This window comes from Gobio gobio (genome assembly GCF_949357685.1).
Source record: "Gobio gobio genome assembly, chromosome: 15".
NCBI lineage: Eukaryota > Metazoa > Chordata > Actinopteri > Cypriniformes > Gobionidae > Gobio > Gobio gobio.
The window spans coordinates 43553368-43614315 of NC_137108.1; the positions used below are offsets into that span (position 1 = coordinate 43553368).

Genomic DNA, 60948 nt, shown 5'->3' on the forward strand with positions numbered 1-60948 from the left:
ATCAGTGCAGCGCTCCTGTGTGTGCAGAAATAATCCAGGGTTTAGAACAAAATTAAGTAATCCATTTGTTTTTTTGTCTGTTCGAGCACTGAAAATACTGTTAGGAATTTGATTAGAATAAATGTATACCCCAACTTGCTTGTGTGGTGATTTCAGTGACAGTGGGATGATGTGAATATGTGTTATATTTAGCTTTATGAACTACATATGTTCATATCAGCTTTGATTTAAATGTTCTTATTGTGAAACTGTCTCATTACTGTTTTTGAGTCCGAGATCTTGCATGCCTAAAATATTTTAATTTAGTAAAATTAGGATGAATGCAAACTTGAAAACCTTTGTATCCATGAAATGCTGTGCTGCTTTTGTTCTTTGTAATTTGGCATTGGAATATAAGAACAAAAGATAAGAGAAGCTCATTTAAAATGTCAAAACATTTTAATTATATTTGCTTTCTATTAAATTAGTTGATTGGAATGGGAAAGAATGTAATTGCCTTTTCTGTTTTTTATATTAGCTAAAATAAGTTTAAATGCAATTTGATTTTACAAAATGGTTTGACTGTGCTCTGAAACATGAACTGCAAAAACATCTTGATCATAATTTAGAGTCAGGAACACCCATTGTCGCAACGTTGTTCTGAAAGTTGTTGTGAAGTTTGTGTTGCTAACATAACCATTATGTTAAGATGTGTCTTAAGAACTAGTATGACCAATAGCAGTTAGTTGGGGGTAATCTGTCTTTTCCGTATTAAATATACATTTTATATAACTGACTTTAAAAAGTTACGAAAACAAACACAAAATTTGATGACTAACTTAAGACTAGTTTATGCAACCAACTCCTAGATGGTTGTTTACTGGACAAATCCAAAGAACCCACAAAAAGTCATTAGATATGGTCCACCAATGTCAATACACTCTTAAAAATAAAGATTCCAAACGGGTTTTCCCTCTTTTTTCTCTCTCGCAACGATGCCATAGAACAGACATTTTTGATTCCCCAAAAAATAATTCAGTGTTCATTTCTTTAAAACAACCATTCACTCACATTTCAATAATCCGAGGAACCTTTTTGCACTATAAAGAACCTTTTGTGCAACTGAAAGGTTCTATGGATGTCAATTAAAGGTTATTAATGGAACCATGCACCAATGCCAATAAAGAACCATTATTTCTAAGAGTGAATATGTTTTTATTAACTGCTTTATCTTCCACCAGTCCAAAAGTAGCATGCAATTCTCCTGAAGTAGGCTAATTCTACATTTCAGACGAGGTTGGACGTGGGAATATCCCAAATTAAATGTCCCACTTCGGACCTCAGTGAGTTCCAGGTGATCAAATGTCGCGTTCACATGTTGATCACTTGATGTCGCCACAACACAACGATCATCGTGTTTGTGTCCGTTATGGCAGAAATATAATTAAGAAAAACCCATCAAATTTGAAAACAACCGATGAAAAGCAAAAACGAAGGTAAAGTTAATGTTTAATGGTAAAGTTTGTTTTTACGTTTATGTTCATTGGAAGCAGAACTTGCCGGCATCTTGGACGTGACGTCAAGGCGTCTCGCTGAGGTCGGGGTTGATTAATGTAGGCTACCCCGAGTTCACTGGTCGAATGTCCGACTTTGAGTGGCGTCAGATGCGTTATTTCCAAGAATGAAGTGGGAAAAATAAAACCCCTGAGCTGTCTGGAAACGCCCTTCACGTACCAGAAATGTCCTACTTCCACCTCTGAATTCGAGCTCATCCCATTCATGTTTTGACTTGAGAGGGCGTTCATGTCCAATTTTTTAACTAGGAAACTAGTATTTATGATAATTCCGATAACACATGAAGGCAGCATAAGTCACATGATTTTGAGGTAGCCTAACATTTGTAAAAAAAATAATAATAATTTTAAGCCCATGATAAAATGGCATCTATCACAACTTAGTACCGCTTATTAGTTAGGGAATTAAGGAATTGGTTCCATGAATTAATTAATGAATAGGCAACGATTCACGTAGGCTACTCACGAACACGCCCGCTGTTATCTGCGCATGCGCTGGATTGTTGTCTGCTCGCTCGTGTCAAAATCTGGGGACACATCATTTTAAACCATACGAAATCGTAGGCTATGTAATCAGAAACAGGGCAGAGAAATAAGAGCAGCTCTTATCCAATACATGGTTATGACATGACTAATAAAACAATTATTTGTGTTCAGTGTTCCAGTTGGTATGATTCTAGTCAGCCCGATCAACTGTGACCACCTACCATTAAAATAACCTAGTAGCCTAATATATTGAAACTGAATGATCAATTGTCTTATTTCTAAGATAAAAGTTTATTAGGTGGTTGACAAAAATAAGTTTTAAACTTAGTTTTAGTTTTTCAATTTCACATGAGACATTTGATAATCAGCCAGCACATAGTGGTCACTTTTTAATCGTTTTTATTATTTCGAACATACCAGCATTCATGAAGAGAGAAAACCCTACATTTTTTTAAAAATGGCTACTTCATTTAATACATGTGAGATGTGCATGGAAAACAGACATTTTGTGAGAAAATGGAAGGAGGAGATATATTAGTGACTTTTAAATCACCTTTATTAGTTTAAATATAACCTACATAAAGAGACCATAATGTAAGAGAACTAAGCAATGGTGATTCTTTGAGTTTACTGAGGCGGCAGCATTTCTTTGGTCTTGTCAGCCACAAACTTGAGGACGTCTTCAACGTGGGTCTGGACCATGCCGGCCAAGGGGGCGACCTGAGCCTGGACGGATGCGGCCAGAGGCTTGATTTGTTCCTCAATGTTGCTGGAGAGGGGCTTCAGCTGCTCCTGGAGCTTCTCAACCATGGGCTGGAACTGGGCTCTGCTCTGCTCGAGGTAAGCGCTGCAACACAAACCAAAGAGAATTCATTAAAAACATACATTCAATTGGATCACAATTGTGTTGATCATTTAAGTTCACAGTTGAGATGATGATGGACTTACTTGGCCTTGTTGACCAGCTCAGGGCCCTCAACGTTCTTCAGATTGTCCACGAGGTCCTGGAAGTACTTGGCGATCTTGTCCAGCTCAGCAGGAGCGTCTCTCTTGACCAGAGATGCTGACTCAGAGCCTGGAACATGAACAGAGATGTTTGATCGATACACTCTTACATCTTCAATGGCATTACTCTCAAGTACTCGAGCTAAATCAGGTGAAAGACTCTATGGCCTTTACTGTACGTTTCTACAGGACTTTTTGATATGTTAAGTACTTTACAGAGTAAAGATTAAATATCCACCTCACACACTGATCTAGTTTATGTCTCTTTAACCCCTAGACTAACTGAGTTGCCATATTACATACACAAAATACAACAAATATTGAGAACATCACAAGTTAACATGGTTTAAAGTCTCACCAATGGCCAGAGCGACAACAAGGACGGCGATGAGGGAGAATTTCATGGTTGCAGGATGGGCGAGAGTTGCCTGAACAGACAGAGACAATAATTCATTTCAGTTTCTAGTCAGATTTCTCCTCTTAAATTTCCACGAAGATTCAACAGCAGAGCTCAACATGACCAGAGGTATAATGTAGATGTAATCTTACCTTACGTCCAGGGGTATTTAGACCTGATGGTGTGTTCTTCAATGAGCCGTGGGTTTTTATAGTCCCGGGACAAGTTCAAAGGGTGATCTGTGCTGATGAAATCATCTACATACACTGAACCTTTAGGCTTTACCTGACACTGAAGTGATCGAATCAAAGTTCAACAGTAATCTCTTTTACTCTTTGTGCTCAAATGATGCATTTTTACATGAATATCACTTTTTATTGGTATATAGCATATAGCTCAGTTTTAATTAATATTTCTTAATTGATTTTATTTTACTAGACATTTTACTTACTATTATATGGCTTAAAAGCTGTTTATATTTTAAATCCTAATAAATATGATGCATAGAATGCCTAGCATCGGCACTTTTCAAAGGGTCAGTGAGGAAAAAAAGTGTAAAAATGTAAAAATCATAATAATAAACTAAACTTAAACTAAATAATGAAATAAATGTGCTAAAACTAAATCAATAAAAAATACATCTAATAGTATAAAAAATATAATGATGAAACATAATAGAAACAAAATATTTTTTAAATATATTTTACATATATATATATATATTTGTTTGTTTTTGTTTTTTTTTTTCAGTAAAAATGAAGTATTTATACATACAAATATAGCTTCCTTTTTAATTTCACGACGGGGCTCCCTGGCACAAGGATGATCATATTTGGGGGTTTGTGGCATCTAAAAGATGAAAACCCCAGTCTGACATACATTACTTTAATGTAATGACAAACTATAAGCAAACACCTTCCTTTGTTTTGAAGCATTTTGCTCACTGTCGGTAGGATTGTCTAATGGCCAAAAAAACATGTGAATGTTGTCTTGAGGTTTTATCCTAAAACCTTCTGAGCTAGAAATTTCCCTAATGCTTTGACTTACACGTCAACACAGTCCAGCTCAGCCGTTATTCTATCACAAACTGATTGGGTTTATCTAAGACTGTAGAGTGTGGAGTATATACGGTCAGGTTGGTTATCTTGTTCCCCTTTGTCATATAAAGCAACTATTGGAGTCCAATGTTAGAAAACAGCGCTGAACTTTACACTCAAAAAACAGATAATTTTGAAGTTGTATTGTAGAGTAATATCATGACTTTATTAATACTGTACCAGTGTTGTCATCAGGGTTGTTTAAAATCAATGTGTTAAAGTATTAATGAGGTTCATAAACCATTTCAATGAATTAATCTTTTTATTATTTTGGCTAAATAAAGAAGTGACAGTAATAGTAGGGTGACCATATTTTGATTACCGAAAACCAGGACACTCGGCCTGGCAATGAGATACTCAAATGATACTCGAAGTTTACTCAAAGATTCCTTATTAATTTCAATACATTTAAAGTATGCCCCCTCTGTATGGATAGAACATTTTTATATTAGGGCCAGGACAGGACTTGAAAACAGGACATGTCCTGGGAAAACAGGACGTTTGGTCACCCTCAGTAATAGAGACTGTTTTTTTGTTTGTTTGTTTTTTTAGCTGTACAAAGTATGTACATTATTTATGTACTTTATTTTGCATGTTTTTGTAATAAAACATTTAATAAAATGTCCTGACCTTTTGTTTGTTATTTCTATTTGGGTTGTATAGGCCTGGTTTCACAGACAGGGTTTAGATTAAAGGGATAGTTCACCCAAATATGAAAATTCTGTCATGAATTACTCACCCTCATGTCGTTCCAAACCCGTAAGACCTTCGTTCCCTTCTTTGGGAGCTGCTCTGTTGCGGAGCGCAAGGCACTGCAGCGGGTGGTGAAAACTGCCCAGCGCATCACAGGGACTCCACTACCTGCCATCGAGCACATCCAGAGGAAACGCTGCCTGCATCGAGCTCTCAGCATCCTCAAGGACTTCTCTCACCCAGCCCACTGTTTTCGCTCCTGCCCTCCAGCAGGCGTTTCAGGATCCACCGGACCAGGACCAGCAGACTAAAGAACAGTTTTTTCCCCAGAGCTGTCTCTTTACTGAACTCAAACCCCCGTTGATCCACTTCCCTCATATACTGCTAACTCTCCTACCTCACATCTGCCTTCACTTTGTTATTTGCACTACCGACTGTTTATTACAGTAACAACTGTTTACTTATGCATTTTGCACTACCACACCTTAACTGGATTATGCTTATTTGCACTGCCGACTGTTATTTACAGTATCTACTGTGTACATTTGCATTTTGCACCGTACTTTTAACTGTAATATGCAACCACTTTCCACTGCACTTTTACACTTTTTTTCGGATAGCTTCTGTCCATAATTTATTGCACTACCTTAATCCTTAGGCTTAACCTTAGCCTAACATATCATTGTATACCTCTATCTGTAAAATTCTGTTTATAGTAATAGCCATCTGTATATTATATTCATAGTACATACTCACCTGTAAATTCTGTTTATAGTAATAGCCATCTGTATATTTATTCACTGTACATATTCACCTGTAAATTCAGTTCTGTTCATAGTAATAACCATCTCTCTATTTATACATATTTATATATATTCAGTACATATCCATGTCCTGCACTTATGCAACCGTTGTATATCCTGCACTTGCTGCTATTGCACTTCTGGTTAGACCTAAACTGCATTTCGTTGCATTGTACTTGTGCTTGTGTAATGACAATAAAGTTGAATCTAATCTAATCTAATCTTCATCTTCAGAACACAATTGAAGATATTTTTGATGAAATCAGAGAGCTCTGAACCACCCATAGGCAGCAACGTCATTGCAACTTTCAAGGCCCTGAAAGGAATAAGACATTGTTAAAATAGTCCATGTGACTACAGTGGTTATGAAGCAACGAGAATACTTTTTGTGTGCAAAAAAAACAAACAAAAATAATGGATTTATTCAACAATTTCTTCTCGTCTGTGTCATTCTATGCTGTTGACGTAGTAAATAGAGTACTATGTCAGAACGCCGGCTTACCATTGGCTGACGCTGTTCACATGATCACCACGCGCATGCGTGTGATGCTGATGCAGGAGCTGGCCAATGGTGAGCTGTCGTTCTGACATAGATCTCAGAAGCTCTGCACTGTATTTATGCTGCCTTCACATGCTATCGGAATTATCGTAAATACGAGTTTACGATGCGGCACTGTAAAAATTGCACATGAACGCCCTCTGATGTCATTTTTACATAAACTTTAAACATGGTGGCGGGTGTGGTTTATCCGTTTTTTCCCCCCAAAACAGCTAGGTCATCTTGTCTTGACATTAATGTAGTGCTATTTACATGTACGAGTAATCATTTGAAGCGTTTGATACACAGCGAAAATAGCCTGCATTTGACTGAAATTACAGAATCAGCAGAAAGCGGACTATCTGGAATGTTTATATGGTTGTCAGTGCATATGATGTTGGTTTTAATAAGATTTTCCCAATAAATAGTCAAGAATAAACCTGGTGTCCTCCATGATTCCTGTTCATTCCGACAACAAAGCACTTGAATGCAACAAGCTCATAATCACGACTTCTAAAACTATGGCTTAAAGGGATAGTTCACCCAAAAATGAAAATTATCCCATGATTTACTCATAGGTGTATATGACATCAGCTGGAACTTTACTTGATAAAGTTTTAAATATGGATATTTTTCTTACACAAACACATCGATTCGCTTCAGAAGGCCTTTATTAACACCCCAGAGCCGCGTGGAGCACGTTATTTGACGGACAGATGCATTTTTTTATGGACTTCAAAAACAGAGCAACAATTACTGCTAATATAAAGCTTGGATTAGCCAGGACTTTTGTAATATAACTCAGATTTTATTCATCTGAAAGAAGAATGTCATATACACCTAGGATGACTTGAAGGTGAGTAAATAATGGGCTAATTTTCATTTTTGGGTGAACTATCCCTTTAAGTCTTGTCTGTGAAACCGGGCAATATTATTCTGTAAATAAAATCCAGAGACTGTCAGACCTCCTCCAAAACAACAGATGGCGAAGTAGTCGAGCAGCAGGAGATGCAAAGAAGACGAACAAGACGTGTCGCAGTGAGTGTTCTGCGCATGCTCGCAGTCGCACTCTCGCTCACTCACACAAGCAGACATCATGGCGGACGTACTGGATCTTCATGAAGCGGGGGGTGAAGACTTTCCTATGGACGAAGATGGTGACGGTGCAGTTACTTATAATCCAACAGTGCAGACATAGTATTATTTTTTAAATGATATAAAAACCACCTATTTATTATTGTTGAATGTGTGTAATTCTCGTGTTTATGTCCGACGGGCCTAGTCAGATTAGCACGCGTGCTAATAGTTAGCTAATTCAAACGACTCGCGCGCTGTAGTGATTCTGCCTAACTTCGTTGTCTTGCTTAGGTTTTAGTTTTTACACCTTTACAAGTTATGTTTTTCATGTACAAAAAGTGCATTGTATGGTTAAATTTGTAAGGATACAGCCTCAGCTGTCTAAGTTCATAACATCAGCGTATGTGATGCCGAAAAGACCGTATTCACTATTCATGCCAATCTTTTGTTAGTTTATATTATTTCGTACCTACCCTTTACATAGTAATCTTAAAATTCAAATAGTTTTGAATACATCGTAAGTGTAATTTGTTTTTTGTTCACCTTACAGAGAGCATTCACAAGTTAAAAGAGAAAGCCAAGAAGAGGAAGGGTCGTGGGTTTGGATCAGGTAAGTCAACTCATCTCTAATCTTGTGTTTGTGCATCTTAATTAATCGTGCTAATGGTGTTTGCTGCTATATTTCACAGAGGAAGGAGCGAGATCCAGAGTCAGAGAGGACTATGACACAGTAGAACAGGATGGAGATGAGCCTGGGCCACAGAGATGTAAGTGTAACTCACAGAACTGTAAAATACAAGTGTATTTTGCAAATTACAGAATATATTTGATGTTGCATATCAGCATCTGAAATCCCTCCCTTGACCTTTGTGACCTCATGATAGATAGTAAGTGGCTGAAAATATGTGACCAGAATTATTGCATTTCAAGCTTAACAGGTAAAGCAAATAGAAAATGCCTAGTAGGAACAGATAAGGGAGAGGCAATTCTGGTGCAAACAGAAACATAATGCGTTCCAATATGTTAAAAGAGAAAATTACAGGAAAGAATAGTAGCTGGTTTAACCAGAGCTGACAAAATGTTTTGTCGCTTATCATGGTTGCGGCTGGAAGAAAGAACTTTTATCGCTTGTAGGCCCAGTTTCAAACACATGGGTTTAGATTAGCTTTTTTAAACGTGCCTTGGGGAAGAAAACAAAGTTTACTGGTGTGCATCTTGAGACAAAACAATGGCAAAGTTTCCAATTAGTTTTCCATTAAAACAACTCAAACATGCATTTTAATGTGGGACTAGATTTGAGCCTTTTCTGTAAATCTGGGTGGGTAGTTTTTGAACCATTTTAATGTGTGTTTTGGTGTAATTTCAGCTGTTGAAGGATGGATTCTGTTTGTGACTGGTGTACATGAGGAGGCGACAGAAGAGGATGTTCACGACAAGTTTGCAGAGTTTGGAGAAATCAAGAACTTGCATCTAAATTTGGACAGAAGAACTGGTTACCTTAAGGTTAGTTGTCAGTTTTTATTTATTTATTTCTGGTTTAGAAAAAAAAAAATGTATGTATGTGTGTGTGTATATATATATATATATATATATATATATATATATATATATATATATATATATATATATATATATATATATATATATATATATATATATATATATATATATATATATATTTCACTTTATTTGTGACTTTGAATGACAGCTTGTGTGTGTGTGTATGTATTTATTTATTTATTTGGGGTGTAACGGTTCAATTTACTCGTGGTTTTAAGGTGTATGTTCAACTATAATAAAAATAAAGAAAATAAAAACATGTAATCAAACTACAAGCAACAGCATAAATACATACAACAGAGCAAAAATGCATATAAAATAAACTGTTTTTCAGGTATCTAATGGTAATCAAATATAAAATAACACTGCATATAATCTTCACTATATAAATTAAATAAAGATTAATCATTATTGAAGTCACAAAAGCGATTCAATCAAGAGCACAGTGATTTTCTTTGTCATTTGATTAACATTAAAAACACAGACAGCAGGAATAGGCTTCTTTCCCTTTAAGACATAATTTCCCTTTAAGACATAATGCAGCATAATTGAATAAAATAATGCTGCATTATTTTCCTGTTTAACACTGTAAAGCTGCTTTGAAACAAAGCATATAATCATATAATTAAAAAGCCACCTGGCAAAAAACTGTTTTCCTTTATAAGGAAACAGCCAAACGACCAAACCAACATAAAAGTTATAATAGATAAATGATTAATGTTTTTTTTTGATTACCATTTATTTATATTCACGATTTTATACAGTATTTGTACACCCTTTACATTTTTATTTCAATGTTGTAATTTAATTTAATTCAATTTGAAGCAGATTTGTAACATGACAGTATTCAAGTTTCTTATGGGTCAAAATCAAATTCCTCTCTTGCGCTGCATCAAGCCACTCCCATAATATCCGTGATCACTTAATGCACGGCTCAGATTAACTGTACAACATGTGTGTAAACCAATAAAAATAAAATTATATAAAGTAATTATTCCATCACAAATAAATCGCTCAATCAAGTGGCTGTGTCTATAGTATTATACACAACATTATACATTCTCATATATATATATATATAATATAACATTTTTATATTATTATTATTGTCCGTGGTTCAGTAATGCACTCTTGTAATAAAGTAGCAGTGGCTGGGACAGATTAAGTATCACCTCAAGATGCAATCTAATCCTGTTTACATGAAATAAGCCTGCTCCCGAGCAGGTTTAAGCTTACGGACCTGTTACTATGACAGCAAGTCCAGGATGAGCTTCGAAGAACCAAACAATCCAAGATCATGCCAAATCGTCAACAATCAAATCCAGCTAACTGAGTAAGCGAGGTACGAAGAACGGGCCCTTGCTGTGTTTGCTAGGGTAATCGCCAAGACGGGCATGTTGACATAATTTTTGTGTGCTTTTGTCCGTTCAATAGTGGTGCAACGGATCACAAAACTCACGGTTCGGATCAGAATAAAAGGGGGAGGAGACTATTTTTATTTGCTTTCCATTTATTCCATGAAAACTTTTGGTGTTAACCTATATGGTTTATAGGTTAACAAGGAACTTTTGGTGTTAACAAAAATAAAATAAATAAATAAATAACCATCTGAATAAATCAAATTTGACTAAAAACAACCTGAGACTTTTTTTTTTAATAAAGATTAGGATGTCAACATTCTCAGGGGAGAGAGTAGACCTCTCACACTTGTCAGCATTGCAATTCTCTTTGTAGGCCTATACACTATTTTATAGATATCATGTTTAAACGCACTACACTTAAACAACGTTTTATTGAATTCATTACTTTGTATTTATATAGCCTAATACCTATTTAAGATGTATATATTACGTTGCTCATGCAAATTGCAAAACAGACGATAAACTATGTTAAAATAACAACCATTTTAAATTAAAACTACGCTTTTAAATCTTTTCACAAGAAATCCTGCAGTTCATAAAGAACTTTATTTTTCCACCTCCAAGAAAGGACAGGTGCTCTCCATTTTTTCTCCTTGTTTACTTAAAGGCTGTTTTCCTTGCTTTACTCGAGGCAAAAAGCCATGTGTTGACTTTAAAACAGAGTAGACTTTACATTATATGCATCTGTGGTGGAATTACCAGATTTTCGCATCGATACATGTTTGTTTTGATGCGGATGCGCTGTCACTTTAATTCAGCGCCAGCACATCAAACAATAGACTCTGTGCGGAAACGACCGCAGCACAGCTGTATGGCTACGCGCTCCTGCACACACTGACGGACCGAAGCCGCGTGCAGTGAAAGCTGTATCCGTTAACATGGGTACGGAAAAATACGCACCGCATACGCACTGCAAACGGAGTATGTGTGAAACGGGCGTCAGCAGGTGCCATGCTCGATGTATGCGCCACTTGCGTTCGGCTTTCTCGTGCCACAGTGCCTACAAAATGTTACTGTTTTGTCCACACCCTTCTTCCGTCATCATTATATTTTACGGGGAAGCCAAAATGCTCCCATACACGCGATTTGAATGATGCGGGTGGCTTTTCAAGTTCTTCTGCTTCTCCGCCACTGTTGACTGATTAACATGCCCTGTTCACGTGAACACATGTTTCTCTGAAACTCTGCATCGAGTTTAAATGAACGAGATCACTTAAAAAGCAATATCGGCAGAAAAAATTGTATTTAAGTCTGCGATCGCTAAACAATTCAGATTAATCCACAAGTTAAAAAAAAAAAAAGAACAATAAATCCGCGGGTCACGTGCGTGCCGAACCGTGGGTCGTGATCCGTACGGATCACGGATCAACTGCGATCCGTTACACCCCTACCGTTCAAGTGCAAGACTTGAAAGAGAACTTAATATTTGTGGCGCGCTTCAGATGAGTGCAGACACACACACAAATCTCTTATCAGCATGCGCAAGCTCTCTTTCATGTCTTGTTCTTGAAAGTTTACATGTCAAGGCTTAAATGAGTTTAGTTTAAGTACAGATAGCAACTTGTGGTCTCACCTGCGCTCGCATGCTATCAACAGCCGGTGTAATGACTGGGTCATGTTCGAGCATACGGCACTCTCATACAAGACTGACTGTTTTGTCCACGATTTTTGATCATCACTGTTGTATTGTATTGGGTCACAATGTGTATCCATCGATAGAAACATACATTAGCCTAACTCGCTTTAGCCTTTACGCGTTGTTTTCAACAAACCATATTATAGATACATTGTCAGATTTGAGATTGGTGGAGAATGCTGCGCTGCTGTTTATTATTTTTTAAATCCGAGAACAGGGTTCCCACGGGTCCTCGAAACCCTTGAAAGTTTGTGAATCTGAAAAAAAAAATTCAAGGCCCTGGAAAGTTTTTGAAAATAAACACAGATACAGGTCCTTGAAAGTGCTTGAATTTAGTTTTCTGGAAAAATTCCATATTCCCTCTGGTCCGCTAATGTTATTTTGCCAACACTTCGTGGCCTGTGCATTGCATACTAGCTTGCTTGATTTACGTTAGTTATGTGCATTTACGCGTTACGTTAAGTGTTTCCCGCGTGAGGTACTTTGTTTTGTATGTTGCCACGACGTTCACATGCGCAAATAACTACTGTGAGGAGACCTCAAAGTTTTCAGTGCTTACACTGAACCCATGTGTTCAGTCAATGACTGTATATTGTGTTCAATAAACATTAGACTTTTGTGATAAACTGTTGTCCAAATATTTTATTTAATGTAATGTTGAATTTCTTTGCTTGTTAAGATAATGTAAACCCATGAGGCAAGAAAGTTTAAAAGCATATTAATATATCTTAAAACTTCTGGTAAAAAAACTTCTGAAAAGCCTAAGCTTTTCAATCAAATATCAGGTCTTTTTAGAATACAGTATAGGATGTACCGATTATTCTTCAAATCTATGCAAAACAGAAATACGATATATCTGTCATATGGCCAAAAATAAATGGGAAAAATGCTTTTTTGCATAGTTGTGTTTGACACATGAAAACTGTAACGATGTAACCTTGCTCTCACTTGAAATGTGTCCCCACATTAAGTCCTTGAATTTGAGGGTTTTGGACCTGAAAAGTCCTTAAAAGGTCCTTGATTTTGAAGTTAACCAAGGTGTGGGAACCCTGCGAGAACCGTTACACCCCTAATATGTATATGTTTGTATGTGTGTAAACAGTATCTTGATAGACATATACACAACTTAATATAAAGTTAAATTTGATTGTATTTTTATTACATATTTTATAAGTGTTTGTTTTTATTGGCTCAGGAAGGCTTTTTTTCTCTCTCTGTATTTGCTCTGAAATGGTTAGCTAGTCTCTCCCCCCCCCCCCCCCCCCCCCCAACAATTAGAGTTGTCGAATCAGAGGGATACATCAGGGATGCACCAGAGTGTTTTTGTCCACCAGATGGCAGTGTTTTAAATAGAACACAGAATCTGATTATTTTTGTCTCATTGATGGCCATGTTTTTACAGTGTTTAAAATGATCATCTTACTGCTTTCTTGTGCTTTAAGCATTTCAAAAATGTTCTTGGACAATTTTCAGAACATTATATTCCATTATACAGGAGTTTTCCTATAGGTTAGTTAGTGTATGGTAAGGTTGAAGCAGCTTTACATGTAGTCTCAGTCGTCACATCTGATGGATAAGGCAAACAAAATGAGTCATCATCTGATTTCCAGGAGATGTCGCTTTTTTTTTTTTTTTAATGGTCCACCTTGAAACAAAGCCGACTTGCTTATAGATAAAAAACGGTCATGTTTGTTTACTTATCAGGATCAATTAACTGCTGGATTTTCAAAACTATGTGAAGTAAAATTGCACCTTCTTCTTGAATGAATAATTTATTAGATGCACACCGGTCTGTTAAAGTATGGACATTTTCATTCCCCTAAACATAAGGAACAAAACAAATTGTGATTGGTTGCTTTACACGTCGTTCAGACGTCCTCTTGGGTGGTCCTTGGCCAATGAAAGCTGTGATGGAGTCTAGACCTTCTGCTATCAGGCTAAAGGTCTGGCTACGCAAGACTACTGAACGTGACTAGTGATGTGCATCTTCAATAGTTTGTCTGCTCAAGGACTTTTGATAAAGAAAAGTGAATTCCATTTGCACATTTTTAACTTATGTACACATGTGCAACAGAGTTCTTTGGTCAATGCATCACGTATAAGTCATCTAATGTGGCGTATTATGTCAAATAATTACACTTTTAAAACAACATTCGATTTCAGTTATGCCCTGTGTGGCTGTTTTTGATCACATGATGCTCTATATGCAGTTGTACTTTGATTTTGCAAATTTTGGCCCTGTTGCATGCAATTTGTTTTCATAAATGTTATTTTATCAATATCGGCCATTGAGAAACACATTTGTGGACCAGGCTGACACAATGTTTAGTTTGGGCTGTTTCAAGACAAAGAATGTGAAAGACAGTTGTGGAATCCAATGGAAAAATGTCCCTTTTGAGGGCTTCATGTGTTTGAATATTATCTTGTCAAATAATGAGATTTGTTTTGTTTTTTATAGGGCTATGCACTGGTGGAGTATGAGACTTACAAAGAAGCTCAGGCTGCGATGGAAGGGCTGAATGGACAAGATCTTATGGGGCAACCAATCAGCGTTGACTGGGGCTTTGTAAGGGGACCCCCTAAGAGTAAGAGGAGGTGAGTCAGATTCTTAAGCTGTTTACACTAGATTTATATACTCGCTCGTGCAAACTTCATTTGAATTGGAGACTTGTCTTCTATTGCATTTGTTAACGATATACGTTGTAATTACAACTTGATTGATGGACCAATGTGCTTTCCTCTAGGGGTGGAAGAAGGCGCAGCAGGAGCCCTGACAGACGGAGACGCTGATTTTTCTCGTGTTTACCTCCAGTGTCTGTTTTCCAGCCAGTGTGGCATTATACTTTTCAAGACAGATTGGAGTGTGTGTCTTTTAATTGTTAGTTATTCGGCAACTTGTCTAAGTTTTTTTTGAAGAGAGACATTGCTGAAGCATCGTTGAAGCTGTTATTTACTTTTCTTTTTTTTTTTGTAAAAAGTGACAGTACATTTTAAAATGTATGTAGATTGACATGTCATTCTCTCATTGAAACCTGTTATGAGTAGTGATTTGTATATTTCCAATAAATTAATTTGGTTTAAAATCATTGTTTCCTGCTTTGCATTAGAGCCCATTTGGGTTGTTACAATTACGGTTTTTACTAAGAATTTCCAAGCTTGCCCAAATAAATGCAGTACTAAAATAGTATAAAGAGAAAAAATGAACTGGCATTACACCGGTTCACCATTACACAATTATGCCAAATTTTGTGTAAATTTATGTCTGAGTTGCTTTTGAGAATTGTTTAACCCTATGGTTGTGTTTAAATGTTGGCTTAATGTGGGTCAAATGACTCAATTCAAATTAATTTAATAAATGCTGTTTTCATGTCTCCATTTTTAAATTAAATTGGACAAAATATGACTGATTTTTATAATTTGTGTTAGTCACGTGAATTACACAAATATTAGAAACTTTTAACTTGTTTTAAACCATTCATATTTTTAAGTAAGGCAAAACTATTGATACTTGAGTTAACACAGTTGAGCAATGTCTTATCTCTAATAGGAAATGTTTTAAAAAGCTTGCAGTTTCCCACTGAAATGATTTCTGAGGTCATGCCGGATGAACATGTGGGAATTGGCCAGACAACATGCTGATGACATTTTTCCAGCATCAGCAAATTACGTCATGACTAAGCCGGTCCCCCCTTTAATAAAATAGTTGCTTATTGCTTTGTCACAGGTCCGATTTACTTTCATAGGCTCCTCGAGCCGATGCCCATCATGTACTATGTGTCTAACCAACCAGCGTGGAATACTGAGCTCCCACTCTCTTTTCACATTTGCCCTTTTTCTGCCCAGAGGCGGAGCTTAATAGGGAACTCCAACAGCCATTGGCTCACGTCTGTGCCCGTCAAACTCAACTCTCTCTCTGACTGGCCCAAACGGTCAGTTGACTTTCCATAGATGGGCGGATTTGTAGCGCCTTGGTTGACATTGTTGTTGTTGTGGGAGTAAGAATGTACTTAGTCGTCAAGTGTTTTTAAGACAACAAGCAAGACCTATTTTTGACATTTACACAACGCCGAACGCATATTTCCCCATGAGGAGCTGATTTTCCACCAGCGAGAAGACCAGAGTGGAAGGAAATGAGAGAGAAATTCCGCGAGGCCGCTCGAGGTAAGAGCGCAACTGCATTAGCTTTAGCTCCGCGAGCCTGAAAAACCATCACGAGCGTTTTGTAACGGAACCGGGTCGATTTCCCTCAGCGGCTGAATGTGGTTGATGAAAGGAAAGTGTCCGTTATATCAGCCATATCCGTAGTCTGACATACAAATAGATGTTTTCTGTGGCAAAACTGTGTGAAAGTAGAGCGGTAATAAGGGAAAGTTGGCCGTTAGGTCATGTTTTAGGCTGGACACTCTGAGGGGACGATGACCCTTCTTTAACTGCTGAAACTAGATTAACTAGGGGTTACAAACTATAAAAGTTAATTACAACTCTTATTAAATCGCTTTTAATTGTGTATAACAACACTTGATCCTCAGTTTCTGGGCTAACGCAATTTTGTGCCTCAGCAACTTTGAGAGACGCTCACTGTCCGCTAGCCGATCGGCTAACTACCTGACCAAGCAATGACAGTCTGAACGAAGGACAAATTGTGTTGTTATAAATGTTTATATTAGTAAGAAATGTGTTGTAGATTAGTGAAGACTATTGAAGCTATTATCTGGCAGCCTATGACTGTGGCCACTGACCAGTGACCCTTCATGCTTCACAGGCATTTGGTTGTCATGTATGTGTGTTATACACGGCATATGCTGACCTATGCATCATATTTGATTGTCATTTGTTTTATAAACTGTAGCTTATTATATTGTGTACAATGTGTGTCCCATTCTGGTTCATAGTGTATCATACAGTTTGTGTTATATGCGGTCCTGATCGGCATCCTCACTTGTTATCATCAGATAATATATAGCTGAAGATCATAAACATGCATCTATTTTTATTTAATATATATATATATATATATATATATATATATATATATATATATATATATATATATATATATATATATATATATAAAATGCAATTTTAGCTCAATTACTATGTATTGTTATATGAATATGAATGAACAGCACCTTTGAGAAAAAAACTCTAGTCATCTAGAAAGTCATGTTTATTCGTCATGGACCTTGTTGCCCACACATGCGCACTTGCCATGTTGACATTACATGTCATGCAATTGACTGATGAAATATTCAAATCATAAGCAGTCTTTACTGGAGTGTTAAACCAACAAGATGTCGGTCCTAGACACTGATTGAGAATAATGGCAGCACATCAGTTGCCACAATCAAAGGACATCAGAAACTTAATGCGTCCAGTCCGATAGGTGTCAATGTAAAGTACAAAACCTCTGGTACTGTTCTGGTACACTTCAGCATCTTTAAAGGGTACAATAACACACACAGTTTCGGCCAAACTTATGTTAATCTTGAGTACCTAGAGTAGTATTGACCCTGAAGAGTTTTTAGTTTTATCATATTTATAAAAGACAGATAACTGCACCGATTCTTTCCAAAAACAGCCGAACTTGTGGAGGCGTGCAGTGGGCGGAGCTAAAGAATCACGAGCGCACACACACTCCCTGGATAACTTTCGATTCACTCTACGTTCGTGTTGTTTACATTATATGCACTTATGCGCCGATTGCCAACAAAATGACCGGGAACAAACAAACACACTTGCAGAACACCGTTACTGCTCCGGAAAAACAAACGGCATCCACTGTTTCCTTAACGCTGGGTTATTTGGGAAGCTGAACAAGGATATCTTTCCCTCACAACCAAAAACACACTTCTTTAGTGAAATTGTTGATTTCGTGCTCTAATAGCAAAATGACAGCTCTGCCGACGGCTTCCGTAACCCGAGTGAAGCGCATTGATGGCCGTGCTCTTGCTCTGGTTGATGGGCCCATGCGCTCATCCGGGAGAAGTGCCCATACAAGGAATTCCACCCTTTATGACGTCATACAGGGAAATAGTGTTGTAGTACTCGAGACCGATCTTAAAGGGATAGTTCACCCAAAAATGAAAATTCTGTCATTAATTACTTACCCTCATGTCGTTCGACACCTGTAAGACCTGTTCATCTTCGGTACACAAATGAAGATATTTTAGTTGAAATCCGATGGCTCAGAAAGGCCTCCTTTGGCAGCGATGTATTTTGCACTCACAAGACCCATAAAAGGTACTAAAGACGCCGTTACAAAGTCCATCTCACTACAGTAGTTCTACAATAATTTTATGAAACGACAAGAATAGTTTTTGTGTGACAAAACAAATCAAAAAATCAAAATAGCGACTTTATTCAACTTTATTCTGGGCCTCAGACGTGAACTCATGAAGCACCACGACGCTTGTGTGAGAGTAGAGCCGGGGTTCTGACACATGACCCGGAAACGAGGAGCTTTGTTTACAAGCAGAGGAAGACGTGCCGTATCTAAGCTGTTGAAATATTACATTGATTGTGCTCTAGGTCTTGGCGTGGTGCTCAAAATGGTGCTAAAGTGTGAATTTCATGGATGTCCGAACTGTGCTGGACGTCATATTCTCGTGCATGAATAAAGTCTCTATTTAGATTTTTTGTTTGCGCACAAAAATTATTCTCGTTGCTTCATAAAATTATTTACATTTACATTTAGTCATTTAGCAGACGCTTTTATCCAAAGCGACTTCCAAATGAGGGCAATAGAAGCAGCTAGAGCAGTCCAAGGGCAACAATATCAACAATATGCAAGTGCTGTAACAAGTCTCAGTTAATCTAGCACAGAACAGAATTTTTTTTTTTTTTTTTTTTTTTTCTTATAAATAAATTAGACAGACAGACAATGAATAGAATGATAAGTGCTATTCTCGATCGGTCAGGTGTTGCTGGAAAAGATGTGTCTTTAGACGTTTTTTGAAAATGGCTACAGACTCGGCCGCACGAATTGAGATAGGCAGGTCATTCCACCAGGTGGGAACGGTCCAGGAAAAGCTCTGTGACGGCGATTTCATGCCTCTCTGGTATGGCACCACAAGGCGTCGTTCACTGGCAGAACGCAAGTTCCTGGAGGGTGTGTAAGTCTGAACGAGCGAGTTTAGGTATATTGGTGCAGAGCCAGTGGATGTTTTGAAGGCGAGCACCAGTGCCTTGAATTTAATGCGAGCGGCTATTGGTAGCCAGTGCAGACTGATGAGGAGAGGCGTGACGTGCGCTCTCTTCGGCTCACTAAAGACCAACCTCGCCTCGCCTCGCCTCGCAGTAGTCTTATTTTAGAACTACTGTAGTGAGATGGACTTTGTAACGGCGTCTTTAGTACCTTTTATGGGTCTTGTGAGTACAAAATACATCGCTGCCAATGGAGGCCTTTCTGAGCCATCGGAACAACAAAGGTCTTACAGGTGTCGAACGACATGAGGGTAAGTAATTAATGACAGAATTTTCATTTTTGAGTGAACTTACCCTTTAAGACCATTTTTTTTGAAGGTCTTGGTCTGGTCTCGCATTTCTCCTCGGTCTTGCCTTGGTCTCGGACTTAGAGGACTCAAGATTTTATCTCAAGACCACAACTGCAAGGATATCACTAAATATCCGGTGCATCGTCTCATTTAACATCATTAATGTGATTTGATGTAAAACTTACTGCTTAAAATGCAATCAATAGCTTCTTTGTAATGTGATTTCTTCTGTGACTGTGCTGCCGGGTTCAAAATCAATGCAGCATTGTCTCAAAAATTGCCAAAATTAATATAAAATTCTGAGATTTAGTTTTTTTTATATAACGTGAGATGCTGGTCCAGTGGGTTAAACCATGGAACTGATATTCAGAAGGTTGCTGGTTCGATCCCAGTGGTCACCACCAGTGTGTCCTTGAGCAAGTCACCTTACTCCATGTTGCTCCAGGGGGATTGTCCCTGTAATTAGGGTACTGAAAGTCGCTTTGGAAAAAAGCGTCTGCCAAAATGCATAAATATATAAACATAGAATATAATTAAGCAATATCGCAAGAGAGCTGTTTTCATGAATATAAGCATGATTGCAAATTATATTGATTTATACAAACGCTTGATAAACAAGAAGTTAATATTAAATTACATTTTAAACTTGGCTAATTCAGCAACGTTTCATTATTAAATGAATCGGCTGCTTTGAGCAAATCAGTTGAATAAAGGATTCCGTGACTCTTAAATAATGTCAATGCTTTAATGTTAAATTAATCTGAACATTATTTATGCAGGTGTAATTGTACCAATTCAGATTCATCTTCTGTGCCATGAATTTTATTGTTAGTGATTTGATTGGTAACAGCGCTATAGTGTTTTACTATTCTAATTGTATTTGTTAATTAAATAGAAGCAATTTCTCAGACAGTAGATATGGATTTTTAGATGAATTGAAGGAGTGCTGGTCTGGTCTTGATCTTGACTCGGTCTCGCCCTGTCTTGGTCTTGTCTTGGTCTCAACCCCACAAAGTCTTGGTCTTGTCTTGGTCTCGGCACACGCTGGTTTTGGTCTCAACTTGGGCCTACTTTTTCCACAGTTGTCCTACTTATTCCGTCTTTTCTTCTTCTGGTGGAATTTGACAGACATCAGAGTGTGACGCAGTCATTACCGAACCCCGCTTAAAATGAAAGCTGTGGGCACTTGCTGCCATGGTTTGAATCCCTACAATGTGTGTGTACGGTTACACTCAGCTCTGAATTATTCAGCTCTGTATTTACAAGCTCTTTTGTCAGCTTGTTGTTTAGTGAAGGCAGCCACCCCTAAACATGAAAGTAGGACATGCAAACAAAGTCTTGGGTTTTTAGACTGTTCAGGCTTTTTTTTCTCTTTTGTGGACCTTGAAAATAATCGTAGCTAAGCCTTCGTAGTTTTAACAGACCCACTCTTCAGCCTCATTATGATTAAGTACTTTTTTGTGCTTGCATAGTTGGCATGAATTAACATTTTTAATGTGATTTAAAGCATTTAATTGTGTAAGGGAGATGTAGTTTTTCACCAACTTGTTCTTTTTATTAGTACTTTTCTTGTATGTGCACATCACTAGTAGTTCATGTGCTGTTAGAAAGTAATTTTTAAGAGTATAAATATTCCATGCAGTGTCTAGATTAATATGAAGTCATGAAAGATGCATGCACAATAATTATAATACAATTTAAAAAATGTTGTTTGGCATCATTTTAGATTGAGTTTAAGCTTGTCACACCCCAAGCTTCACTGTCCTGGACTTTTTGGTTTACGTCAAAACCAGGATGTCATTTTTTAACTGTGCCATCCTATTAACCCGTAGTTGTCTGTTTGATAAGTTTTGAGTGTTCAGACATCATGACTGTGTGTCGCTCTCGGGTTTACATCCACTGTTCTGTCTTTGGCTTCCAGTTTACGCAGTACCTCAAAGGCCTCCTTTAATACTAGGAAAAGTGTTTTTCTTGAATGTTTTGCAGTAAACAGGTTGAAAGTTACATGATCTTAGAGCTTTTTCCTCTTGAGTGAGTCATACTCTATTTCCAGCACACCTGAAACTGAAGAACAAGAGTATGGACTGTGCTTTGGAGTTCTGTGCTCCATTATTTGTTAGTCTGCACCATGGTTGTGCCTCTATGACGTTATTATTGGTTTTTGGGAACGGTTTTAACAGTTTAGAGGGTGTTAATGATGAAAACAGGCTTAAAATGTATGCCGATAAGCATGTTTAAGTGGTCGGCATAGTTCATCAATAGAGTCAGGAATTGTTCAATAATCATTTTTTTGGGGTTGGGCCAGTTTGCATCAGTTTGCACATTTTACTGTCACTTTAAAAGTGATAGTGGTACCTGCCCACGATGATGTATGCTACTCCAGACACCTGATAACTGATGCTTATGTTCAGTGCTTTACATCACTCTGTATTAGGGATGTCACAGTACCAAAAGTACAGTAGTCTGTACTAGGGGTGGGAATCACAGGTCAACACACGATACGATAATATCACAATATTTTGCCCACGATAACGATATATCACGATACCAGCGATTCTGTGACAGACGATATATTGGAAGAAAATCACCCACGATATATCACGATATCATTTTGTAAATGGAAAAAAAAGCATCAAAAAAGTCATATGATCATGTATTTAATTTATTAAAACCTCGTCTTTTTTGAAATAGCATTAAAGTATCAAACAGCCATGAGAGAACAGTTTCTGTGACTAAATTATTAATAATAAAGAAAGGTCACATCACTAACTTATTCATAGCAGCAACATTTCATATTTAGAAATTGCAAAATGCACACATTACTAAAATTGTACAAAAACGGGTGCAGGTCGGGTAGGACAAGGGAGAAACACGGGTCTAAACACAGGTTTTAAACAGTCACGTGCAAACGAATATGCGCATGTATATTGTAGATGTGTTCCTAAAACATGTATGCATATTTTTAGGAACAGATCTACAAAAATATGCCTGTATTTCAAGTTGATAAAATAATTTCAAATCCATATCAGTTTATTTGTGGCCGCGCGGCGCGCGCTCTCCCAGGAGAATCACAACCGCGCGAGCGATCTGCCTGCACTGCAGTCGTCGAGAAGTATCCCGAGGAGTTGAAGAAAAGATAGCCGCGAATGTTAAACTTCATCGCTGAGGAAGCACACAGATAACTGTGGTAACAAACCAAGCACAAGCAGTTCTATCAAAAAAGGTAGCTTTGCCATACAAATGTCATCCAGCGTAGGCTGATTCACTGATGGCGCACGAGGTGGGAATGCATGTTGGTTGTTTTGCCATTGTATTTTATTTTTCCGAGACAGTTCTTGCCGATTACATAGTCTTTAGTGAGCTTTTTTTGTATCGTCACTACAAAATCCAAATTGGACCCAAACTTTTGATTTAAAAGACGCGGGTGCATTTGTGATTTATTTTTTTTTGACGGCCAGCCATTGCGCTCGTATTTCTTCTTCACTGTTCCGTTCATCTGATCATCTGCAATCTGGGAAGCGCCACGCCGCCACCACAGGAAGTCTGGGGGTACTGCCATTCCGGTAAGCCAAAGTATAGACATTAATTTAAATATTCAGTTTTTAAAAATATCGATACTTGGAGCCAGAGTATGGATAACGTCTCGCGGCCGGAAATATCGCGATAAATCGGCATATCGATTTTTTTGTCCCACCCCTAGTCTGTACTAGAGCTGTTCCGATACCCTCTTTCCCATCCCGATACCAAGTAGTTTTACAATATAACTGTATAAAAAAACAGTGCAACAAATAAATGTAGGAATATATATATTTTTTTTTTTAAGTTTTATTATTACATAGAGACGTAGCTAAATCTACTGGAGGCTACAACAGTAGCCTAATATATTCTGTCAATTTCTTCACGTTAAACCAAACTTTTATTTTGACCGGTTGGCGTGAAGACCTTTGAGTGTCTGTGTTCATTATATGACAGTTTTTTCAAATGAAAGAGTAAATTCTCATGAAGTGACGGTTTATGCGTTCGTGTCCTCATATAGTGACCATACACTGTAAAAAATAAAAATGGACGTAGAGAAACTGGGGGAGGTTGCCGCTTGATAGTGACACGGCAGAGACTACAAAGACAGTGAGCGAGTGTCATGCGCCCGCCATGCACACAGAGACGAAATACTGATAAACAGTGGACATACTGCTAACGTGTTTTCAGGCTAAAAGACAACGAGTGTCACAAGTGCCTGAGTTTAAATTAAACCTGCTGGCTTTATATATATATATATATATATATATATATATAAAAATATATAAATAGTCTTTTGCGGTTTAAGATTCACAGACACTAGTGTATATATATCGGCTACAGACTGGAGCCCTGCACTTAGATTAACATGGAAGCTGAAAGCAGCTGCCTACTGAATATACTCTGTTCTACTGGTACTAAAGAAATGCTGATATCATCACATTTTCAAATTTTCAGTACCAAAGTACCGGTACTTGTGACATCCTCTGTACTCTGTATTCATGTGTAATTCCCTTTTACACTTATTTCTTTTGGAGAGCTAATTGTGAACTGGGTGTCAGGTAAGAACCTGCAGGTGCTACTTGTTAATTATGAAAATTTAAGTGGTGTCCCTTCACCAGTGGGTTTGAGAACAGCAGGTGAATGAGAGCAGATGGAGCAGAGACTCCATATCACTTACAGTGTTATCCACTGAACCCGCAACAATCATCTGCCCCAACAAACACAGACACCATATTAAAGGGATAGTTCACCCAAAAATGAAAATTCGGTCATAATTTACTCACCCTCAAGTTGTTCCAAACCTGTATGAGTTTCTTTGTTCTGCTGAACACAAAAGAAGATATTTTGAAGAATGTTTGTAACCAAGCAGATAGAGCAACCATTGACTACCATAGTATTTTTTTCCCTACTATGGTAGTCAATGGTTGCTCTATCTGCTGGGTTACAAACAGTCTTCACTCTATCTTCTTTTGTGTTCAGCAGAGCAAAGAAACTCATACAGGTTTGGAACAACTTGAGGGTGAGTAAATGATGACAGAATTTTCATTTTTGGCTGAACTTATCCCTTTTAAATTGATATGAGACCCTCAGCTAAGCTTTAGACTTTTAACTGTTTAAATTGAGAAAAATGTTTTGTTTTGCTTCACTGTAAACCCAAATAAGTTGGCAAAACGTAAAACATTTGAGGCAATCATTGCCTCAATTTAAGTTGAGAAATTCAAAGTTTAAGTAAGCAGGACTGGCAGATTTGTATTGTGTATTTTAGGGGTGTTGGAATTGATCGTTGCATCGCAATGTGGACGATTCTGCATCAATGCAGTCATAGACAATAATCGATTATAGCCTAGCCTACTGACGTTTCTCTGACGTCATTCGTCGCATAACCGCTTCTCGCACTAGCATAAAATGGTGGAGGGATGAGGGAGGCGAAACACAAAAGTGAGTAAAAGTAAATAAAATGAACCCATTGATTTAACATTTACATCGTGGGAGTGCGAGTCTGTGTGCGTGCTTGCGAGTGCGTGCGTGTGTGTGCTTGCCAGCGCGTGCGTGCGAGTGTGTGAGCGTTATTGTAATTAAGTGCACTACTTGACAATTTCATGCGCTTTTAGTAGCCCATTTACTAGTTTTTATTTGTTCTAAATGCTCCTGTCGTCTGCTGTGTTCAGACTTAAGTTGTGTTTGATGTTTGCTATATTCAGGAAGTGTAGTACTTTCTTGGAGCAGATAAAATAAAACGGGAGTTCATACATCTGACTGCTTGTATTCAATGACAAAAACGTAGACGTGCAGTAGTAGTGAACAATGAGGATACAACTAACAAAAGCTGTTATGTAGGAGCAATAACCTTATGGGCAGCGCTGTGTCATATGCCATAGCTGTCCTGTGCACAAGAAAACCCGTGTTCGCGTCTCGGCTCAAGCTAGTCGACTCGACTTTCATCACATAAATGTCGACTTTAAAAAAAATCTGAAGTCGTTCAACCCCTAGAGTACACTAATAACTGCAATGTGAAAATTTGTATTAGTATAAACTTAGAAAATGCTAACATGTTAACAATAGCACGATATAGCACTTGCTGAATGAGTGCAGCAATATAACATACTTGTGTTTAGCATACTTGCTCTCGAACCAAGCCGCATGTACCACTTGTCACCATGATGGTAAAACCCTCATTAAAAGAAACTCCTTTACATTAACATAACAAAACCCCTCATCATTAATCTAGCACAAAAAACTTTATATAGCACTTAATTTTAGCATTTACTCTCCCTTTCGAGTGCCATGGGCAAAGCATGCTGGGAAATAGAAACCCCAGCCCAGTTTCAGTTAAACTTAAGTTCTTCTAATTCAAAATAAATAATTTCATAAAACTCAAAACAATGAAACCAGTTTACTTAAAGTATATCAGTTATGTGAACTTGAAAGAAAACGAAAGTGCTAAATACTCATAAAAGTTAATTTGACTGAACTAATTTGTTTAACTTAAGTTTGTCCTACACAAATTCATTATTTTGAGCGCTAGGGTTTACAGTGTTGCTATTGAGCCAATATGAGCCATCAGCATTGTGCCCTTGAGCGAAGCACTTGGGTCGAGCAGGTTGATCCAGGGGTTTTGAAAGCGTTTGCTTAGTGACTGACTGCTAGTCAGAGAGCCTCGTCTCTAACTTGTGTTTATTGATGTTTAGCTGTAGCTTTAAAATGCGGGTTATTTTTTTATGGCACTGAGCTTCTAGGTACTAGCTGTTCTCTTGGTTTCTCCGAAGGCCAATCTGATGACAGCCAGTGCCCACGGTTTGATTCATTCCTCTGGAGAGTCCCGCTAACCGCATACCTCGTTGCCCCAGACCTATGCGTCAACTTCACATGAAGACTATTCACATTCTTTAAGAAACCACTGTTCTTCAGACCGCCACAGATTATACTGTGAAACAAAAGCAGAACCGCTAGTCCAAACAGTGGCCAGAGAGTCAAATAAACAATGTGACCGCCAGTTAACTGTCAGTGGACTGTCACTGGGCGCAGTGTCTGGTGTGAAAGTGTGTTGATCACATGGCTCATTCCCTTATGCCCTGAACATCAGTCTTGATCCAGAGCAGCCGTAATCCTATCCCAGAGAAGCTGAAGAGGAGTCTTTCGCCTCTGACATCACAGGGATTGAAGCAAAGATGCCTGGCTGCCGAGCTTGCAGCACGTGGGGATTCACATGAGCAATAGCTGCTGCCTTAGGCTGTGGATAATTTGTGTCGAGCTGCTGTTGTGTACACTTTAGGTGCCTGTAGTTTGTCGTATGGTCCAAATGTCCTTCTTGAATATATATTTGTTTGCTATAGAAGAAATATTACGTTTGCTGTTTACCCTAGTGAAAAGTCGTTCCTTGAATTGGTTTGTTTGAAGTGTTTTATTTGAACAACAAAGCAGTTAAACTTGACTTTGCTTAAACGTTTTGTGCAGATAAGTTTCTTTGAGTTTACTCATGGTCACGCTAGACTTCTTTTGCTTGATGAAAGGAAGCAGCAGCACTAGATAAAATCTCATTAAATACGCCTTTTAAGAATAATATGTAAATCAAAACGCAAACCACACCCGGCCACCTTAATGTAGATTGCATAACTGTGTCAGAGTATATATAACAACTCGAAATTCATCATTCAAGCAACAATAGCATCCTTTGTAGGAGCCACAGCGAGATTCCCATGGCACGGTGAGCATTGCACATTTTTCAAGTGACAGAAGCTGCCTGACGTGATTGTGCACTTTAAGCTGCCTACTCAGATGGCTAGTTTTCCTAGGTGTGTTTGTGAAAAAATTCAAAAACATAATTGTGACAGTCAGATGTGGACTGAATGGGGAAAACCCAAATCATGTACACAGCACAGTTGGACTCCTTGTCCAAACATTGTTTAGTTTAGGTTGGCAAACTCCCCTGCACTGTTTAAACTTTGGCGGATTGTTTACCAAGGTCAATGAAAACATAACTGTCGCTATCTTTTATTATTATCTTTTTATCTTTTTTTGCAGACAGCAGTAGTCTTAGCCATGAAGCAGAATTGCCATTGTGCTACCAAGATGGCTGATCCAGATGGATTTAATTGTAATAAAAAGTGTTGAATGGGCTACTCTTATTGGTAGCTAAAAGAATCTGTTGAAGCAGATGTTGTGTGGGCTTGCTGATAGGCTTATCTCTTAGTATTTGTATTGAAGGATAACACTTTAGCAAACTCTGAATATTCCCATACAAACTCTTTAAAGGCCCACTGAAGTGCCTTGAAACGCGCAGCATTATTCAATGTGTTGACGTAATTTCCCCTGAAACAGCTCCAGTTGTAAGCAGCTCCTCCCCTTTTTAAAAACAGCCAATAGCATTTCTTTAATATCACAGTTTGACTAGATCGTTTCTGTTTGGTAAAGGCACAGTTTCCTCCTAATCTCTAACCGTTTCTCATCATAATCTTCTCCATATCGCTTTGAAATACTAGCCTGGCTCCGCCCTCCTACGTACTTCCACTCAATTTTAATTTTCCTTCAGTACTCCGTCTGGGACTGCGGTATATTCTTAGGTTTTCTCAGAACAAATTTTTACCGGTCCAATCAGGGAACAGAGGGAGTGGCTGAGAACGATGACGTTGATGTTGGGCGCTAGTTTGAGTTGTAGTTCAGTAATGGCGGCGGAGAAAGATGCGAGCGAAGCCATTCATTCCATTGTGGCACCGCTGCCGAATATCCAGAAGTTAAAGCCTTTCCAGCTTGCTCCATTAGTGGTGAAGGAGTTGTTTGAAGGCCTATTCGGACGGTAATTGTTTCTCGTGGGGTTGGAAGGTATTGTCATCATTTACAGGGGCTAGTCAGTGATTTTATTGTCGTCCGTCTCCCACCACCCGCGTAAAAATCCCCGGCCGAATTAACTACTGTTTTAGACAAACACCAAGGTTGTGTGGTCATTTAAGTTTTCAAGAATATATCACTTCAAAATTCACTGTATATCCTTTTTAACCACTGCAGAGCACCATACGGTTGCGCTTCGCTGTAATTTGGATGCATTTCTAGACTTGTATTTCTTTAAATGCTGGCAAGTATTTACAAGAACAATTTATTTCATCACCGCTCAAAAAATAAAAAGAAGAAAAGCACGTAAACATTTGAATTGGGCCGTTATTTACAGCAGCATTTATTCTTATCATACCAAGCATATGACATTTGTGTGTGTGTGTGTGTGTGTGTGTGTGTGTGTGTGTGTGTGTGTGTGTGTGTTTGATTGGACAGAAGATGTGATGAGAAGCTGAAGTCTGCGGTGATGTCATAAAAATATGTGAACCATTTTAACGGAAATGAGAGACTGTAAGTTTTGAAATCTCCTAAATGCTAATTTTGTCATTGTTTTGGAACACACCAGCTCATTCATAACCTTAAGGCTAACATAGTCATACTAAAAGCTAAAAAACTTGGTTACAAGGGGCCTTTAAGCTTTTTATGGTTACACAAAAGTAATTGATGTAAAAACGCATAAAATGACTCTAAATTTCATTTACATTTACTCTCCTGATCCAGCCATATGCAAAGCATGCTGGGTGGGAACTAACAATCCACTGCCCAGTTTCAGTTAATGCAAAAAAAAATATTCATGTAATCCCAACACAAATGGATTAAGGAAACTTCAATTATAAATATATTTAAGTAGATTGAACATGATGAAATTAAGTTAGGACAAAATGTAAAACAATTGTGTTGCTTTAGATCATTTTAATTGAGTAATTTGAACAAGCAGCAAACATATTTTTTTTCCAGTGTATAACATGCTATGTTTCCAGTGTCTGTCCTGAACTCAGTGACTCATTTCTCACTCCAGAGACAAAAAAAAGATTACTGTCATCTCTGTTCCTCTTCGCTTCAAATAATTTACTGTATTATTTGGTAGACTGTAGCTGAAATAGTGTATTACATCATGGGGCTGTGAGTTGGTCTCATTGTGAAAAACTTCTCAGTCATATCAGTGAAGTGCATTGTGTTCTGTGGTATTCATAGCATGGGGGTTTGCCAGGTTTCTTGCCCTCCTGCTTCCCCTTCGCTGTCTGTTTTGCAGACTTTACTTTGTACTTTGTGTTGCTTTTTTTGGACTATGATTACATGTGGCTATTTTTAGTAGTCAAGAACAGGCTTTTCTAAACTTGGCACTTTGCTGATAAGCGCTTGAACGTGCGTTGGAAGCTCTAGTCCCACAGAGCGTTCCAAGATATTTACATTACATTTACAGGACGTCTCTCTCGTCTCGTCAGACTTTTTGGACCCATTTCTCAATATTAGAACTGACATAAAATAGTTTTGTCATCATTTGTTATTACTAGTATTATTAGTAGTATTTACTTTGATTTACTAATATTTCACATTTATTTTTTGCTTCAGGAAATAATATGATCTTAGACTGAGGGTGGACAAGACAGTTTGACTTCAGCATTGCAGAACTTCTTGATAAGTAGAAAAACGAATCGCTATTAAGACCAGAGAAAGGGGGTGACAGAACATATATTCTCTTTAAAAATGATTTATTTTGTTCCTCTTTATTACCAGGAAATGGCAAATGCAAAGAAACACATTGATTAGGAGTCACCGGGGACTGCATTTGGACTGTTTAGCACATTTGCTTAACTGCAAATGGACAAATTAACAGTGACTCTATGCTCCTGCTAAACAATTGGTTTGCTTTGCACTAATGACTTTTTAATGGGGTCTGGAAAGGATGCTGATGAGCATATATCTGTGGTGCAGTCCCTGAATTTCCAGAGAGCTTACACATCCCCACCCAACCCCCTGAGATGACCCTTTGCGTTCAGTCCTCAGTGTTTCATCATCGCGTGGCCTGTCTTGGTGCAGTAGCCAGAGGGTGCAAACTGGGTTTTGAGAGCAAACCGGCTTCATCTCCTCTTTGCCGCATCTCCGAGCCCTAGCAGTGATGTTACATAATAATACTACGCATCCCATGCCTGAACAGATTACGTCAGAACCAAGCAGTTCAGTTTGCTAGGCTCATCAGATCTTTATAAGACTTCATTGGACATTGTTTGATTTCATGCATTTAACTCTTCATGATATGATGCTTATCATGCACTGTTGTAATTTACAGTTTATACACAAGTTTTCCTCTCCAGAATGTGCTTTTGATTTTTATCAGCAGGTTTGTTTGGAGCATGGCTATCTGAAAAATGACTGTGGGTCAAAGTGTTTGAAAGCTTTGCTTGTAGGGCAGAATCTTTAAACATCAAATATGTTTCCGTCGGCTGTGATTTTTGTTGCTTCTCTCAGCATTCGGTCAGAACAGAAAAATTACTCAGATGGTCGTGTCGCACCTGGTCAGGACATGGTGTGAGGGTGACAATGTTGTCAAGTTGTGATTGACAAGCAGTCTCTTTTTCACTCAAGCACAGCAGTGGTGGTTGCATGATACCATTTGGGCTCATTAATGCAGCTCTAAAAACCATGGGGACCATTCATTCAATTACTCTACAGCAGTGACTTCTGCTCTTTTTTTTCTTGCATTTTTATTTGGATCACGATTCAGTTTAGGTATTGTGTGTTTAGTCTAGAGTTAGACATTACTCATTTGTATTATGAGCAGCAGATGTCTGTTTAGTGTTTTATCTTGCTCATGTATGCTGGTGTTGTGCAATAGGGAGTCCATTAGATCTGCAGGGGCAGACAACACCTGAAGACAAACATCCCTATTCTTGCTGAGAGGATTTATGACATATATTCAAACAAACTTCTTCAGCTGCTGATTCTGCTGTCATCTACTCTGTCTGCTAGACTAAAATTGCAGGATAATGTTAGCAACCTTTTAAATTAGTTATCACATCATGCCAAAAAGGTACTATTAGTAGGGTTGGGTACCCAACGGTACCTTTTTTTCGGTACTTTAGGGATGTTTACATCAATAACTGTAAAGAACCTGTGTTATCACATTAGAAGTGTTATCACATCATGCCAAAAAGGTAATATTATAAACTAGTTTATTTGTGTATGGACACATTTTTCTTTTGTGTACTGTACTGTAAGGCTGTGTGTCCTGTCCACCAAAGCATTTTTTTTCACGCTGCTGGCTGGCGATCAATTGTTTTCAATGGGAGTGCCGCGTTTTTTAGAACGCCATGAGTGCAACGAGGCGCTGAGCGAGTATTTCAAGCTCAAGCGCTGAGCGCTCTGCGTTTTTTACCGGTCTGCGAGAGTTGAAGAATGTTCAACTTTGAGTAAAACGCATCGCTCATCACTGTCACTTTTCACCCAGCTGTCCAATCAGAGTGGAGGAGGGGCGGGACAAATACAACACAGACCAACCGCCACATTCTACAACGTCAACAGATGAAAACAACGAGCATAATAACGAAACAAAATAATTTAAAACAAGAGCCAGAGGAAATACTTTACATTGTATCAGGATTTTTATATAGAATCAATACAGAAACAAACTATCTGTGAAATTAGATAGTAGTACACTTCCGCGGATATTCCGCATCATAACAAGCAAAGAGTCTCAACTGGAAAAAAAACGCTGCGAAAACGCTCTCAAGCACCCACAGCGAGGCGTTTTCAGCTAGCTAAAAATGCTTTGGTGGACACACGACAAAATGTATCAACAGATTTGTCATTGAATAATGCACTTTTTGTGAATTTAGTAGGGATGTTCATTTCACGTTTTTTCCTTGACTGACAACCTAAGCTTGTTAACCGATCATTAATCAATAAATTCGATCATCTGAAGCGCACACGCTGGAGCGGCACTCCTTAAAGGTAGGGTAGGTAAAATTTGGTTAACTTTTTTTCCAAATTTGTTTAAACTTTCTTTAAATATCAATACATAATTAAAATGTAAGTACTCTGAAAAAGAAAGTATAAAAATTGAGTGTCTGTAGACCTCTCACGACTGTTTTAAAGACAGCTCATTATTTCCATTCACTCCACCTTCTCCCTTCTGGGCTCTTTCCAAAGCCACGCCCCCAAAACACATGAACGCGCTACGCCGACCGCTCAACTCAGCTGGAGGAAGACGCATTATTTACCTGAGACGAGCGGAGAAGAAGTGCATGTAGTGACATCATGTCAGAATCGCATGTAATAAAAAATCTAACTTTATCATTATGAATATAAACAAATAAGATGTCTTTTAGTACTCACTATCAAGCTAGAATAACGATACTGGTAAAGTTTAAAATACACACACAACACAGTGTCTAGGACACACACAGATACAAGATAAAAACATCAGTAAACATTGGTAGAGTATATAAAAACAAACCAAGGGCCGAAATAAACGTGCAGGTAAAGTTCCCGGTGAACATGGTAAAAGAGTTTAGACAGAGGGTAGTAGCTAAAGCTAACTTAGATCTAAAAAAAGTTGCTGGATGCGGTGTACTAGCTTTTACACATGCATTTTGTTATCTAAAGTTACATTTTGCGAAATTCAACACTGAGTATTTATCATCTCTACTAATGGTTCGCTAAGTGTATAACATTGTAACTTTATGCTAAGTAATGTTATGTTAGCTATATTAGGCAGCTACGTGTGCTAGTGAGACATGCTTCATGAAAACATAAACCAAAAAAATGTATAATCATAAAGAAAGATTACCTGTCCAGCAGAAATACAGCCTCTTGAACTCCTCAAATCAAACGGGTGCGCCAGGGTTGCCAGGTTTTCACAACAAAATCCGCCCAATTGCTACTCAAAACTAGCCCAAAACAAGCCCAATCGTGTTTCTCCGGTAAAAATCGCATTTGGGGGGTAAAATATGTGTCTTTTTGGTAGGGCTGCCTGCTAAAATTCGCAAATCCCTGGGCAAAATATCACATTATTGGGGTCGCTTCAACCCGCGGACATGAAAAACAGCCCACGGCAACAGTGTTTGAAGTAGCCCGACTTGACAACACTGAGGTGCGCGCATGTGGGCAGATCCTGGAGCAAAAGCGGTGGTAGCCATGGTAGCGAGAGAGAGTGACAGTCGCCCAAGCCAATCACTTGTTTCGGCCCGAACGATTGCAGATTAAAAAGTCTAGAGTCACTCGATTTTTATACTCTCTTTTTCAGAGTACTTACATTTTAATTATGTATTGACATATAAAGAAAGTTTAAACAAATTTGGACAAAAGTGTTTTAGATCATTCTTACCTACCCTACCTTTAAGGTGAAAGCGCAATCATTTAAATCACCATATTACATTTATTTTTAGTAGTATGACTATTCAAAACATTTTAGATGGTTTATTCTTGTATGTATAGTCCATTAATAGCAGGAGACGGGACATAGCGAGCACCGGAAGAGTCTGTGTGTGCGCGGCTTGAGCATGAAACTCAACGTCCATATGAATGAATTGAAAACGCTCGCTCTGCTCCAGGCCAGTGGGCATGCTCCATAAGAGATCCAGCGAATGACTGCATTGAAAGCGCTAGTACTACATGAGAAAAAAATCAAAGTTTACAGTTTGACATTACTACATTAAACTACTATATAATGTTGAATATAATGTATAATAATGCAATGGGGGAATATTTGGTGTGTCCAACTGTAACTGTAACTTTAAGAGAATGTCTCATGTTGAATTTAGGGCAAGTTAACGCATGAAATTCAAACAATAAATGCCTAAATGTGTTGTAGTGCCTCAGTTCAAGTGGCAGCGTTGAGGGCAAGTAAACTTTAATAAAAACATTATATATCGATAAACATGCATGACTATCAAAAGGTATTTTGAAAGATACAGTCCAACTTACCGAAATCCAAATCATGACTCACGTAATCACTCAATCAGTGTTTCAACTGTGGAAAGACTGCTTGTAAACAATAGGTCACTTAACATTGTATTTAGCCTACCTCAGAAAAAGCACACAATGTTCACAGTTTGTTAGTTAGCAATAAAGAAAAACATACTTACTTACTGTTAATTATATATGGATGCTTGAATAAATTTGTCATGAAGACAACAAGTGCTTATGAAAAATACCTTGTATGTGCAATTGAGTTGTATACAAACATTTCAGTGTTTTATTTGGGTGTGATTAGCTTATTATATCTGAAAATAAACAGCAGTTTAATATAATACCTTTGTTGTTAATTGCAATTAATATTATTGTGTACTAAATGAGAGGGTTCTCTGTATAGTTTGCAGCATTATTTGGGAGAGTTTTTTTCCATAAGAAAAATCAAACTATCTGGATCGGCATTGGCCGGTATCATTCTGAATAATCGACTAGCGGTATCGGTGCATCTCTACCAAAGATACATGTCATCAAAGTCAGGCAACACAAACCACAAATTTCATGACCTGAAACAAATATCATCACCCGTTAGCACATACAGAAACTAAGAAATAAAATGTTCTATTAAGAGATTTATATTTATATTAAGAGGTTTATTTTGTTGAGGAAAAATTTGCCCTAGTATTTAAATCATTTTTAAAAGCAAGTGGCCCCTACGCACCTTCCGTACTGACAGAGTAGGCCTATTTTAAGTTGTTTCTGTTGTTATAAGGAATAAATTCAATTGATCGCGCACACAAAACATATCAGCTCTAGCATTGCTAACTTGACATCACAGACTGTTCATTATCAAAATAAAATCCAGTCAACCAAACATATAGAAGTTACACTGCTCAATTTAAATAGTCCGTAGTACGATCTGTGGCGTCCCGCTGTGGTGTTATGCCAAGCACATTTTTGGACGTGAAGGATGACGTTTTACGTGGTACAAAGTACAAAGCCCACCTTGTTTACTTAAAGCAGCACTAGGAAACTTTTCAACCTTTATAATATATTTTCAAACCTCTTGTGATGATACATCGACTTACAATAGGTTGAATGACACGTCTGCCATAGCCTGACGGGGTCTGTATCGTTTTTCGTACTTTTAAACTTCGGGTTTCGGGTAGTAACCCGAGAAAAAAAAGAACTACAAAATTCGACTGCTTTACGGCATATACGTCACTTCCACCACCACCCCCACTTCCTTAAATTCGGACGTGCGAGCCCAACTATCATTTTGTTTGCCGAATGTTATAGTCACGGCCGAAGCAGCACAGAAAAATAAGAAAGCAAAGGTTTTGTCGGAGGAAAACAAAAAGAGGAAACAAGAAAGTGATCGGATTAAAGGCAGGAAGCAACCAGCGTTTGCTCGTTGGCGTGAGCTGAAGGAGGAGGGGCTACATTCTTGCAAGTAAATACGCAAGACGTACAAAATCGTACAAAATAATCGTACAAAATATTTTAGGATACCTAACATGTCTGTGATATTTGTTTATTTGTCTTGCCTCAAGCTATAATGCAAATCGATTTTTCAAATTTGCAGATTCATCTATGGTAGCTTGATATTATAATATTGACGATATATGGTTATTACCTACCACTCAAACATTGAATTGAAGTATCATATAGATTCTGTAAAACGGGAACCAATAGACTAGGCTACTATAATGACTCTGGCTTGTAAACGTGAGCATCGCGATCATTTGGCGTTTGAAAAAAATAAAACCCATTAAATTATATTTATATGACATGCTGAAACATATGCCACTATACCTGGGATGAAGACATTTCACACGCGACGCAAGCAGAATGCCTGAATGTGAACTCCTCCTGCAGTGTTCAGGGCTATCATGGTTGTCATGTCAACAAATGCACGTGCGATGCATCCCCTGATGTAGAATGACAGTTTACGACAGTAGTAGAGGACAATACTGTTTCCCAACTGTAGGGGGACCCCGAGAGCAAAACCTACCTAGTGCTGCTTTAAGAAATAATAGTTTAGCATCCAAATACATCACGAAGATGGAAACATTTGGATTTGTGCCTAATGAGAGAAGAAGGCTACGTGAACCCGTTGGTTTCAATTTAACTTTAAATACATTTATTTTGGCTTGAAGTTTAGGCTATATAGCTACTTTTTTTTTCATTCTTGTTCTGTTCTGAATGCTGTTAAATTTGAAAGGATTTGTTGTAGAGTGAGGGGAATTAAAATAGCCCATAGCTGTGTATAGTGTTTCTAATGTTTATAAACATTTAGCTTTATTTACTGACATTTTACATTTAATGTAATAATAAAATGCGACTTATATGTGACTTAAATGTTTTTTTTCCTCTCAAAAACTCATTTATATGTGTAGCGTATTTTTTAACCATTCAGAAAACGTTTTTTCAAATACCTTTGCTGTAATTACTTAGTAATTAGTAATTACTTAAAGGGGGGGTGAAATGCTGTTTCATGCATACTGATCTTTTTGCACTGTTTAAGACTTGGATTCCCATGCTAAACATGGACACAGTTTCAAAAGCTAAGGTGGACGTTTGATGGGAGTATTTCTTTGCCAAAATTAGTACTTCCTGTTAGTCATAAGTTTCGGAAAGTTTTTTTCGATCATGGGTCCGCTTGACGTCAACAGGGCGGAATTTCCTTGTATGGGCCGTACGGACAACTACCGGAAGAGCGCGCGCGAGAGAGAGAGAGAGAGAGAGAGAGAGAGCGTGAAAGCAATAGGCTACGCCCATCAAAGCGCTGGCTCGTAGCCAAATAACCCAAGGCAAAGGCAAAAGTGGATGGAATTTGCTTTTCCGGATCAGCAACTGAGTTGCGCAAATATTTATGTCTGTTCCCTGCATTTCGGTGCCGATTGTTTTATGAACAAGGCCCAGTTCGACGCCGGATTTTCAAATCGCCTAATACTGAAGGATGGAGCGGTCCCAACGATAAAGGTCCCAACGTTGGAACCGCATGCAGTGAGTAAGACTGCTTCAAATGTCTGTTTTTGCCTATGCCCATCAAGTAGCCCAAACATGATCACGTATTGATCAATGGAGCATGCGATGTATAGTGTGGACATTTGTTTAGCTGGCCACTATATGTGTATGTTTGTGTATTGTAAAAGCACTCCAAACAACAATACACAAAGAGTGGGGAAATATGTTGAACTAAATAAGCGCGGTTCTTCATTCAAATGCGCTACTATTCCATGTCTTTCTATGTAAACACTAGCCTGACGCGCAAAACCAGTCCGCTTACTACAAATCATGTCTACACAAACCACGCGTAAACACACACACACACACACACACACACACACACACACACACACACACACACACACGATATAATTAAAGTATAAATGTGTAAATAACACAAGCCGCTAAGCATATTATATAGTTAGTGTAACTTATACCACATAGAGATGTCCTGCTCTAGTCGTTTTTGCTGCTGCTCCTGTTCAACTTCAGCCTCTGGGTCTGATTCCGGATCATAGATGTATGGCTGTATCTGATTAAAAGCCATTTTTTATGTTGAGTAAAGTTTTTTCCCGCTTTTAGGGATGACGCAGCTTTCAGACGCACTCAACACAGTAACAGCGGCGCGCGCTCGACATTCTTTAGCTCCGCCCACACGATACGCCCCCAGCCGCACGGCTTTTTTCGGAAAGACTCGGAACAGCGCATCTTCCTTTTATAATTATAATAAAAATAAAGACTTTTCGGAGATATGCAGGATGCAATGCTACTCTATAGGTACTCAAGATTGACATGAGACTGACTGAAACTGAGTGCCCCCCCCCCCCCCCTTAAATTACTTTTTAAACAATATAGTATTATTCGATCAAAATTTGTATTGTTGGTTAATGGTTAACTAGTTAATTATGAGCATCCCTGACGTGTTCATTCAATTTAACCAATGTTATGTTCTCAGTTTATATTTTAATATATTTGCAGTATATCTGTCATTGCACCTGCCGCCATTATTCTAGTTTCTAACTCGCTTATGTGTATTTTGTAGCCTACTTTTGGGGAGAAAAGTAGACGCATGTATCATGAACGGTTTTCAAATGAAATGTCAGCTACCACAGAGAAGCAGTGTGTTGCCAACGAGCAAGAACTTTGCCCACTCAGTTGAAGATGTGAAGCACTGCTCTAGTGTCAGATTTATATTTCCATGCATGTCATGAGATGTATAGAGGATATCTGACAAGCGAATCAGGAGAGGCATGTCAAGTCTCGTTGCATGAATCCGGGCTCAACAGTGGGGATTTTTCTGCTTTCCTGGTCAGTATTTCAAACCTTTATCAGTTCCATGACCGCTATAAAAGGCTTGCTTTATTTATTTAGCCGTAGATAATTGTGATTTTTGTGATTTTTTTTTTTTTTTTTTTTGCAATTTCAAAATACCTTCATCTCTATTAACCAGCTAGATGATGGGTTCTTGGTGCCACACTTAACCCAGCTCAATTCACAACAACAGTGCGCACAGAAAATACAAATGCATAAAAATACATGCACATGATCATTGCACATAAGTAACAATGCAGCACTGGCCTGAGTGACAGTTCCATCAGCTGGCCCAGAACTCTCTCTCTCTCACTGACCTGCGGTCATCCTTATTGTTGAGCCCTGATGCTTCTTTATAGGGAGCAAAGGTTACAAGCTTGTTTTGTGTTATTTCCATAAACTGATACAAATCTTTGATGACTGTGTACTGGTTAAACTAATAACAGTCATATAGGTTAGAGGGCTAGATTCAGTGCAGTGCACAGAGCAAACACAACCGTGTTGACCTCTGCTTGTGTGCGTCTCTGTGTCAGTGATCCTGCTGTCTTAAAGCACCCACGTGTTGGCAGCAACGCACGTTATGTAACCGACAAAAGCCCGGCTAGCCAATGCAGGAAAATCTGTTGGGTGCTGTCTGTTTACAATCCATCACCTAGGTGTCTCTGGCAAAAACCCAAATGATGCCATAATGATGTGCATGTGACGTTGAGATATCATTCAAATTGCCTTTAAGCTGACTCTGTAAACATGCCATTAGCCGTTTTGTTAGTCCTTTGTCCCTCAGAGATGTTAAGTTAACTTTGACTTTCTGTTTTCCAGGTTTTCACGCGCAGCATCTATCTCTGACCATTTTGCTTGTTGGATGGTTCTCAGAGCCTGGCTGCTGAGGGATGGGCTGTTGACCTTGTCCTGGGGGCCCAGACCTCTGAAACTGCTGTCCTGTTGTGTTTATTTGTGTTAGAAGAGGCTGACTCAATCTAACTAATGTTATGAAAGATGTCAGGTGAGTGTGAAGCAAGCTTTATGCTACTGAGTCATTCAGGGTTTTATTTAGCACTTCATATTTCCTTTGAACTTTGACAGGTACTGTTTTGAGTCACTAATCTTATCCCCACCCAGTGGATTTATTCTGATTAGCTGCTCTGGGCAGGAGCTCTTTACATGCCTAGAAATAATCAGAGAGGGATGGATAATCATGTTCCAGATTCAACCGATTCCCTTGTTTTTGCTGTTAGTCTTTCTCTAGTCGCTCTGCTATAGTTGCCAAACAAAGTCAAAGCGAGAGAGAAAGCAGCTTCCTCGCTGAAAAGGCCCTTTATGTCTGTCAGTGGCACAGCGAGCTGCCTGCCTTTTTTTGTTGGGCATAGAAGTGGGCAGGGCCCAGTAAGGAATCATGAGTCATGGGCATTATAATGAAAAGATTGAGTCATAGCTTTAAGGGAGGTGACGGCAGCGATGACAGGATGTACACCAGGGAGGAGTGATTTAAACTTTGGGACTTTTTGACTTGCAAAATGTTGTCAACTATATGTGACGTCTCTGATAGCAAACCCGCAAAGTGTGATCAGCAGCAACGAATCACTATTTAAAGCGTTCACCCAAAAATTAATATTCTGTCATTAATTACTCACCCTCATGTTGTTCCAAACCCGTAAGACCTTCGGTCATCTTCAGAACACAAATGAAGATATTTTTTATGAAATCGGAGAGCTGTCTGACCCCTCCATATACAGCAATTTAATTACCACTTTCAAGGTCCAGAAAAGTAGTTTTGCGTGACACAACAGAGGTGGACAAAGTACACAACTCCATTACTTGAGTAAAAGTAAAAGTACTATTGGTTAAATATTACTCCATTACAAGTGAAAGTTGTAGAGATAGATTTTTACTTAAGTAAAAGGACAGAAGTAATTGCTTTTAAAAGTACTCAAGTATCAAAAGTAAAAGTAAACGCATTATTTTATTATTGTTGCACTTTTGTATGCAAGCACACTGTTCCATCATGGTGGTTTAAGCTCCATCTGACATGCTAGCATATCTTGAACTCATTTAAATACTTGCTGAAAAGTTACAAAGCTCTTATCAAAGTCAAAATCATACTAGAAAAGAAAGGTTTCTACATTGTGTTTATTTGACAGGATTATGTAAAAACATATTTCTGAAAGGACTTCAGTTAACATTATTAGCCCAACTACGTTTTTGCATGCTAACTAACATTATTGTCGAACGTTACCTATGTGTTCGCGCTCTATCCATAAGGCTATGGCAACTTGTCGGGTAAATCTAGAAAAATCATTTGACCAACCATACTTCATACCAGTGTTAATTTTGACAGCAAATTTTGATTTAGTTTGTATATGATAGTCTTTTGACTATAACATTTTAGGCATCTGAATTGTTTTAGTCTAGTTTTAATTGACTATAATAAGATTTTAGTAGATTCAATAGACTAAAATGTAGTACTTGTGGTCTGGCGTCTGAGAGGCAGCTTTCTGTGTGCACTTTCGTGTCGTCGCACTTTTTTAGACTTATCTACGTCTGCTCTTCTGAATTTTAACTTTTAAGTATGACTATGGTTGCTTGAACTGTGTCTGGGAACTGACGCCTTCTATTTTGCCATCAATTGATTGGTGTTCAAAAAATACTTGGAAATCATTGAACTTCATGTGATCCTACAAGAGTGATTACTGATAGGCTGTCTGAAACAAAAACAATCACATTTTAAAGAAGAAAACAGATAATCCATTGACTTTCAAAGTGGCTACGACTTTCTACTTCGAGGGCCTTGATAGAAATGTAATGGAGTAAAAAGTATGATTTTTGTCTTTCAAATGTAGTGAAGTAAAAGTCATAAGTTTCCAAAAGAAATACTACTCAAGGAAAGTACAGATACTCAAAAAGTGTATTTAAGTATAGTACTCAAGTAAATGTACTTATTTACTGTCCACCTCTGGATTTCCCATCATCTAACTGTGTCATTCTTGTGCTGACACAGAGAAAGCATACATTATAGGCATAATTTGCTCTTCTTTGAGTTGCATTTTGAAAAGAAAAAATAGCTTCCCATCTTTGAAAAAGTACAAAAGAGAGACATAAACAAAATTGCTTAACACATCCATTTTATTCAGACCAAAATCACTTGAACGCACATGTTTGTAATTATGACTTGCAAACTTAGTAGGAGCTTCTCACAAGGACAAGGAGGATCAAGAAGTTAAAGCAATGTATGAAGCTGATTGGTATAACATTGATTGGTTAATGCTCAACAATATGAATGGATATGAGTGCATTTTTGAAAGATGCGTCTCAATAGATAAAAGCAGTAATATCGTGAAATATTATTACAATTTTAAAAAAAGAATAATTTTAAAAGCTGAATTTTCAGCATCATTACTCCAGTCTTCAGTGTCACATGATCCTTCTGAAATCATTCTAATATGATAATTTGCTGCTCAAGAAACATTTCTTATTATTATCAATGTTGAAAACAGTTGTACGGTTGAAACCGTGGTGCATTTTTTCCCCCTCCAGAAATCTTTGAATTAATAATTGAATCAATTTTGTAGTCACTGAAATAACAACATCATTTGGGACTTTGAAATGCACCTAAAACAGCTGTATCATACTTTCTAATGAACTGCAAATTCTCTGTAATGCAAACTGAAGCGTTCAGCTGAGCTCCACAGCAGAGGTCACAGGAATGGCATGTGACTGCTGGAGTCAACAGATCTCTGGTAATGTGCACCAATATGATGCACCGAGCCAAAGTTTAAGCATGGCCTCGCTAAGGATCGCTTCTGTTTGTTTTCCTCTCTTGCTCTTTAGGTGTGGCCGTAACGGTGCTTTTGCTGTGAGGGAGAACAGCTCTCATGTCTTTTCTCCCCTGATGTCCCCTTCTGCACTGTAAATTCATGATCACATGACTTTGGATATGGACGCGGTCCTGTCCGACTTTGTCCGTTCTACTGGAGCTGAACCAGGACTGGCCAGAGACCTGCTGGAGGGTGAGCCAAAACCATCCTGTTTCCCATTACCCCCTCTTTAGCTTTGATCCTTTAGTTTTGCTCCAATAGGATGTCAGTCTTTTAGTAGAGATGATGGATAGGGTGGGTGGCATGACCAAAATCTTCTATTGCTGTATGAGGGCTGTTACATCACTTATACTATAACATTAAAAATAAAAAAAATATCTACCAAAAATGTTTAAATATTACATAACCATGTAGTAATGTAAAAAAAAAAAAAAGATAATCCAATGAATTTAAATGACAAGTCATATCTAATTTTGTTCTTTTTATTTAATGCATAATTATTTACAAGATATTTAATTAATAAAAAATATAATAAATATGTCTGACGTCACTGCAAAAACATATTCACATTATGTAACACTAGAATTGTAAACAAGACTCAAAACTATATTCAAAAACAGATAGTTACGACTCTGATGAATTCTGTTTGAGTGAGCCATGTAGAATTTAATATGGCATCTACCCTGACTAAGATCTTTATGATTAACTGACTACAGGAGGGCAATAAAAGTGACTTAAGCATCTATATGAACATGTGCAGTAAAACCTTAACAAACCCAGCGCATGTTGCTTAGCAACACTGCAGATAAGAGGATGATTTCAAATATACATAGTTCTGCAGTATGCATGCTTTACAGTCAGTACAGACCAATATTTGCACAAGCTACTGCAGCAGAATGTGTCATTGAACATTGCTGCACCTAACGATGTTGGGTTAATATTTAAACTCCTAAGCAGTGGAACTATGACCTCTTATTTTCTTGCACACTTTATAATTGTGGCTCTCCTCACAGGAAAGAATTGGGACCTCTCAGCTGCGCTGAGTGACTTTGAGCAGCTGAGACAAGTGCACGCTGGGAATCTCTCATGCACCCTTGCTGAGGAGAGAGAGTACGCCTCCATTGAGAAAGAGATGGCACGAACGGGGCGGTCCCTTTTGCATCGCCAAGATGAGGTTGTGCAAGGTATGAAAAGCACGCCTCTCTGTGTGGCCTCACCTCAGTTCTTTAAATGGTGTTTCATAATTTATGCAAATCATTTACTCTGATCATGACACTAGTTGCATATGATGTCATTTCAAATCCTTGCCCAGTGTCACCTGACGAACATTGTTTTTCGAATTGAAAGGAGTGATAAGAATAGGTCGGCCAGATAATAGGTTACCAGTGTCTAGTTTCATATTCTCCAGTATACGCAGTAATCTGAACATGTATCATGACAGCAGCCACGGAGAAGCGACTGTCGAGGGGGATCTCTCACGCCAGCTCCACCATCGTCTCTCTGGCCCGCTCGCACGTGTCCAGTACGGGCGGCAGCACCGAGCCGCTTCTGGACACTCCGCTCTGCACCTTCCAGTTGCCTGACCTCACCATCTACAGAGACGACTTTCGCGGCTTCATCGAAAGAGACCTCATTGAGCAGTCTATGATGGTGGCATTGGAGCATGCGGGTTAGTCATTTTATTTCAAGAATCTCTCCTCTGACAGATCAACCAAATCTTTTTTATATTCTTAGTTTTATAGTCAGACATGTCTAACATAACATTTCTGTTAGCTGCATTATTTTCTACTGTCTATAGAAGTATCCTGACTAAACTGTAACCTCACAAGTTACTGATTGGAAATGCCCTACATAGGCAGAAACGCCATGTCATGCATATACTGGTTCTTGTGACGCACACAGGAGTGTGCCTTTAGCATGATACTCTAATAAGCACAAATATACACAGCACACACAAATAATGTGAAAAATAGTATTTTTAATTAGATTTAACTATTTTTTTATTGATAGTTTTGGATGAATTATGAATAAAGTATATTTGTGACTCGTGCTGGCAAAAGGAGTCGGAATGCGTTTGGGCTAATTACAAGCTACAGGCAAAATAAGTGATAAATGTTGGTTTTTTGTCGATTTTGAGGTTTTCACAGAAATTCGTTCATTAAGCCCCCGTCGAGCAATACCAATGCTCCAAATAGCAAAAAAGTATCTTTATTTGTTTATGTGTATGTTTTCTTAGAGGAGTACCTTTCCCTTGTCCATGAAAACGATCATACTCACACTAAGACGCCTCAGACAGCGTGTGCTCACGATATACACAGAATTACAGTATTTCAAAATATTCACGCAAACATTATCTGTTATGTCCTATGTGAACGTTTGGTTAACTGTTGGGGGAAAAACATCTGACGTGTAACATTAATTTAGATCCCTGTAAACAATTGTGGTGTCATGGAGAAAAAAAAAGTTTAATATATATTTTTACTATAGATATTTAGTTTTTACTTTGTGTGTCAAATTTGGTGTTATCACCAGTGATTTTAAGGTATGGTTGCTAGGTGATTTTATTTTGGAACATTCAGAAAACTTCAACTCGATTTTTCTCAAAATTTACTTTGCTGACTTTATCAACTTCTACAGGTGTAGCAAAAAATGTTTGATTCCAACAAATCATACATCATTTTGTAGGTTTTTTAAATAGAGAATGTGAAAATAATAACTCATTTTAAAATTTGCTCATTGCGACTCATTTTACCTACACGGGTCACATGGGTATGATTGATATTTCACTTGGTTCACCATCGCCCTTCCATTGCAGCCTACGTTGCAGCTCACTGGGTTTTGAAACAGAGACCTAGGCTGCATCCGAAATCGCATACTGTCTGTGTAGGAACTTCTTTTGAATAAGTAATTACTTTGTTACTGATAAAAAAGTATTTTCTAAATAGTATGGATGTGTGTAGTATGAATTTAATCTGGACATACTACATTCATCATGTTGAGAACTACCAGTTTCAGTCCTCCTGTGGCCTCATGGGATAGTTAAGTGTCCATTGGATGAGCACTTGTTGGAAATCGTAGGTCATCCAGGTACTTTTTGCATACTGTTTTATGAATAATGTTAATTTGTTTACATAGTGTTTTTTACCTACAGCAGGGAAGTATGCGATTTCGGATACAGCCATAGAAAGATTTTAAAGAAGTATTGTAGTGTCTGTAGCCAAAAATTTCAGAGATGTGTTTTCCAACAGGACGATTGAACTGGTGGACTCGGTTGGGCACTGGTTGTCAGAGTTTATTACCTCTGGCTACTAGTGGTGATGGGAACTGCCTGTTACACGCAGCCTCACTGGGTAAGTGTTCAAACTGACTTCTGATCTGCAAGTAATCAGCACAAAACAGATGAGTTTTTATTAAGTTTAAATGTATTCTTTCCAGCTTTCTGTTGGTGTTACATTTAGCTCAATGTTTACAGGCTTAAAGACGATTTATTCTTCTTGTGAGCTCGCGTGTCATTGAATATAGATATTGGTTGATATATCTTATTGGAGTGGCAGATTCCATACAGGCACTTTTAGTGTAAACGCTAAATATTGTGTCTAAAACAACAGTAAAAGGACTGCGTACTCGACTAGAAACCACCGCCAGATGAAATCTTAAGATTATTTCAAAAATTATGTTTTAAACATTGAACATTATAATCCAGGTATGTGGGGCTTCCATGATCGAGACTTGATGCTGCGGAAGTCTCTCTATGCACTGATGGATCATGGGCAGGAAAGGGAAGCTTTAAAGCGAAGATGGAGATGGCAACAAACCATGCAAAACAAAGAGGTTAGAGCTTTTTGCCTTTTGGTTCATTATTTTGTACAAAGAGATTGCAACATTTTACACTCACAAACAGCTATAATACACACTGCATAAAAGGTAACATTTCATTATTATATAAATAACATTAATACAAAAAATTACATTAATAATAGGGCCCGTTTAAACAGTATTACTGTTTTGACTATATTTGATTATATATGTATATGCAGCCTTTGTGAGCATAAGAGATTGAAAACATTAGAAAAGTCTTACCGACCCCAAATATTTGAATGGTAGTATAATTAGGAATATTTCAGCCTAATTATGTTTATGTTTGTGAATTTGGGTGCAGTCAGGACTGGTTTACACAGAAGAAGAGTGGCAGAGAGAGTGGAATGAGTTGTTGAAACTGGCATCTAGTGAACCCAGGATACACTACAGCACCAATGGCAGCAACGGGTATGTTGATTTCATCTGATTTTCTTTTCTTGATTTGTAAGTTGTAAACAGGTTTTCTGGAGTGTTATACTCATGCTGTCAGTGTGTTTTGTGTCCTGCAGTGCCGAGTCACAAGAGGAGCCGGTATATGAGAGCCTGGAGGAGTTTCATGTGTTCGTTCTTGCTCACGTGCTCCGCAGGCCGATAGTGGTGGTGGCTGACACCATGCTGCGGGACTCGGGCGGAGAAGGTAAATAAAGATTGAATATTCAGTTTTGGGTGAACGATTCCTCTAATGAGGGTAGTTTGATGCACTTTGGCAAAACTCCCCTCCCTTATGAATTAAAGCTAAGCTGCAAAAATTGCTCCATCAGAAATCTTCATGGTTTTAATATAACCCTGAGCACAGAAGCATATGACTCTTGCATCATCACAAAATGGTTGTGTAAAACTAAATTATGATATAAGCTGAATTTTTGTCACTTGTTTAGCTTTCGCACCAATCCCATTTGGAGGGATTTACCTGCCTCTGGAAGTACCAGCCAACAAGTGTCACCGCTCTCCTCTCGTTTTGGCATATGACCAGGCCCATTTCTCTGCCCTGGTCTCAATGGAGCAGAAGGACAGCTCCAAAGAACAAGGTGAGAAATGGTTTATATGTAGCAAGTCTGTTTGCTTTTTTTATGGTGTGTGCAGTGTGAAGCAAGACAGAACAAAAAACTGCAATAATTTATGCTTGCCAGAAAGTCTTTATCCGCTTTATGCAGCTTGTTTCTTCAAAGGTCTTTAGTGCTGTAATCTTAAGAGTTCAGTTAAAAACTGTATTGTGTTTGTAAATAAGCCAAAGTATAAATAAGTAGGGAAGTAGTGTGATTCAGAAAGGCACTGACCATTTGTTACCTCTTCCACAGTGGTGATCCCTCTGACGGACTCGGATCATAAGATGCTGCCTTTGCACTTTGCTGTGGATCCTGGGGAAGACTGGGAATGGGGCAAAGATGACAATGACAATGTGATGCTAGCAAGGTAGACATTACATTACATTACACTACACGTTGACTAGAAAGCCCCTGCTCATGCATTTAGTTACACTCAATGGACAACATTTCTGCTATGCTGTCTACAATTTAGACTCACTTTGGAAAATCAAGCATGCATGTTTACAGAAAAAAAGGCTGAAGCGAGACATTCACATTTTTTGTCAAAGCAATTATATTAGTCATTTTATCCATCCTATTTATGTGTGTTTATACAAATTGAAGGATGAGTTGAAATGATTTCCTTTGGTAATGGTCACAGATGCCATCCATAGATTCTGACATTCTTGTAATTGCTGTGTGTTGTGCATATACCAAATTTGCTCAGAAAAAATGTTCTCAAAGTATTCATATTATTTTGAGCACCAAATGACTCAGCTCTGACTTATTTACAGCAGAGTTCAGTAACGTCTGACCATAATGAAGGCATTAGCCATGTGGAGCCTGCTGAAACTGTGCACTGTTGGCCAACACTCAAGATTAGCAACTCTTGTTCTTTAATGCAGATTATTGCTAAATTCTTGCTATGAATGGAACACAGAGGCACTCAAAAAGCTCAGGGTTGCATCTGTAGTTCCCTCTTATTCACACATTTTTACCTTTGTTATTATTTGATATACTATTTTGAAATATTTCACTTGAAAATCTCTTTAAATAATTTTACTTTTGCTAATGTTATTTATGCTTTTTTCATGAAACATGCACATTTTGTTTACTTGTTTGTTATTGTCAAAGGCAGTTTCAATACCACTTATAAGTGAATATCAGCACTCTGACCTGCCTATTGTTTGGTTTCAGTGTAACCTTATCCCTGGAGGCCAAGCTCCATCTGCTGCACTGCTACATGACCGTCACCTGGCTTCCTCTGCCCTGTGAGGTACAGGTGAGCTTCTAGCGTGCTTTGCCATGCTAAGAACAATTGAACTGTTTTAGTAAACTGTCAACCAGACACCTTTGGTAAACTCTTTACTCTGACAACAAAGTACATCCAAAGCAATTTTATTTTCAGCACTGGAAAAATCATTTTTATGTCCTTAAGATAGTATATATGTATGTTATAAAGCTACCCTCGGATCATGATGTTCAAATTAATTATGTTTCTGATTAAACTGTCAAACTGGCATAGAGTGTTTCCATATCACTTCCTATATCCGAATATCAAAAACGTCATTATGTAATGACGATGATTCTTGCTGATTCTTTGTTCTAAAAGAAATTGCTAATTGTACACATATTCCAAATTATTTGAAAATGATTTTCTCTGATTTTAACACTTTTTATACATGCAATTAGACATGTGCCGGTAAACGGTAATACGATATACCGCAATAATGAACATTCACAATATTGTTATCGTGGGCACTTCAAAATACCGTGAATAATTATTTATTACGAATTATTCCGATTTTTAGAATGAATTTTAAGAATACTTTACCATCAACCGTTGAAAATGAAAAACACGTCAAAGAGGAACTCGCACTGATGTAAATAGACCGTGCATGAGCCGAGCACATGGCGTAATGAGGAGACGCTGAAGTGCACATTCATTCTCTGACAGCAGAGGGCGCTGACGCAACAGCAGAAACGCAGCCGTTTCCCCAGTAATCACATAACCTAATACATAATACTTAAAGACTTAAGGCTATTCATTTTCAACCTTGCATTTTATATTTTAATCTGGACTAAATTACATGCCCTAGATATTGTTTGAATATGTTCTGACTGTTGTTCAATCACACACTTTACAAGGTATTTAACATTAGTTCCTTCATTAACAAGCTGACAATGAAAAATACTTCTAAAGCATGTATTAATCTTAGTTAAATGTACATTTCAGCATACTTATTGTTCTTTATAATTCTTTTGCACTTTAATCTGTTTTAAATATTTGTTTACTTTAGACATGTTTGTGTATTGCTTTATTGTATTTAAATGTTTGGTTCTTTTGTTATAAGAAAGTGATTTAACCTGTTATAGTATGACAACACTTTTTTTGCAACTTATTTCAATATCGTGATAATACCGTATACCGCGATAAAAGCTTCAGCAATTAATCGCAACATGAAAATTTGATACCGGCACATGCCTACATGCAATATTTTACTATTGTTTTGTATCAAATGTATTCTTTTTATAATTTTTTTTTTTTTTTAATAAATACATTTCATATATAAGTAAATATATGACAGTGGGGGGCCTTCAGGTCAAAATCATTTTAAAAAAAAATTCAAAATCCAATTGCAAAGTCATTTTTGAACTTGTCATTCAGATTTGTACTGTACTCATTATCTGTATTCTAGCTAAATCATCTAGTGTCAATTATTTTTTTGTTTGCATCCACAGCAGGCCCCATTGGCCCAGCCAGAGTCACCTACTGCGTCTGCAGGAGAGGATGCCCGCACTCCGCCAGACTCTGGAGAGTCAGATAAGGAGTCCGTCAGCAGCAGTTCCAACGGCAATGGGGACAGCAGTACTACTGGAACCAGTGGGACAACAGGCAAAACAAGTGGTGGATCTTCCAGCTCCTCTAGCTCATCCAGTAACAGTTCAGCAGGGACGACTGGCACAATTGGAAAGGAGAAGGGGAAGAAAGACAAAGAAAAGGATAAGGACAAGAAACGTGCAGATTCCGTTGCCAACAAGCTGGGTAGCTTTGGCAAGAGCCTGGGCAGTAAGCTGAAGAAGAATGTGGGAGGCCTGATGACCGGGAAGAACGCAAGTGGAAGTGGAGGCAAACAAGAGGGTCAGGAGAAGAAGAAAGGCTCTCTGAGAGGTCGTAAGGGCAGTAAGGACAGCTCTCCCTCCATTCAAACCGGCTCCGAGGACTCTGGGAAAGGTTCACCCTCCTCAATAAGTGAACGACAAAATGGAAGCTACACTTCGGAAAGTGACCCTTTTAAGTACAGCTCGGATGTGAAAGTGAGTCTTAGCATCCTCCGATCCGCTATGCAAGGTGAACGGAAGTACATCTTCGCTGCGCTACTCACTACCAGCAACCGTCAGCCGTTCCAAGAGGAGATGATCCAACGCTACTTGATGGATGCAGAGGAGCGCTTCCGTGCCGAACAGGAACAGAGGAGGGAAGCTGAACGGAAATCAGCAGGTGGTCTTGTAACAACTAGTGGTTCTCAACAGAAGAAAGACGTGCCTGAGCTGAGTTACAGAAGTTTTGAAAGCAAAGAGGAAATTACGGATAACTCGCCTCCTACTTTTAACGCATTGAAGTCAACTTCTTTCAGCCCGATGATGTACTCAGGTGTGGTCCCAATCCCAAGGCCCACCTTCATTGACCATTCTCCTTCCCCAATTACACAGCATCTACATATGCATGGTTACATGGATACACGACGGCAGCTGGCAGGAGGTTCGCCGTCTTCCTACCCAGGCCTACCATCCTATGCTACCTTGCCCCGACACTGCCCCCTAGCACAGGGCCCACCCCATTCCCAGTACCACCCACCTTCCACCAGCTTGGGTAGCCCATCCCGTATCATCACCCCCTGCCTGGCGTCTTTTTCCCAGGAGCATGACCCAACTAACTACCCAACCGAACCTACCGGAGGCTATACAAATGGCTTACGGGACTTACGCTCTACTTTGGACAGTCGCAATGGGCCGATGCCTGTAAGGCATTACTCCTTGGGCAGTGCGGGTGGCCTTGCAAACCTGCAGTCCAGCAAATGCAGAACGCCTACCTGCAATTACTACGGCCACCCCGAGACGGGCAATTACTGCTCGTACTGTTACAGAGAGGAGCTGAAGAGACGGGAAACAGAGCCGGCCATCCACAGGTTTTGAATGGACAATCTCTGTCTCGTTTCTCTTATATAGGACTCGTTTGAGCCCGCCGTGTGAGCCACATCATATCCTGTTTGTGTGGATCTTGCTTTAAGACATGAGATTGGCCTTTCTGAACCAGGTTACTGAGACTCTGTGTCCACAATGAATGGGCATTGCGGAAATGGGACTGCTGTTGTGTTACATTTGCTGTGGCTCATAGGCAGGAGCTTTAAGCTCCTCCCACATTTGCTTGACGTGGTCATCCTCTTACCTGTCTCCTTGTCTCCTCCCAGTGGTGAGAATGTAGAACACAGGCAATAGACATTGAAACACAACTTGCTACGTTGCGTCACATGAACGTGCCGCGTACCCCAAAATACACATTAAACACAACCAGAAAATGCATATTTATATTAACTACAATTAATCAATTTATCAGCTACAATTAAAATAAGACTTGCCATATTGCGAGTGTAAGGCAACAACACTGTTAGCTTCGAGTGTTATCCACATTGGCACATTTTACTGTAACGCTACAATACTTTAATTTGCACCCATTTTAAAGCCATACCTAATTGGCTTAAATGAGCTAATATGGTGCTTTCTCGCCATATTATGATGTTCTGTTATGTTTAACTTATGGAACTGAACCTTGACAGACATAGGGTTCGTTTTAGGTCTTTACATGTCCTCATTAAAAATTGCAGTCATTTACGTTACAAAGTGTTTCTAGAACATTTAAAAGTGCAAAACCTTTAAAATTAGGGCAAAAAAAATTCCCTTTCTCAAGGAAAGAATTAAGACATCATTTTTTGGAAATGGTACATCATGTGGTAGTATTATGTTGGTAATATTAATAAATTAGTTCTAGGTACTTGCAGGTCAAAGGGGGCTGATGTTGAAAACAGTTTCTGACCTCTTCAAATGTTACTGCTGCACCAAATATAATGGTGTTCCTTTATGATATTGGGGTTAACGCGTCAGCTTCCATCAAATTCACTGGACACAAGATTATGGATAAGAAGCAGTATCGCCCCCAGAGTAGTTGCTGCACCAAATCAAGCACTTTTCTAATGTTCAGAGGTTGTGCATGTGGGTTTTGGATGTGACGATGAATAGACTGTTATGTTGCTGTGCTTCTAGTCTGGCGGTTTGCTCCATTCTGGAGGCGGAGCTTGCAGTTCCACCCGCGTGGAGTGCGGAGGTCAGGGTTCGGCTGTAGGTGCCACTGTGTTGTGCGCAAGCTCACTTGTTTCCTAGTTGCCTTTTCAGTCTTAGTTCAGTCCTCCTAGGAGGATTGTTGAACTGAATTTCTACTTTTGTTTGGTTTTGGATTCACAGTACTGATTATAGCGTTGTCAATATATTTGTGGACGTTGAGGGATGCCAGCGGATCTCTCAGTATCTGAACTACACAATGCACCGTGAGTCGCGATTTTGTGACGACACGCTTTCAAAATCCTCTGATAAAGCCAGCTAGTTGTACAAGTCAGCCAGAAATTGAAAATGCTGTCATTTCCTCACCCTTACATGCCGTTCTATGACTGGGAAATAGGAAAGTAAATTGTCTTTTTTTCATACAATGAAAGTAAATGTGGAGCATACAACTTGTCATTATTCACAGAAAGTCTTGCCCTATGCTCATGTACTGACAAATTTGACATCAGTGATGACAAATGGCATTTGGTGTCTTGCAATTAAGCACAACACGCCAATGTGGACGTGCGAATGTGATCTCCGTTTTCTCTGAATCTGAGTGTAGGTGAGACTAACCCGTTTGCACGTCTTACATGTTAGATCATAGTTGAGAAGTTGCCTAATTTTAACTAAATGTTTAGTTACAGCATTTTGCTCAGCAGTTAGTCCCATTCAATGTCATTGTATGGAAAAGAGCAGTCTGGACATTCTGCTAAACATCTCATTTTGTGTTTGACAGCAGAAAGAAAGTCATACCGGTTCAGAACGACATGAGAGGGAATAAGTAATGACAAATTCTTTATTTAGGGGTGAACTATCCCTTTACCCTCTCATTGCTCATGTGAAATGGGCTTTTAGTACCATAAGAGGATGTTGCTGCTGTGATTATGTTCATTTGATGTGGGTAAGTGTTCGTGTACTGCAGATGTAGAGCTGGTGTCGTAGCGAACTCCTTCTGCTTCTGAAACACTTCAGACGTTATCAGTCGTATGCAAATATTTGTATAACTGATCCAATGATCCCACATTTGCATTAATGATTCGCACGGTTAAAAAATGTCAGGCTATCCTAACAATTTCAACACACCACCTTTTTTTTAAAGCGTAGATTCGTTTTATTCAACCTTCACTCCACTTTTTTTGAAAATAGGCTCATTTTCCAACTCCCCTAGAGTTAAACAGTTGAGTTTTACCGTTTTCAAATCCATTCAGCCGATCTCCGGATCTGTCAGTAGCACTTTTAGCATAGCTTAGCATAGATCATTGAATCTGATTAGACCGTTAGCATCTCGCTCAAAAATGACCAAACAGTTTCGATATTTTCCCTATTTAATACTTGACTCTTCTGTAGTTACATTGTGTACTAAGACCGACGGAAAATGAAAAGTTGTGATTTTCTAGGCCGATATGTCTAGGAACTATACTCTCATTCCTGCGTAATAATCAAGGAGCTTTGTGCTGTACCATGAGTGCAGCGGCGCAATGATATTACGCCTGAAAATAGGTTAATTTCCGTCAACATAACCAACATGACAACCTGCTTGCACAGAGAGTGTGCTGGGGATTATTTCCAGGCACTGCGTAATATCATTGCGCCTGCTGAAACTGCCTGATCAAAACTCTTTGGTAATTTTTTTGAGCGAGATGCTAACGGTCTAATCAGATTCAATGATCTATGCTAAGCTATGCTAAAAGTGCTACTGCTACACCTGTAGATCGGCTGAATGGACTAGAAAACCGTAAAACTCAACTGTTTAACTCTAGGGGAGTTGGAAAATGAGCCTATTTTCAAAAAAAGTGGAGCGTTCCTTTAAAGCACTAAATTATTAAATCCAGCAAGATGAGAACATAGAGGGTTGATAGTTTCATTTTTTTCCTCCCTAAATGCAAGATATTTGACATGTTATTCACTCGCTTAACCAATAGATGGCACACTTGTTTAAGTTTTTTTTTTCTCTTCATTATCAGCCCTATTTCTACATCAGTGCCTCCCTAGTGACCTTTTGAGACTGGCTCAGATTTTCAGTGTAAATAAGGGACAGAGGACGCTGCTGCTGCTGCTGCTGCTGCTTTTTTCTTCTTCATTTGGTCAGGCACATTTGATAAAATGCAAGCAATTCACTTTTTTTGGTCTTATGTATGGCATATACCATTTACCCAGATTTCCACTCTGCTAAGTCGCAAAAAGGAATTCAGCGTGTGCGTGCGTGTGTGTGTGTGTGTGCGCGTGCGTCTGGTAAATTGTGCTTTTGCAAACATATTGCAGCTTCAAGGCACAAACAAGAGGAAACTGTCAGTGAAATGACAGCTACTCTCCTTAGGAGTTTGTTCTCCTTCCAATGTTCTCGTAGTTTGCGTTTAACGGATCCATTTATTTAACAAATGGAAAGGCCACTGGGCCACCCCGAGCGTTGGACTTCAATAAGAGTGCAGACATTTTTGTATTAAGAAATAAAAAGTGTATAAATGCGTTCAAGTTATTTTTGTAAATCAAAAGCAGTTTTCCAGTGTTTTTTAAAGACGAATGTATGCTGTAGGGCCGTACCCTGAGTTGAAGTCAGCTGATTTGGTGGCGGAGTCAGTATTCTGGTGCGTACGGCGCCGTCTGACAAGAGAAGCCTCTTAAATCAGAGAGTTTCTCGTGAACAAACGAATTTCTCCATCAGTGATCTGACAAGGTATGATTTGAGAATATATATTTGTAGTAAGATTTTTCAAGAAGCCTGGGATGTTTAGTTCTGAAACTAGGATGTTCTTTCTTACATGGCTAGTTGTCAAACAGACGGGCCTCCTGAAGTTTCCTAATTTCCATTTCTATTTTAAAGCTACTTAATCACATTTTGAGTACATTTTTTAATGATGGCGGTGTGGTCCGCCATCAGTTTTCACACACTAAATTCTCTTATTTAATACAGTGGGCTTTGTTTTACGATGACGTAGCTTACTTACTATTTTTCTATGGTATGTTTTCATGGATGTGACAGAGCTACAGTCGTCAGCATTCTCGAATTTGCATGAGACTGAAACTGTTGCATGTACAGAACTGGCAGATGCAATTTATCTAATCATATTTGTGCATTACTTCTGGCTAATTGGGCGATTTTGTGTTTGTTTTCAGCCGTTTTACCTTTCTCTTTGTTTGAGAGGTGACCCCAGGCTGTGTGACAGTGCAATCTAGGTGGAAAGAACATCTGATTTTTATGTTAGTTTTATTTTATTTTTTCTTTTCTTTTTGCACCGTTTTAATAAAATTCTCATTGTATTTAAACAGTTGTTTGTATTTGTTTTATTTTACTCTGTACACTTGACTGTGTAATAAAAACATCTTGTGTTCTAACTGTGACACAAGCTTTCAGCTACAGATTCCTACAGTCATGGGAAATTTAATGGGAATTAGTAAGAGCTTAATTTGCAAAATAATAATAAATAATGGACATTTCTCAATGTGAATATACATTTTACTGCTTGGCTCTAAATAACATAATACAATAATTTAATGCAATCTCCATTTTTCCAGTAACCCCAATGTCCAGCCGTGTTATTTTATCATTGAGATGGCCTACTAGTTTTTATAAATATTTTTTTGATCGTTTTTTTTTTTTTTTATATATATATATTTTAATTTTTAGCCATTTTTGTTGTTTTTGTTATTGGTTTTTATAATTCTTTTTTCTTTTTTTAATATATAAATAAATATAAAAAATATATATTTTTTTGTATTATTTTATCAAGTTAAATTAAAATGAGAAATACTGAAATAAGTTTTTTTTTTTTTATTTCAGTTAATGTTTATTTTATTTAAAGTAACAAAAGAAATGTGTTATTATGGTGTTCGTTTTAGTGAAAGGTAAGATTTTTAGATTAAAATATCCAAAAACCACTAACAAACAATGTTATATTTTTTCACTTATGTAATGACCCTGATGCCTATTGCATGATGAACAAACTCTGGGGTTCACAGTATGTTTAGATTTGACAAAAAAGCCACAAATCAAGCCATGCTTTAGATCAGGTTCAGCGGGTTCACAACCCTCTATATACACGTTTCTCTGTCAACTCAGGTTTGATCAGGAGTTCGTGATTTAAAGGGTTAGTTCACTCAAAAATGACATTTCTGTCATTAATTACTCACCCTCATGTTGTTCCAAACCCGTAAGACTTTAGTTCATCTTCGGAACACATTGACAGTACACAACTACCACTTTCAATCCCCAGAAGGACATCATTAAAAGTAATCCATGTGAATCCAGTGGTTTAACCTCATTTTTTATGAAGCAACGCAAGTGCTTTGTTTATGCAAAAAAAAAAAAAACACAATATCTCCAATGCGCATTCACGCAAAGTCTGCTCTCATGAATGCGTGTTTGAGATGGACAATTTTGTCTCTAGAATTTTCACTATGAGCTGCTTAAATTAGGAGTGAGAGATACAGGGGGAGTGGTCCCCCTAATATTGTGTGGTCCCCCTTTTGCTGCCATAACAGCCCTGACCCATCAAGACATGGACTCCACTAGACCCCTGAAGGTGTGCTGTAGTATCTGGCAGCAAGATATTAGCAGCAGATCCTTTAAGTCCTGTAAGTTGCGAGGTGGGGCCTCCATGGATCAGACTTGTTTGTTTTGCTCGATTGGATTGAGATCTGGGGAATTTGGAGGCCAAGTCAACAACTCAAACTTGTGCTCCTCAAACCATTCGTGAACCATTTCTGCTTTGTGGCAGGCACATTATCTGCTGAAAGAGCCACAGCCACCAGGGAATACCGTTTCCATGAAAGAGTGTACATGGTCTGCAGCAATGCTTAGGTAGGTGGTATGTGTCAAAGTAACATCCACATGGATGGCAGGACCCAAGGTTTCCCAGCAGAACATTGCCCAAAGCATCAACCTCCGCCATCTTCCCATAGTGCATCCTGGTGCCATGTGTTCCCCAGGTAAGCGTCATCCATGTGATGTCAAAGAAAATGTGATTCATCAGACCAGGCCACCTTCTTCCATTGTTCTGTGGTCCAGTTCTGATGCTCAAGTGCCCACTGTTGACGCTTTCGGCGGTGGACAGGGCATGAGCACCCGGACTGGTCTGTGGCTATGCAGCCCCATACACAACAAACTGCGATGCACTGTGTATTCTAACACCTTTCTACCAGCTCCAGTAGCTCGTCTGTTTGATCGGACCACACGGGCCAGCCTTCGCTCCCCACGTGCATCAATGAGCCTTGTCCGCCCATGACCCTGTCGCCGGTTCACTACTGTTCCTTCCTTGGACCACTTTTGACAGATACTGACCACTGCAGACCGGGAACACCCCACAAGAGCTGCAGTTTTGGAGATGCTCTGACCCAGTCGTCCAGCCATCACAATTTGGCCCTTGTCAAACTCAAATCCTTACGCTTACCCATTTTTCCTACTTCTAACACATCGGCTCTGAGGACAAAATGTTCACTTGCTGCCTAATATATCCCAACCACTAACAGGAGCCGCGATGAAGAGAAAATCAGTGTTCACTTCACCGGTCATAATGTTATGCCTGATCGGTGTATGTCACTTTGCTCACAGATGATAGGTCCAGTTTTGGTTTGCGATCTCTAACCCAGAATAAACCCTGCTCTGGAGCAATGAACACCTCTAAAAACCAATTCACCTTCTTGAGCCTGAAAAATTCGAGTTTGCTTAAACCTGGGTAGCTTCTGAAACCAGCTTCGTGCAACCATCCTTGGGTATCGAGTCATTGAAACAATGTGTAAATCTAGATTAACAAGAACAAAAACTATAGCCATAAGCAAGCATGCGACTTGCTTCCTCAAAATGCAGCTGACATCTGTCCTTCCGAATGTTTCAAAAATGTCACTGCAAGGTAAAGTCATCGAAATTTAATTCCCAGCAAGCACTGTCTGCCATTTAAGACGGCTATTTACCACAGCATGTGATCTTTGCCTTGTGTCAGGGCACAGTTAACAGGCTAACAAATACATAAAGTGTACTCTCCTTAATTCAACTGTATATTTGATTATTGAAAGCTAGTTCGCTTTACAATGTGAGAGGGGGGAATTCAGGTTGATTGGGACACTTTTTCCAAGACATCTCAATGGCAAAAAGTGTCCCAATCACCCTGAATTCACCCTCCCTTATATTGTAGTAGTTGCCCGATTACATTTGTCTTATTTATGAGGAGTTTTTGTGGGCTATTGCTTGCGAGTTCTTTTGCTCTCATAAATTCAAAGTGAGAGTCTGATGAATTAGTAATAGCAACACTGATATCTTTGGGATCAGTTTTCATTTGTTTTTGCTTTGCAGGTATCCATTTCAAGCGTAAGCCTTTCCCACACAGTGCACACTGCATCAGTTCATATCCGTCTGAACGCTGAATGCTACACGCACATCGTCTTCTAACAACGCCTGTCTCAGTCTCTTCTGGGACTCAACGCTCCTTTGATGCTGCAGTGACAAGGTAACTGTGTGTCAAAAACTACGGGAATGTCAAGTGTGTGTTTGCTCATTTGTGAAGTGCAATATGTTTGTGCAGATGGGAATTATGATGCCGCATTCTGAATATGGAAGGCATTTCTTTGCATTTTGAAGCTTTCACTAACTAATATCCATGAATAGGTTTGGCAGAATTTTAGATATTTTTCCTGTCAGCATGCAAAACCTTTACAAGAATTGGAACTGGTGCAGTGTTAGCTGGTTTAAAGGGTTAGTTCACCCAAAAATGAAAATAATGTCATTTATTACTCACCCTCATGCCGACCTCCGTTCATTTTCGGAACACAAATGAATATATTTTTGTTGAAATCCGATGGCTCAGTGAGGCCTGCATAGGCATCAATGTAATTTACACTCTCAAGATCCATTAATGTACTAAAAACATATTTTATATAGGCCTACATATCTAATAAAGCGACGAGAATATCTTGAATCGTGCGCCAAAAAAACGAAATAACAACTTGGTGATAACCGATTTCAAAAGTACTGCTTCATGAAGCTTCAGACGGAAACGAATCCGCGAGTCTAATCATGATTCGGATCGCGTGTCAAACCGCCAAACTGCTGACATCACGTGACTTTGGCGATCCAAACCGCTGAATCGACTCGCTGAAGCACTCCGAAGCTTCATGAAGCAGTGTTTTGAAATCGCTTATCACTATATAAGTCGTAATTTCGTTTTTTTTGGCACACAAAACATATTCTCGTCGCTTTATAATATTAATATTGAACCACTGTATTCACATGGACTGATTTAAATATGTTTTTAGTATGTTAATGGATCTTGAGAGCAGGCCTCACTGAGCCATCGGATTTCAACACAAATATCTTCATTTGTGTTCCGACGATGAACGGAGGTCTTACGGGTGTGGAACGGCATGAGGGTGAGGAATAAATTACATTATTTTCATTTTTGGGTGAACTAAGTTAACCCTTTAACATTTAGACTTCTAAACTCGACTGAGTATTTTTCAAATGGTGTGATTATGAACGATATAGTAGCCTACTTTGTTCTCTTATTTGCATCTCTCTTTTTTCAGAATTTAATATTACTAACTTTGAAAGTTTGTACTGCAGCACATCTAATGTTTTTGATTCCTTAATATTAACCACATAGGCCTATTCCTCGCTATCATTTTAGATAAATGTGTCTGCTTGCTAAATGCATGTAAGTGAAATATACTGTTTTTAACCTCCTGGGTGCCACTGTCCTTGTACGAGGACATAATATTTTAGTGAATTTCTCTGACACTATACATGTCACAGTTTTAGGTTTGGACGTCCTGTAAAGAGCACATTCAGGGCTTATGATACCATTTGTTGAGGTTTCACCAGGACAAGCGTCTCCCTGGTCTTTAAAAATGACTGAATGATCCAATTTAGCATGGAAATATGATAATATTTTGTAATTATCATTTAAATCTGACTAATTTTTGGATCTCAGGAAAATGTTACGGGGTTTCTAATCAAAATATGACTTTCTTTTACAAAACAGGGCTTTCTGTTTATGTCCAGAGATCAGGCATTTTGGGAGACACAACAAGTGAATAGGGAAAGAAA

The 60948-nt window shown here is 38.5% G+C and overlaps 3 protein-coding genes across 10 annotated transcripts; 2 read left to right on the forward strand and 1 right to left on the reverse strand.

Annotated features, from left to right (window-relative positions):
- Positions 1-2666: 2666 nt before the first annotated feature.
- Positions 2667-3448, reverse strand: LOC307138727 (uncharacterized protein; the record flags this gene model as incomplete). Its single annotated transcript, XM_079837258.1, has 3 exons — positions 2667-2886; positions 2988-3114; positions 3403-3448. The coding sequence occupies 3 exons, from the start codon at positions 3446-3448 to the stop codon at positions 2667-2669; spliced, it is 393 nt and encodes a 130-aa protein (XP_079693384.1).
- A 4134-nt stretch (positions 3449-7582) lies between these two features.
- On the forward strand, positions 7583-15677 carry rbm8a (RNA binding motif protein 8A). 2 transcript variants are annotated; one of them, XM_079836482.1, is made up of 6 exons: positions 7583-7729; positions 8200-8259; positions 8339-8416; positions 9016-9152; positions 14725-14861; positions 15011-15676. In XM_079836482.1, the coding sequence occupies exons 1-6, from the start codon at positions 7669-7671 to the stop codon at positions 15054-15056; spliced, it is 519 nt and encodes a 172-aa protein (XP_079692608.1). In that variant the 5' UTR covers positions 7583-7668; the 3' UTR covers positions 15057-15676. The 2 variants fall into 2 exon arrangements, with proteins under 2 accessions (XP_079692608.1, XP_079692607.1); XM_079836481.1 differs by having other exon boundaries at positions 7646-7735; positions 15011-15677.
- Positions 15678-16197: 520 nt separating this feature from the next.
- otud7b (OTU deubiquitinase 7B) lies at positions 16198-56174 on the forward strand. Of its 7 annotated transcripts, none has more exons than XM_079836375.1 (13): positions 16198-16427; positions 39659-39842; positions 42665-42843; positions 43665-43835; positions 44096-44320; positions 45900-46001; positions 46355-46482; positions 46811-46917; positions 47019-47146; positions 47388-47537; positions 47808-47922; positions 48732-48816; positions 50277-56174. In XM_079836375.1, the coding sequence occupies exons 3-13, from the start codon at positions 42759-42761 to the stop codon at positions 51729-51731; spliced, it is 2751 nt and encodes a 916-aa protein (XP_079692501.1). In that variant the 5' UTR covers positions 16198-16427; positions 39659-39842; positions 42665-42758; the 3' UTR covers positions 51732-56174. The 7 variants fall into 7 exon arrangements, with proteins under 7 accessions (XP_079692501.1, XP_079692496.1, XP_079692498.1 ...); XM_079836370.1 differs by having other exon boundaries at positions 16211-16427; positions 44093-44320; XM_079836372.1 differs by having other exon boundaries at positions 16211-16427; positions 44093-44320; positions 48732-48810; positions 50277-56168.
- The last annotated feature ends 4774 nt before the right edge of the window (positions 56175-60948 follow it).

Excerpts from the sequence above, each read along its gene's own strand:
- otud7b (XM_079836370.1), top strand. The coding sequence starts at position 42,759 with ATGACTTTGGATATGGACGCGGTCCTGTCCGACTTTGTCCGTTCTACT. Across the intron at positions 43,836-44,092 it reads CCAAGATGAGGTTGTGCAAG|CAGCCACGGAGAAGCGACTG; the intron begins GTATGAAAAGCA and ends GTATCATGACAG. Across the intron at positions 44,321-45,899 it reads GGTGGCATTGGAGCATGCGG|GACGATTGAACTGGTGGACT; the intron begins GTTAGTCATTTT and ends GTTTTCCAACAG.
- rbm8a (XM_079836481.1), top strand. The coding sequence starts at position 7,669 with ATGGCGGACGTACTGGATCTTCATGAAGCGGGGGGTGAAGACTTTCCT. Across the intron at positions 7,736-8,199 it reads TATGGACGAAGATGGTGACG|AGAGCATTCACAAGTTAAAA; the intron begins GTGCAGTTACTT and ends TTCACCTTACAG. Across the intron at positions 9,153-14,724 it reads GAAGAACTGGTTACCTTAAG|GGCTATGCACTGGTGGAGTA; the intron begins GTTAGTTGTCAG and ends TGTTTTTTATAG.